At 33.7% G+C, this 72,089-nt stretch overlaps 2 protein-coding genes across 4 annotated transcripts; both read left to right on the top strand.

The window, feature by feature from the left end:
• Nucleotides 1-31,806: 31,806 nt before the first annotated feature.
• LOC115990224 lies at nucleotides 31,807-32,316 on the top strand. Its single transcript, XM_031114071.1, has one exon. It carries the CDS (start codon nucleotides 31,807-31,809, stop codon nucleotides 32,314-32,316), a length of 510 nt encoding a protein of 169 aa, XP_030969931.1.
• A 20,427-nt stretch (nucleotides 32,317-52,743) lies between these two features.
• On the top strand, nucleotides 52,744-53,151 carry LOC115993044 (putative lipid-binding protein AIR1B). 3 transcript variants are annotated; one of them, XM_031117315.1, is made up of 2 exons: nucleotides 52,744-52,822; nucleotides 52,889-53,151. In XM_031117315.1, exons 1-2 carry the CDS (start codon nucleotides 52,744-52,746, stop codon nucleotides 53,149-53,151), a joined length of 342 nt encoding a protein of 113 aa, XP_030973175.1. The 3 variants fall into 3 exon arrangements, with proteins under 3 accessions (XP_030973175.1, XP_030973176.1, XP_030973174.1); XM_031117316.1 differs by having other exon boundaries at nucleotides 52,744-52,834; nucleotides 52,910-53,151; XM_031117314.1 differs by having other exon boundaries at nucleotides 52,744-53,151.
• Nucleotides 53,152-72,089: the final 18,938 nt, after the last annotated feature.

The following is a 72,089-nucleotide window of genomic DNA, read 5'->3' as shown; positions in this document are numbered from 1 at the left end:
GTCTTGTGAAACCTTGCCCCACCCAAGAAAATTCTACTTCTTGTTAATTTGCCCCCACACCTATTACGATTTTTTTTTTCAATAAAATCTGTTTTATTAATAAAAATATGTTTGAAATTACAACTAAAATTATCCTATCAAATCAAATTAATTTTTAGCAAAAACTAAATAATATTACCCAAGTATTTAACAAGACAATATCATAACCAAAAGAAAAAAAACTCATAGTATAACACGTAACAAAATAATCCAAACTCCTAAACATGACAAAATGCAAATTGCCTAGTCCTTTAAAAATAATTTCCACTTTCTTCCATCATTATTCAATGGTATAAAAATTTGTTTCTAATAAAGACAAAAGAAAACTTCAAAAAATCAAAGATTAGTAATGCATAAGAGTCCAAAATTAGTATCTTATTTCCAACCTTGCTAGAAAGAAAAGGGAGATAGAGAGCCACATTGGGTAGAATAAAATAAGCTAATATTGATATATTTGTTTAAATAGCATTTTTGGGGTATAAAAAATTTACAATTATAACCTTATCACCATGGGACAAGGTGGATTGGGTCTAAAAAATCTTAACTCATCCCCACCTTGCCCCATGGTGTAGGGCTAAAATCTCACCAATTCCCGCCCCACATTTGCAGGGTAGGTCAAGCGAGACGGGGCAAAATTGTCAACCCTAAGTTGCTCTCTCTTTCTCATTGTTTGAATTAGGATTCTTTTCTAGTCATGGACAAAACAAGACAAGCCCATACATGGGCTTTGCATCATGGGTTGGATTATGGTGAACGTGCACCTAACAATTATTAGGGTACGGATGCTCTTAGGGCATTTGTTAATGGACTATTTTTGGAAACTTTTAACACCACATTAATGGGAAACATATGAGGCTATTAAAAAGGCAATTGTTTTTTTTTTTTTCTTATCCCATAAAGAATTTTTAAAAATATTTCACAAACCAATACCCTTTATTCCATTGTACTTATATAAAACCTCCCTTTATTTAGTTGTTACACTTTTATAAATTTTTATTTTGGCAGATTATATAATTCTCTTGAGATGGGTTCAAGTTGCACATGGTGTAACTCTAAAGAGTTACACCTTTTTTAAACCATTGGATTTAAGTAGATCCAACGGTAAAAAAAGACCCTCATTAATGCTAATATTTTGATTAGGATCTCATTAATTATCCCTCATTTATTATATTTTATATCTATCTCTAAATCCAAAAAAGTGTTATATTTGACTCTCTCTACGTTTCTCTCTTTATCTCTTTCTCCTCCACCATTGTTCCACCTCCATGGATAGATTGCCGGCATAAGAAGGAAAAAAAAAAAAAAAATGAAATACAAAATTTAAGAAATTTTCTGTGTTCTTAACCTGTCTCTCACTCTCTGACAAGAAAGACTCGTAACTCAATGGTTTGTGCCCAAACTCTTCCCTTCTTTTATCTTCTTCAACGCATATACTATCCAAATTCTGCCCTACCTTAATATATCTCAAATACTGTATTTTTTTCTCAAAAATGTTCTACATCCGGTGAAATTCAGCCTCATAGATCTTGAAAAGATCTTTCCCTTGACTTCTACTTGTTTCTCTCAAATTTGCCCACTGCTTTAATTGCTCCCCAATATTAATATTAGTACCTCCCTTCAATAACAAATCCACAATAGCATCTTTACACTCATCATCATTTAATACGATTTCAACATTAGCACTAGAAGTAACAGCGGCTCCATCATTCAGCACAAGAAGCTCTCCATGCAACATTCTCTTGTCGAAAACTACACAAGAGAAGTCCTCATTGAATAAAATCTTCTCATGATAAGCAACACAAGACTCACCTTTAATCTTATCCTTTGCAAGATTGAAGCAGAGCACGTATAACCCACAAATATGGCCGAGATCAGCCAAGAACTTGAACACATGATTAAGCTCTGAGATGTCAAGAAAGCATGCTAAGAGCAGAGTGCGGTTCATCCAATGTTCCTTAAGCAGCTGTTCCGGAATTCGTTTCTTAAGCATTTCCATTTTTTTTTCCTTCTTCTGCTGGCAATCTATCCATAGAGGTGGAACAATGGTGGAAGAGAAAGAGATAGAGAGAGAAACGTAGAGAGAGAGAGAGAGTCAAATATAACACTTTTTTTTGGGTTTAGATTTAAATATAAAATATAATAAATGAGGGATAATTAATGAGATTCTAATCTAAATATTAGTATTAATGAGGGTCTTTTTTTGACTATTGGATCTACTTAAATCCAATGGTTTAAAAAATGTATAATTCTTTAAAGTTACACCAGGTGTAACTTGAACCCATCTCAATTCCCTTTGTTGATTAGTGAGTGGTTTCAAATTATTCTCTCCATCCCATTTTGTTAGGAATGTTTAGAAAATCTAACATTTTCTCCAAAACAATATCCAACATTTTAAGCAAACTTTATTTACAGCAATTTTTTTTTTTTTTTTTTTTTTCACATAAAAGTGTACAAATTTTCAAAATGAAATAGAGACATAACAATATGGGACAAGGGAGTACATCATAAACTTTTAAAAAGTTTTAGATAAAGCATTAACATTAGTTAAATTGTCTCTTCAACAAGATATTGTTAACGAAAGTACTTATTTGGGCATTAAAATACTTGTCATATAAATATAAAGTTGTATTTTATTTATAAAAAAATCACCAAAAGATTAAAGTTAAAAATTTATTTATCCATAAGATTTTTACAATTATTTTGTGAACTTTTTTTTGATGTGCCAAAATGTTATTTGAAAGCATTTTGTTCAAGATAAGTTATAATTACAATTTGGATGGATTTCCACTACTTTTTGTTAATAATAACGCACTCATAACTTGTGGGTTTTAGTTAGCACAACTGATAAAGTCTCTGGTGATTGAATAAGAGATCTGAGATTTAATCTCTACCTACACGAAAAATTGATTGGTGTCTTGGTCTGATAATAAAAAAAAACTATCATTAGAAGCGAACGCTATAAATTGAAAACTCTCTAAAAAAATAAAAATAAATAACACACTCATGACCGGTTGAATTGAAACATTTTAAAAATTTTATGGTTGTACTCAAACCTTTTAAAATCTTGGATTTAATCAACATCAAATTAAAGGAGAAATTGTGAAAATGTTGTGACATAACATTTTTTTTTTTTTTTTTTGCTCTCAAATAGAATACTACTCTAACATAATCTAAGTGTATATGTATGTGAAACTCCTTTTTTGAGACTTAAACCTTGGTCTTTGCCCCCCACACTCATAAGTAGGAGTGGTATTAGATTAAGTCGAATCGGGTTCACTGTGACTTTCAACCCAACCCAATAGAAATCGGGTTTGCCTAGCTGAAACTCAACCCAACCTGAAAATTCAGGCCGATTTTATTGGGTTTTAGGTCGGGTCTCGGGTTGGACAGGTTTTTGTTTTTTTTGACAAGTTGGACAGATTTTTATACTCAACCTGGAAAAATTACTTACTCTATTTCTTAGACTTACCATTTAAAAGTTGTCATGGTTTTATTATTATTTTTAAACGTCCATGTTGGAAGGATCTCCACTTTTTATGATGAAAAATATTAATGTCTTTTTCTTTATCAAGTTAATGTATGTATGTGTTTAGGCAATGTTTTTTTGAAATTATTTTTCTAATTTAGTGATTGACATTAATGTGAAAAATTAAATTCAATAATTTATTTATTGTCATATAGGCTTAATGGTCGTGATTTCTTGATAAGGCAACAAACTTTTACAATTTTTTTTCCTTGTGTACATCTTGACCCGATTCTCATTGAATGAGAAAATAAATTTTACCATTTTTGTTTACATCAGCACTAGGGCTTAGTTTGGAAATATATTTTCCAATAATAAATAAGATCCTTGGTATAATTTGGATAGAAATAAAAACTTTTTAAAACAACAATTTGACTTTCACTATGGAAAATATTATTTTTAGAGTCGTTCCTTTTTTGTAAAGTCCAATTATTTTATCGTCATTCTAACCTTCATTTGTATGGAAAGTATTTTCAGTATTAGTATCATTTAGGAAATTATGCTGCAATAAACCAAATTATGCTAAAAATTATATTTGGAAGTATAGCAAGAAAAGATCATTCCTATTTAAATAAAAGCAATACATAAAAAACAATCTTTGGCATTAAAACATATAGATTTGAATACCACGATATTTTAGCAGAAATAAATACAGTTTCGTAACTTTCAAACTTCATGATGGCAATCAGACATTATATATGTCCATTTTTTTAGTTGAATACTCCGATACTTATTTGATACAAATGTTTTATTCAATTCTAAGAACTTGATGATGGCAATCAGACATTATATATGTCCATTTTTTTAGTTGAGTACTCCGATACTTATTTGATACAAATGTTTTATTCAATTCTAAGATTTTACAATACAATTCAAAGGGTACATGACATAATTCAAATAACTCACTCAAAGTACATTCATCACTAACAAATTTTACTAGAAAGGGAGCGGAGGGTTATTAAGTAATTCGAGGTAGAAAAGATACAATTTTTTTCTCTTAAAAAAAAAAAAAACACACACACACACACACAATAATGACGAACATATATAATTTGACTTTCTGTAGATCTTTGACCAAAATTCAGCGAAGTCTCCCACTTTTTCTGCATATGAAATAGAAACATATGTTTGATTAATATCACGAAAGTAAACTAAAAAACATAACGAATGTTTCAATGCATTTGAGTAGGTTTTAATAATTAAGTATAAATATAAATATTAGAATTCAAATTAAAATCTTTATATTTGTCTGAATAGTCATTTTCATCCATAAAATTTATTCTTTTATCATTTTAGTCCTTAATATTCACGTTCATTCTTGAAATTTTCTTACTAAAATTGACAAATAAGGTAAATTTTAGAAACTATAATAACAATTTATCCAAATTTAAAGAGTGTATATTAAGTTTAACTTAAATATAAAGGACAAAATGGGCTTTTGTCCTTTTCCACAAAACTAATTAGCCTTTTGCCCTTCTTCTCAAACTAAATAGGGAAATGCCCCTCTTTTGAAACTCGACTTTCTCAAAATCGAGTTAAAAAAAAAAAAAATTCTAAAGCCCTATAGTGACGTTTTTAAGGACCTATAGTGACGTTTGAAGAACCTATAGTGACGTTTTATAACTTGATATTCACAAAATCGAGTTATAGGCAATAAAATTGCCTATAATTCGATTTTATGGATATCAAGTTACGAAACGCCACTATAGGTCCTTAAAAACGTCACTATAGGTTCTTAAAAACGTCACTATAGGATTTAACTCGATTTTGAAAAAGTCGAGTTTCAGAAGAGGGGCATTTCCCTATTTAGTTTGGGAAGAAGGGCAAAAGGCTAATTAATTTTGTGGAAAAGGGCAGAAGCCCATTTTGTCCTAAATATAAATAAATTGGGTGAATTGATGTTCTTTTAAGGGGGAAAATGAACGGGAGATTAGAGCATTTTGAATGCTAAATGTGGAATATGTATGTGTAGCAATTTAAAAGTACTAACGATTACATACCAGTGCTCAAGTTTTTGAATGCCACGAAGATGCACAGTCGAGTCATGTAAATCCTTTGTCCGTGGCGGTTTCTCACATTTTTTCAAACAATTATCAACACAAACTGACCTAAGTTTTCTAACTAAAAGGCACTTTAACTCACATTTAAAATCGCAAGCGAAGTCTGCTTGCACTTCCGTCGCTGAAAGAAAAACCAGAACCATAAGCATTAGCCCAACCCTTTTAAAAGCAGTTCCTTCCATGGTTAACACACTTTCTTCCTTTCTTGAAATTTGATGTTACAAAAATTTAAAGCAAACTCAAGCCTTGACCTCACTAGCACTGGACGTTTAAAGTATATATAGCGCCTTATTTTGTTCATAAAAAGAAATGTTATTTATAGGAAATGCCTTGTAGTAGGTGTGAGGAGATATTATTTGGTTCAATTCTAGATTCCTTTACTCTATATGCAGTACAAGGCATAAAAAGGAATTATTAGCTTCCCAAATCATGTACGATATGATGTTATGTAAATGTTGCTATTTTAGAAGGAAGGTGATATTAAACATTCCTTTACTAAAATGTTTAGAGAACTATCTAAAATATTTTCACAACATTTTTACAATAAATTCTAAACTGCAAATTATTATTGTTTTAATTTGAATTCACAACACTTAAATTACAATTTTTTTTTTCCATACATAACAACTAATAATAATTTACTACTTAAAATTTGTTAAAAAGTATAAAAATTTTGTGGACGTAATACTTCTCTTAATAATTTAGTTTAAAAAATAGAATACTCATATGTTGTTAGAGTTTAGACTTTCTCAAAGTTGTCTGTTTTATCAAATTAAATAATATACCGCGTGCGATGCAATGTATACTTTGCAAATTTTTTTAAATAATTTTTTGTCTTTTTAGACCTATTTATAATACTCATTTTGTTGTATAATATTTATGTTTTTTCAAAGTATTTCTAAATTCTTTGCAAATCATTCTTCTTAATTTTCATATTTTATATTTAAAAAAATTGTCATAGAATCAGTTTCTCAATATTATGTAGAATTGTTGTACTAATCTAGATTTCTAAGGTTATAATCCGTCAAGTTTTTTGACATTTCTAGGAGACTAAAATATTATAATATTTTTATACTTTATTTTTTAAACTAATAAAGTGATTTTGAAATCTATAAATCAAAATTCAAAGCATAAAATACTTTCATATTCTAAGATTACACTTCCTCAACTACTCCATTTTCACTTCCAAATACCGAGCCTCAAATTTCAAACACCCATTTCATTATCTTAACCCAAAAAAAATCATTTGCAAGTACCGGAAAATAGATTGAATGTGATAAAACAAAGAAAAATTGTCTAAAAACACTTCCATTTATCAAGATTTAATTGCCTTCAGCTCGACTTCCACATCAAAAAAAAAAAAAAAAAAAAAAATTGAAAAACATTTTAAAATCATAATTTTATTTTGGTCTTACTGTCATGGCTTGTATTGATACCAAACTAAATAGTAGGTAAAAAAAAAAAAAAATGTCATCAATATTCAATTTGAAGGTTTCTTTCTTTCTCTTTTGTTCTAAAACAAAATACATTTATGGCTTTCTCACACCAAAATCCCAAAACCTAAAGTCAATCTCAACTTTTACAAAACTCATATATAACATCTAACCTCAACATCAAAACCAAAAATCATTGTCACTGAATAAAAAATGCAAGCGCCTTCTTCCTTGATTATAGCCAACTCATACAAGTAAAGATCAAGCGGGATGACAATGTTGGATTTAGCTAGATGCCATAAAAGGTAAATGGAATCTTTTTTGGTTTGGTATATTTGAGATGAGATGACATGAAAGGTCATAGGCAGGTATATATAAAGGAGTAAGAGTATGTTTGATACACTGAATGAAGATTACGACAGGAATTGTAATCTATATTACTAGGAATAAAATGTGTTGTAATGTAATAACTAAACTTATTCATTAGTTTGGTTGTGGGTTATAATATTAGAATGAAACTTAACATTTATTTTAGGAAATATCTTACTCATACAATTATATCTCCTTAAAAATTGTTATTTTTAAATTTAAGAGAGATATGTGTTACTTTTTATGATTTTTTATTTTTATAATTGTTAGATGTATATGGAAAGTTTGTTTATTTGGAAATATATTAAGTTTTGACTTACTAAGAAATAGCTAATACAACATTTTTAAGAGGAATCAATATTCCTCATTTTGAAGAATACCTATTTATAAGGGATGACTATTTCTTGTAATAAAAACATAATCAAACTAAAGAAAGCTAAACTATAGGAATAACTATTATATTACAGTGCCTCTTACAGTCTACCAAACATGCCCTAAAAGTGCGAAATGCGAAAAGAGTGAATAAAAATTGAAAGAGGATTATGTGTGTGTGTGTGTGAGAGAGAGAGAGAGAGAGAGGGAAAGTTTTGGAACATTGATCTAAATGAAACAAATGGTCCTTATTTTTTAATTGAAAAAGTTTTGAAATGTTGAATCAAGGAAACAAAGAGTTTTACGAAGAATCTTTATTCTTTAATTAGATAAATCTTGAAATATTAAACCAAAGAAGCAAAAAGTCCCTATTTTTTTTAATTTGTTATCATCTTTGATATGGCTTAAGAGTATTTTAATTTTCTTCTTAAAGAATGCATCACAAGGTGTAAAACCTCATATTCTTCTACATGATGTCTATACTTATTTATTTCTTTATATTTATATTTATTGACTGATTGATTAATTGATTCGGAGGCATTGATTCCATTGTCTCCAAACATCCATAAAAATAAAAAATAAAAAATAAAAAATAAAAAATTGTACGTAATATACAATGTCCACCTTCACAACAAATATAAAATTTTGCTTAAAAGTTATACATGTACAAGTCAAAGTAGAAACTAGCAAATAAATAAACAAACAATAAAAAGTTAATCAAAATGATTTTACCACCAAGTATAGTGCGGACTGACACACAAATATTTTGCTCAAGGCCAGATACATTGTCAACTCAATCTCTTTCCAAGTCTCTTTACATGTGAATAGAAAGGCTATAAGGCTATGCACTTCTCATAGCCAACGTTAAGATCAAGTGGGACAATAATGTTGGAGTTAATGTTAGGTTCTAAAACTTTAGGAAGTAATGTATTAGAACTTCAATTTGTAATATGTTGGCAAACCATGATCAAAACATATAGTCCAGTTTTAGGCTTGGTCAAAGTGTATTTAATTGTAAAATTGGAATCGAGTGATTGCAGAAATTAATGAACAAATTCTGCAAGGCTCAATCGATTGAAAATTAGACTCGATTGATCAAACCATGTGCAGATTTATTTTTCTACAGAAATTCCAATTCAACCCAAGCCCATTTGACATGTAGGGTTTTGTATTTTACCCCAAGTATAAAAGGGAAAACCTTAACTACGTTTTAGAAGTCCTTTTGAGTGTTGTGTTGAATCTTCTGTGAGATCTAGAGGTGTTTACCTTCTTACACACATATAGAGTTGTCAAGATCAAGATTTGCATCAAGAACTTGATGATCTCTTCAGTTGCTGCATAAAGTACTTTAAAGAAGATTTGAAACCTTTGAGTGGAGTCTCAAAGTCACAAGTAGGAGAACTTGTGGTTGCAATGGATCAAAGAAAGAAGTAGTCCGTGGATTCGGAGCTATCACATGGTCGTGGTAGTAAGTTTTCTACTCAAGGTAGTAATAGGATGTTAGTGGTCTAAGTTCTACCATTCAAACTTCAATTCTTTCATAGTGGATCTATTTTTCCTTAAGGATAGCTAGGTTAAATCCTCCCCAGGTTTTTTACCGGTTAGGTTTTCCTGGGTTATCATATCGTTGTGTTCTTTATATTTCTGCATTATTTACATGATACGATTTTATTGTTTTAACCTAGAACTAAATAATTTATCTAAGTAATCACTTGGCTAAATAACTAGGTTAAACAACTTGTGTTAAAGGGATCTAAAAACATACAGTTAAGGTATTCTCCAAAGAAGCACATTTTTTTTTCTTTTCTTTTTTTATAAAAAATTATATAATAATCAAAGATAGGAGATTTGAATCCTGAATGCCATGAGAATACTAGGAGGTGTTAATCAACCAATAGCAATTTTTACCTCTTTTAATGGAGGTTTTCGATACGCCACAAAAAATAAAATAAAATAAAAACTTAGTTTTTTTTTTTTTTTTTTTTTTCTTTGTAGTGATTCTACACTTGCATTTTATTTTTTCTAAGAACAAGCTTACTAATTGATTAAATGTTATACATTGATGACACTTTTTGTCGCATTTGTTTGTGTGTGTAGGTGGAAATAAATGGAAAGATAATGCTTCTAAATTAAAGTGAAGAGCAAATTCATGTAATTTGAGCAGTTTTTCCTAGAAAATTTCTGATAATAGCATTGCTCATAAGGTTCCTATCATGTTTCCACTAACAAATCTTCCATCAGCTTATAATGTGATTATTTTTTTCACTTGCAGATGTTAGGACTTATTTAAGTAAAGGAAAATATTTATTTGAATGAATTTATTAATTTCACCATCTGTACTATTGACTATTCCTCTCTGAGGACATAGTTAGATACTTGCCATTGAAGTTTATTTTATTGGAGATTACATAGTGATGATAATCATACTAGAACATACATGACACTAGAAGTGATCCTTTATGGCTGTCATTTCAGAACATATAATCATAATAGAATTAATGCTAATTGTAATTCTTTCTTCTAGTCTTCCTCTTCTTCTCGAAGATGCACAAACTTATTCCTCCTAGTTTTCTGAATTTTTTGCTCCCCTTACGTTAAAGACGTTCTGGGAGCCTTGGCTTTAAGAACTTTTTTTTTGTAAGTCAAATATTTTAGATCTCAAAGAGGTGAAAATTTCTTTGATTTCTAAAGTATTCTTCCATTGAAGGGTATGCTTATGCAAAGAGGTATTTAATTTTGTTCTTGTATTTATTTTTCTTTTCTCTTAATTGACATGTTGTGTTGTTCATTCCATGGTTTTTGTTAATATATGTTTGATTTAATTATAATCTTGTTCACAATTCATATATGCCATGTATGCTTAGTTGGAATTGTCTTTAACATGTGTGTGATTTAATTCTTCATTAATTTCAAAATCTAAAATTACTCAGAAATTTTTTCTATTTTAAAAAGAATTCATGTTTTCACTAAATACAGATCTGAAAATTTTTCTGGTCAAAAACAAATTTGTATTTTCACTAAATACAAATCTAACAATTTTTTCTGAAACTTTTTCTAAACAAAAACAAATTTGTATTTTCATTAAATACAGATCTAAAAATTTTTTAGAAACTTTTTTTGGTACAAAACAGATTTGTATTTTCATTAAATACAGATTTGAATTTTTCAAACGTACAAAACAGATATGTATTTTCATTAAATACAGATCTGAAATTTTTTTCTAAAAATAGTTTTCTTCTTAAATAAAAAATTGCAGATTTTGTATTTTCAAAGAATGAATTAATATTTAGGTTTTTTTTTTTTTTTTTTTTTTTTTTTTTTTTTTTTTGTCATTCCGTAAATATGTGATGCATGCATAATAGATTTGAATTATGAATATGAATATGAATTCTCCTTTAAAAATCCCATTTTTTATTCCTTACAAAATAGATCTAATTTTTATTAACCTTACAAAACAGATCTGATTTTTATTAACCAAATCCCATTTTTTATCCTTTACAAAACAGATTTGATTTTTATTAACCAAATCCCATTTTTTTATCCCTTACAAAATAGATCTTACTTTCATTAACCAAATCCCATTTTTTTATCCTTTACAAAATAGATCTAATTTTCATTAACCAAATTCCTTTTTTTATTTATTTATTTTTTATTTTTTTTATTCCTTACAAAACAAAGTTGATTTTTCTTTGAGAAGAGGGCATGTTCATAAGACGAATTTGTTAAATTAATTTTGTCAACTAAATGTTTGTTACATTTGTTATAACATATCATTCAATGTCATACAAAAGGGTATATAATGGTTATTAGAGTCTAGAAGACCAAACTCTGTCTGGGTGGAATGGGTGCCTAACACCTTCCCATTGTGTAACCTAGCCCCCAAACTTAGGTTTTTGGATAAGTAGACTAGTGTTTTGTCTTTTGTTTTGGTAGGTTAGGTTTTTGGATAAGTAGACTAGTGTTTTGTCTTTTGTTTTGGTAGGTTGTGACTAGGATCAAAACTTTGTAATTTTTACATAGATTGTATTAGGACCAAAGCATTGTAAAGTTATTCTAGCAAGATGTAATTGTATGATCAATTAATGAATGTGAGGTATTTTTTGACATGCAACTATATTTTAATTTTTTCTTACTTTTTTGTATAAAAAATAAATGGCGACTCCACATAATTACCCAAAAGAGAGGTGCCCTAAGAGCCCAAATCTCTTTTTGAGAGCACCCCTGTGGTCTCTCACAATGATATTAGGTGTATTAGGATGTATTGATTTTACAATGAGTTTAAGTAAAAATCTGATGTGGCATATCCTTATTGGCTAGTGTAAACCAAAGGGTTTACACCCTGTCCTTAATAAATTTAATCTCTCTCTCTCTCTCTCTCTCTCTCTCTCTCTCTCTCTCTCTCTATATATATATATATATATATATATATATCTTTAGATATTGACAAGTGTGCAGACTCAAATCTCAATCTGTGTTTGAAGAACAATACACTCTGCCATACTATTAGGAGTTACTATTGTTATGGTAGTAATACTTCAATTTTTTTTGGGTTCACTACGCTCTTAACAAGTGTGTCTTTCTCCTATCTAAATGATAATTTGGTAATTGTATCAATTTAAATAATTACTTATCATTAAAGAATAATATTATTTTGCAAAATTTACCCCCTAAATATCATCTATAGATATTAAATTTATCCCAAAGGTTTCTTATCTACTATTGCTCTTAAATTGGTATCTGTTTACCATTATATAAAAAAATATGCTTAGCAATATATAGAAAATAAAAATAAAAATATATTTAATAATTTATTAATAAACGTATCCTACTGCACTCACACCCTACTTTTCAAAAATTGCCGAGTCATCACACCACTCCCGCACCTGAACTCGAATTTGCACTAGTGCTTTCTAGCTTGTAGTATTAATAATGAGACTGTCATACAACAATTTCAAAATAAGAAAACTCGTAGAATGAAATTATAAGATTTTTTGTATTTGCATGTTTTTTTTTTTAATACATGAAATTATCTTTTTATTAGATTTTGTATAATTTAAGTTTTATAATAACTACACTAGAAAAATTTCTTGGAGCCACCACTAAGTCGATGACAACATTTTGAGAATATACGATGCTCATGAGTCCTCTCCGTGTTGATTGTATGATGCCAACAAGTGACTGTAAAAAAAAAAAAAAAAGAATGTTTGATGCATGTTAGCAAGAACACTTACCCAATTTCGTATTTAGTATCATAGGTCGATAATGTTTAGATGAGAATTTTCCATATCATTGATAATGTTTAGATGATAACATGATGGAAATCTCATAAAAATATAGATCCAATATCATTGTCCGAGCTTTTTGCCTTCTTCGGTCTCTATTTTTTCTTCTTTCTTATTATAAAATGCTAGTCTAGGCTTGGACATACACACTACTTCACATTCATATTCATCATTGCAGAGGGGAGAGAGAGAGAGAGAGAGAGATGGTGGTGCAAATGGTCCTTCAGCTAATTTTGTTATTGGTGTCAATTGCCACATTCGTAAATGCAGCGAGTTTAGCAAAGCCTTCATGTCAAGCATACTGTGGGAATATTAGCATTCCGTACCCTTTCAAAATAGGAGCTGATTCAACGTCGGCCCTTCCACTAGGCCAATTAGGCCATTGCCTAAGGCCCCCAAGTGGAAGGGGACCCCCAAATTTTTAAAACGATGTAGTAGAAAAAAAATATATAGTTTTAGATGAAATTCTAAAAAAATCTGATACATCTTTGTGACCAAAGAACAAAAAATTTGGAACATCTTTGTAAACATTGGTTCCCCAAAACATTCTTTAATCTAAACAAAATCCAAAAATATAATCCTTAACCTCTCGACAAATCAAAAATCAACTAGATAAAATGCAAATCCGATCTAAAAAATTACCCACAAAACAATCTCAAATCAAAACAAATCAAAAATCTCAAATCCCTAAAATTTACTCATACATTTTCTCTCTCTCTCTCACTCTTGCTCTCCACCTTTCTCTTTCAACTAGATGATGATAGTTTGTAAAAATACTGTCTTAAACAAGAATTTTTTCTCAAACACAATGTTATTATAATATTGATGGTTTAGATTTATTTTCAAAGTTAAAAGTTATAAAAGAAATTTTACAAATAAAAGAATATTCTCCAATTGACATACTAAATTATATAAAAATGTTAGATTCATTTCCAAATGCATGCATTGCTTATAGAATTTTACTAACAATACCTATTACGGTTGCTTCTATAGAAATGAGTTTTTTAAAATTAAAATTAATAAAATCATATCTAAAGTCAACAATGTTTCAAAAAAGATTAAGTAGATTAGCTATACTATCGATTGAAAATGTGATGTTAGAAGAACTTGAGTACAAAATTTTATTAGTCAATTTGCATCTCAAAAGGCAAGAAAAATATATTTTAATATAAAAATATTAAATCAATACTAATTTAATTAATACATAAATATAAAAAAGACCCCATTATAGTTCTTATCTAAGGCCCTAAAATGTCTAAGGCCGGCCCTGAGCTGATTGCTAGCATAACGATTGGTTTGCAGTATCTTGCAACAAAAATTTCTTCTCTCCCAAGCCTTTTTTGAGGTTCAACCTAGAGGTGTTGGAGATTTCATTACAAGGCACAGTTCACGTCAACCATCCCATATTTTCGAGCTGTGCTAATAGCATTACAAAGACCACATAAATTGTGGGCTTAGCAGGAAGCCCTTTTGTTTTCTCCCAATCCCACAACAAATTTATTGCCATAGGTTGCAATATCTTTGCCTCAATGAAGTCCCTAGATGGCTATGATATTGCTGTGTGTTATGTACTGAAATATGGAAGGAATTAATGAAGGAAATAGAGAAATGAGGAAGCATAAATATTGATTGTTATGTACGGAAATATGGAAGGAAGTAATGAAGGGAATAGAGAAATGGGAAAGCAGAGATATTGGTCACTTCGAGGGGACCACCTCCAAGAAGAGTCAGAACAAGGAAAAGAGAGTACTGAGTAATTCTGAGCCTCTCTTCATTATTCCACAATTGTGGCTTATATACAATCACAATCAATTTCAATCTTAGTAACTACCAATTGTAACTATCTATAACTATCTCTAACAGTTTCCTAACTAACTGTCACTAACAGCTCAACTATCTGCACATGCCTCTATACAACACCACTGCACGCACGCCTCATCACCACAATAGGTACACCTCATCACACTATTATGCACGTCACCCATATACACTCCTAATCCAGCTGTTAGGCACATCACACACCAACACACCAGCTGCAAAGCCAACTGTTGGCACATCAGACACACTATTCAACCAATACACTTAAGCCAGCACCCCGGTATCTTAACAACTCCTCCCTCCTTAAAACAGCTTGCCCACAAGATGAGGGAATTGCTGTTGAAGGACAAGCAAATCCTCCCAAGTAGCATCATCTGTAGTTCCTCCTTGCCACTAAATCAGATGTTGAGTTATAAGCCTATTTCTAAGCTAGTGAGACCTAGTTTGGAGAACAACAACTGATTCAGGTGTAAGAATGCCATTAGAGTTCACTGATGGGAGCAAGGCAATAGCCACATGATTGTGTCCAAGCTTAGCTTTCAAGCAAGAGACATAAAATATTGGATGTATGGCAACATTAGATGGTAAGTCCAGTCTATAAGCAACCTCTCCAATTTTCTCCAACACCTGGTAGGGACCAAAGAACCTAGGAGAGAGCTTATGAGAAGCTCTGTGAGCCACTGATTGCTACTTGTAAGGCTGTAGCCTTAAGTAAACCCAATCACCAACATTGAAAGCTCTCTCAGATCTGTGAAGGTCACATTGTTGCTTCATACGAGCTTGGGCATCTACCAAATTTTGTCTGAGTAAATTTAAGATATGCTGCTTGGATTGGAGATGAGAATCCACAACTGTCACTTGAGTTGTTCTAGGAATGTAATCCAACAAATGAGGGGGGGGGGGGAATCCATACATAGCCTCATGTGGAGTTACTTTGGTAGTTGAATGGTAATTGGTGTTAAACCAATACTAAGCTAAGTAAAGCAAATTTGGCCATTCAATAGGCCTATCTGCAAAAAAAAAGATCTCAAGTACTGCTTTAAACATTTATTCACCACTTCTGTCTGGCCATCAGATTGTGGGTGATATGCTGAGGACATAGCAAGTTTAACCCCTTGTAATTTGAATAGCTCAGCCCAAAATTTAGCAGGGAATACTGGGTCCCTATTAGAAACAATGGAGGTTGGCATACCATGAAATTTGAGGACATTTTGAGCAAAGAAGGCAGCCACCTTAGCAGCAGAAAAAGGATGAGACAATCCAATAAAGTGGACATATTTAGTAAGCCTAGCCACAATCACCATTATTGTCTCCAACCTTTGAGAAATAGGTAAGCCACTTACAAAATCTATACTAACAATAGTCCAAGGCTTATGAGGAATGGGAAGAGGCTGTAACAACCCAGCTGGCTTACAAGTTTCATGCTTCATTTGCTGACAAACCCCACACTCTCTGATATGGAGTTTCAAGTCTGATTTAATCCCCACCCAAAAAAAAAATCATGTTTTAATCTATGGAAAGATTTAAGAAAGCCAGAATGGCAACCCAAAGGACTGTCATGGACCAAGTGAAGCACCTTGGACTTCAAACTGCTCTGTGGATCCAAATAAACCCTCCCTTAATTTGTACAGAATCAACCCATTGTGCAAAGAAAAGAATTTAGGACAGGTTGAACTAGATTGTAGCTACTATAGGAGCTGCTGCATCACAATGGAGGACTGATAGGTAGCCTTCAACTCTTCAATCCAAGAAGGACTTAGGAAAGAAATTAAACACAGACATGGAGAGACCACAGCAAAGTTAGAAACAGCTGAATCCTCAAACCCAACACCTGACCTCCTAGACAAGGCATCAGCTACCTTGTTCTCACACCCTTGCTTATACTCCACAAGCAAATACCCCAACAATTTAGTTAATCATTTCTATTGGGCAGGAGTAGCAATTCTCTGCTCTAGGATGTACTTCAAACTTTTTGGTCAATTTTTATAATGAAAGGCCTGCCTAAGAGATAAGGTCTCCATTTATGTATTGCTGTGACTAATGCCAATAACTCCTTTTAGTAGGTAGACAATTGTAGTGCTTTGCCCTTAAGAACTTGACTATGAAAAGCAATTGGTGTATGATTCTGCATCAAAACAGCCCCTAATCCACTACCTGATGCATTATACTCAATAATGAAAGTTTGATTAAAATCAAGTAGAGCTAGGACAGAGGGTTTACTTACAGCTGCTTTGAGTTGGTTAAAAGTTGTTTCAGCTTCATCAGACCAAATAAAGGCATTCTTTCTAAGCAAAGTAGTCAGGGGGGCCGCAATTTGTCCATAGTTCTTGATGAATTTCCTATAATATCCAATGAAGCCCAAAAACCCCTTCAAAGCCTTGATAGAAGTAGGAATTGGCCAAGCCTCCATTGCTGCAGTCTTCCTTGGATCTGTGCTCAAACCTTGGCTAGATATGATATGCCCAAGATATTCCACTTCTAAGCACCCAAATGCACATTTACTCTTTTTAGCATACAACTGATGTTGCTACAGCAACTCCAAAACTGATCTAAGATGCTGAATGTGAAGCTCTAAGGTAGGACTGAAAACAAGAATATCATCAAAGAATACCAGCATAAACCTTCTTAAATAAGGCCTAAAAACATCATTCATAAGGGACTGAAAGGTAGATGGTGCATTAGTTAAACCAAATGGCATAACCAAGAACTCATAATGCCCATCATAGGTTCTAAAGGCAGTCTTAGAAATATCTTCCTCCCTCATACGGATTTGATGGTACCCTAATCTCAGATCCAACTTGGAGAAGATGGTAGCACCAGCAAGCTCATCCAATAATTAATCAATTACAGGTATGGGGAACTTATCCTTGATGGTAGCTTGATTCAGAGCCCTGTAGTCAATGCACATCCTCCAAGATCCATCTGCCTTCCTTACCAACAAAACTGGAGAAGAGAATGGACTGTGGCTAGGCCTAATAGAACCAGCTTCCAACAAGTTAGCAATGATATTCTCAATTTCAATTTTTTGAATGTGTGGGTACCTATAAGGCCTTTGACAGATTGGAGCAGTACCATCCTTTAAAAGGATTTGGTGTTCATGCCCTCTAGAAGGAGGCAATCCAGTAGGTGTATCAAAAACTGATGCAAACTCCACCAACGACTTCTCAATCAAAGGATCACAAGTTGGGTAAGATGGGGAAGTTCCTGAACCCAAAAAAACTATCTGCAAAAAAATTCCCTTCCTGACAGGCTTCCTAAAGAAGTGATCACCTTCTTGGAGAGGGAATTAGTAGGATGCAATCCAAACAATGTCACAGGTCTGCCCAGATGCATGAATTGCATTGACAATGCCAAAAAATCCCACTGTATCAGACCTAAAGATCTGAGCCATTGAGTTCCTAAGACCAACTCACAGTCTCCTAAGGGTAAGACATTCAAGTCCATAGAGAAGACATGACCTTGCATAACCACTTTAACATCCACACAAACACCCTTAGTCTTGATAGTTTCCCCATTAATTACCTTAACCTCAAATGAAATAGTAGGGTCTAATTGTAGTTGTAATTTGGAAAGAATGGCAGCATCAAGAAAATTATGAGTACTACCAGTGTCAAACAAAATGATAACCCAATGACCATTAATTATGCCCCTAATTCTCATCCTACCAGGTGAAGGACTACCTAAAAGGGCATATAGTGTAATCTCGGGTTCAAGCATATTATGTTCAGACTCCACAGATGCAAGATGAGGCACATCAGAATTATAAGCCAATGCACCATCACCCTTATTAAGCTCTACCAATTGTACACTAGAGCTAGGCCCTTGAAAGGGGCAAAAACCTTCCAACAAAAGAGTTTAATAAACTTACAGTGGTGTCCAGGTTGAAATTTCTCATCACAATTAAAGCAGAGTCCTTTCTTCCTTCTCTTTTCCATCTGTGCTAGTGATAACTTTTGCAAGGGCAACTTGAACTTGGAATCCAACCTAGTCTTAGGTCTTGGTTCAAGAATTGAAGGTTTAGTCACTTCCAGTGAGGATGATTTTAGAAATTTCTTGCTACTCATTACATATTCCTCTTGAATCTTAACCAAACCAAAATCCTCATTGAGAGTTTTTGGATTAAGCATTTTTACAGGCAATCTAATTTCATCTCTAAGGCCACTGAGGAAACAGCTCAATTTGTGATTTTCAGAAAAATCCCTAATTCTGTTTGGGAGAGCTTGAAATTGGCCTTTGTAATTAATCACATTACTGGACTGTCTCAACCTTGTCAAAGCCTCCATAGGATCTTTATAGGCAGATGAAACACACCTGATTAACAGAGCCTCCATGAAACTCTCCCAAACCACAAATACCCTAGTTGCTTCACAATCTTGGAACCATACTAGAGCCTTACGATCCATATAAAAAGAAGCCATCAAAAGCCTCTCACTCAGTGGGGTGTGATAGATATTGAAATACCAGTTAGCCTTGTATACCTAAGTTACTGGATCATCTCCCCTAAATCTTGGAAATTCAAGTCTCACACTTTTAGCCAAACTCTGTAATGGCAGAGACACAGCTTAAGACGATGGTGTTTTAGGAGATGATGGTTGTTGTCTCTTCTCTTCAGCCTCTGTTAACTTCTGCAACGCAATGCTAATGGCATTCAACTGTTATGTATTGGCATTCAATTGCTTCATGATTTCTTGAAGATGGTGGGCATGGTGGTCTGTGGTAGTACGTAAGGATGCAATGGATTCATTGATGTGGGTTGTAGATCTGGTTTCAGTCATGGTTGCAGGAAAGAGAGCTCTAATACCAATTGTTATGTACTGAAATATGGAAGGAAGTAATGAAGGAAATAGAGAAATGGGGAAGCAGAGATATTGATTGTTATGTATGGACATATGGAAGGAAGTAATGAAGGGAATAGAGTAATGGGAAAGCAAAGATATTGGTCACTTCGAGGGGACCGCCTCCAAGATGAGTCAGAACAAGGAAAAGAGAGTACGGAATAATTCCAAGCCTCTCTTCATTATTCCACAATTGTGGCTTATATACAATTACAATCAATTTCAATCTTAGTAACTACCAATAGTAATTATCTGTAACTATCTCTAACAGTTTCCTAACTAATTGTCACTAATAGCTCAACTATCTGCACATGCCTCTGTACAGCACCACTTCATGCACGCCTCATCACCACAATAGGCACACCTCATCACACTATTATGCACATTGAAGGGGTAAAAAATAGCATGACGTTGGGCCTGACGGATCCGAGCTCATAGGCCGACAATAAGGGAGAGCCTAAGGCCTGGCATAACTTAAAATACTTGTGGCGCATGTTTGAAATCCGAAAGAATCCTAAAGGAAATTAGAATACTAGTGCAAGGGTAATTCTAGAAGATACGCGTTCAATGAAAAACCCACTCTACAAGGAAATGTTTGCCCATCACGTTTGGGATTGCTCAAGTAGAGTCCTATAAGGAAAAGACTTCTAGGTCAAGGAAGAGAGGCCAACCTCCTACTACTATAAAAGCCCCAATACCCTCACAAATCAAGGTACACATAATTTACCCTCTCTAGCACTCTAGAGTTGAGGACAATTCTAACTTGACCGTTGAAGGGTATTTGGCCGACACCACACCGGTGCCCTCGGCGAGATCACTTTTTTCTTCTTACAGGTTGTTAGTTTAAGCGAGCATGGATCGTGTAGCTCACTGGTGATTTTACGGCATCATCAGTTGGTGCTGTCTGTGGGAACGCGAAGAGTTTAGCCAGACTATCGCCTCCCGGACATAAGAGTCGCATGGTACTCACTCGCTCGATGGCTACCACCAACAACGTTTAAGAAGATGAGCCGCCAAGATCCACTGCATTAGAGAGACAGGTCTAGACTCTCATGGCAGCAGTAGAACGACTCACAAAGCAGAACCATGATCTGGAGGAGCAACTACGCCAAAGGGATGTAGGACCTAACGTTCCGGAGGAAAACCAAGAAGGTAACAGTGCTGAACGAAGGGACCAGGAGAAGCCAGAGGGCAACAACACCCCAAGCCGACCAGAGCGGCAAAACATAAGCCTTCCATCTCTCCTGGATTTTGCACCTCTGCCTATTATCGTAGAGATGCAGGTGATGAAAGAGCAGATGGAGGTCATGATGAATGCCCTCAAGGGACGAGTATCCACTAATCTCGATAACCTAGTGAACAGAACCGACTCACCATTCACTACCTCCGTCAACTCATTCCCCCTGCCATCGAAATTCCAAAAGCCCCAGATCGAAAGCTACGATGGGGTCAAGGACCCCTTCGATCATCTAGAGACTTTCAAGACCCTAATGCACCTTTAAGGGGTACCAGACGAGATCATGTGTAGGACATTTCCGACGACGCTAAAGGGCCCTGCGAGGGTTTGGTTCAGTAGATTGACACCAAGCTCCATCAGTACTTTCAAGGAGTTGAGTGCCCAGTTCACCTCGCACTTTATAGGCGGACATTGGTACAAAAGGTCCACCGCGTGCTTAATGAGCATCAAGCAGTGAAAAGACAAGACGCTGCGGGCCTACATAACTCGTTTCAACAAGGAAGCCCTTTCAATTGACGAAGCTGACAATAAGATACTCGTAGCTGCATTTACTAGCGGGCTACGGAAGGGTAAGTTCTTGTTTTCTTTATACAAGAATGACCCGAAGACCATGACAGACATGCTCTATAGGGCTACAAAATACATGAATGCAGAAGATGCATTGCTAGCCCGCGAGGAAAAGCCTAAGAAGAGGGAGAGGCAGGAGGACACGCGGCAAGATAGGGGGTGAAAGGTTGCTAGAACCGGAGATCAACGAGATGAAAAGTGCCCTAGAACCCCTACTAGAAGGTTCACCAATTTCATCCCATTAACCACCCCGATCGATCAAGTCTTGATGCAAATCAAAGATGAAGGAGTACTAACGTTCCTTGGTAAGTTAAAAGGAGATCCCAACAAAAGGCCAAGGGACAAGTATTGTCGCTTTCACCGAGACCACGGGCACGACACAGCCAACTGCTACGACCTGAAGCAATAGATTGAGGCCCTTATCAGACAAGGGAAGCTACAGAGGTTCGTCAGTAGGGAAAGAACCGATCTGCCGGAGGAACATGCCCCACGACGGGAGAACGAGCGCCCCAGGCCACCTATAAGGGACATAAGGATGATTATGGGGGGCACAACCGCGGCTGGATCTTCCAGAAAAGCCCGCAAAACGTACCTTAGAATGGCTCATAGCGTCCAACTCACAAGATCCGTACCCAAGACGCCGCGAATAGATAACCCCGTCATAGGATTTTCAAAGGATGATGCTCGAAGACTTCACCATCCTCATGACAACACACTTGTGGTCAGCTTGCAAATAGGGGATTATAACATGCATCGGGTCCTCGTCGACAACGGCAGCTCAGCAGATATCCTGTACTATCCAGCATTCCAGCAAATGAGAATTGACAGGGAACGGTTAACCCCAACGAATGCCCCACTCATGGGATTTGGGGGAACGAAGGTGTTCCCCTTGGGTGCAATAACACTAGCTGTGACGGCGGGTGACTATCCTCAGCAGATCACTTAAGAGGTAACGTTTCTCGTAGTCGACTGCTCGTCTACCTATAATGCCATCCTCAGGCGACCCACTCTCAATTCCTGGAAGGCAGTAACTTCAACATACCACCTGATGGTCAAATTCTCGACAGAAAATAGGGTCGGAGAACTGCGAGGAAATCAAATAGCAGCGCGGGAATGCTATATTGCCATGTTAGAAATGGAGGATCAGTAGCAAACGATGTGTATCGGAAAGCAGCGAGCATTAGCAGAGCTAGTTGAAGAGCTAGAAGAAGTAAGACTTGATGACATGCGGCCTGAACAGACAACTAAAATTGGCACGCTAGCCAATTGGCCAGTGCGCCAAACGATCACGACTTTCCTCAGAAATAACCAAGACGTCTTCGCCTGGAGTCATGAAGACATGCCAGGAATCGACCCCTCAGTCATGGTCCACAAGTTAAATGTGTCGCCCTCATTCCCTCCAATTTGGCAAAAGAAATGAGTCTTCACCCAAGAGCGGGACAAGGCCATAGCCGAGGAGGTTCGAAAATTACTGGAGGCAGGTTTCATCCGGGAAGTATACTACCCCGACTGGTTGGCAAACGTCATTATGGTTAAAAAGGCCAACGGAAACTGGAGGATGCGCGTAGATTTCACGGACCTCAATAAGGCTTGCCCCAAAGATAGCTACCTGCTCCCACAGATAGATACCCTGGTGGATTCAACTGCAAGACACTAGCTCCTAAGCTTTATGGATGCTTTCTTCGGCTACAACCAGATCAGGATGGACGAATCTGATCAAGAGAAGACCTCTTTCGTCACAAGCCAGGGATTATTCTGCCACAAGGTGATGCCTTTCGGACTCAAAAATGTTGGGGCAACATACCAAAGGCTAATGAACAAGATGTTTGCACATCAGATCGGCAGGAACATACAGTTTTATGTTGACGACATGGTGGTAAAAAGCCTGCATGAAGTTGATCACCTAGACGACCTTAGGGAAACATTTGATATGCTCCGATCGTTCAACATGAAGCTGAATCCAAACAAGTGCGCATTCGGAGTGACAGCTAGAAAATTCTTGGGTTTCATGGTGTCACAAAGAGGAATTGAGGTCAATCTGGAGAAGGTGCAGGCCATAATGGAGTTGGAACCACCAAGGATGGTTAAGGAGGTCCAAAGTTTAAACGAAAAGATCGCAGCTCTAAACAGGTTCGTCTCAAAGTTGACAGACAGGTGTTTACCATTCTTCCGCACTCTAAGGAAATCATTTGAGTGGATGGATGAATGCCAGACGGCATTTAACAACTTGAAGGCGTATCTTTCGTCTCCATCGCTGCTCAGTCTGTCCATGCCAGGCGAAGAACTCTACCTATATTTAGCAGTTTCATAAGCCGCAGTAAGTGCAACTTTGGTGAGAGAGGAGAACGGATCCTAGAAACCCGTCTACTTTACCAGCCGAGCACTCCCAGGAGCAGAAGAGAGGTACCCTCAGATGGAGAAGTTGGCTTTTGCGTTGGTAATTGTCGCGCGAAGACTTAAGCCATACTTCCAAGCACATACAATTGTTGTCTTAACGGACAAGCCACTAAAAAAAGCCATGAGTAGCCCAGAAGCAGCAAGAAGAATGGTTTTGTGGGCAATAGAGCTGAGCGAGTTTGACATCCAATACCACCTGTGGACGGCCATAAAAGAGCAAGCAGTAGTTGACTTTATCACTGAGTTCACTCTCGGGGAAGGCTAGTGGAGGAAGAGAAAGAACAATGGAATATCTATACAGACGGATCCTCAAATAGATAAGCCGGAGGAGCCAGGGTAGTGATCCAAACTTCGTAAAGGGACAAGATACAATGTATGAGTCGATTGGATTTCCCCACAACCAACAACGAGGCAGAGTATGAAGCCTTGGTGGCAGGGCTAGACCTTGCAAAGGCCGCGAGAGTAGAAAACATAGTTGTCCACTGCGATTCACAAGTGGTAACGAGTCAGATCAATGGCAACTATGAGTGCAAGAATGATAGAATGAAGAGGTATTCAGAAGAAGTGAAATATCGAATCAGCAACCTCGAAGTTGAATTCATTCAGATCCCAAGGGAAGAAAACAAATGGGCCGACCATCTAGCAAAAGCTGTGTCAGTCGAATTCATGTTGGTTCCCGAACAGGTATTATCATTCGTTCAAATCTCCTCACTTATCGATGACAGAATAAATATGCAGGTGGTAAACTCTGAATGCAACTGGACCATGCCATTGATCTCCTACCTAAAAACTGGGGTGTTACCAGACGAGAAGGGTGCCACAAGAAAGCTGAAGGTCCAGGCATCACAGTTCGTGCTAATAAAGGACGTCTTATATAAAAGAGGTTTCTCTCGATCGTACCTGAGGTGTTTATGCCAAGAGGAAGCAAATTACATGATGAGAGAAGTACACGAGGGTATCTGTGGAAACCACTCAGGCGCACGATCACTTGCACACAAGTTGATCTGAGCGGGATACTACTAGCCTACAATGATGAAGGATGGGCAAGCCTATGTCCAGTCTTGTGAAAAATGCTAGAGGTTCAGCAATTTCATCAGGCAGCCGTCCGAAGAACTGACACCTATGACGGTACCCTGGCCGTTCGCACAATGGGGACTTGATATCATAGGCCCATTCCTGACGGCGATCCGACATCTGAAATTCTTGGTAGTAGGCGTAGACTACTTCACTAAGTGGGTTGAGGCGAAAGCCTTAGCCACCATCATGGAGAAAAACATCCAAAGTTTTATTTGGAGAAATATCGTATGCAGGTACGGGATACCCAGAGTACTGGTCTCTGACAACGGTAAGCAATTCAATAACAGCGCATTCAGAGACTTCTGCTCGAAACTAGGGATCAAGAATCACTACTCGTCACCCATACAACCACAGGCAAACAGGCAAGTCGAAGTCACGAACCGATCCTTGCTCAAGATAATCAAGACCCGTCTCGAGGGGGCAAAGGGTATCTAGCCGGACGAACTACCCAGCGTCCAATAGGCATATCGGACCACAGCGAGAACACCTACTGGAGAAACACCATTTTGACTTGCATATGGAACCGAAGCTGTCATTCCTGCAGAAGTGGGGCTCACGAGCTACTGGGCGGAGAGCTACGACGAAGATAAGAACAGAGAGGCCATACGCCTCCAGCTCGATCTAGTGGACGAAGTCAGAGAGGCAGCAGAGCAAAGGTTGGCGCGTTATCAGAATCTCATGGCAAAACACTACAACAACAAAGTGAGGCATAGGGACTTCCAGGTCGGTGATCTTGTACTATGGAAAGTAATGGGTGCCGCTAGGGATCCTTCACAAGGAAAACTCGGCCCCAACTGGGAAGGACCTTATAGGATCGCATCATGGCAAAGGAAGGGGACCTACCACCTCGAGACAATGGACGGACAAAAGCTGCAGCACCCTTGGAACATGGAGCATCTACGGAAATACTACCAGTAGAGAGAGTATGAAAAACCAGCGATTTCCCAGTTTATTTTATTTTAGTTACAATTTACTAGTTTTTCTTTAACTATTCTTGCTACAATCTTTTTGTGCCTTTTTAAGCCCAAGGGGGCAGGTACTTTTTTCTACAAACGTATTTTCTTTAAAGAAGAATATTCAGACACAGTTTTGATTTTCCACATGGATTTTTATTATGAATGGATAGGCTACACAAAGTAGACGGACATGTAACAAAGTCCACAAAGTGGACGGATCACCCAAAGGGTGAAAATAATTTACAAAGTCCACAAAGTGGACGGATCACCCAAAGGGTGAAATAATTTATAATTTACAGTCCACAAAGTGGACGGATCACCCAAAGGGTGAAATAATTTACAAAGTCCACAAAGTGGACGGATCACCTAAAGGGTGAAAATAATTTACAAAGTCCACAAAATGGACGGATCACACAAAGGGTGAAATAATTTACAAAGTCCACAAAGTGGACGGATCAACCAAAGGGTGAAATAATTTACAAAGTCCACAAAGTGGACGGATCACTCAAAGGGTGAAGACTATTTACAAAGTCCACAAAGTGGACGGATCACCCAAAGGGTGAAAATAATTTAAGTCCACAAAGTGGACGGATCACGCATAGGATGGAAATACTCGTGTTCCGCAATATAGACGGATAAAAAAGAATACATAGGTACAACTAATTCAAAATAGATGGATATTAGACCGTCAACACCGTTATACAAAAATTACAAAGAAGGATATTTACTCAATCTCTCCTTTCTAAGGAGGACGAATATTTATGCAAGTTTCAAACAAAAAGAATTAGCAAGCATAAAATTGTAAGATAATGCATTAGCGACGGATAAGACCCTTAGAGGGCAATCGTTTAATACAAAAAATGAAGGACGGATCATTCTAAAAATAAATACAAAAAAAGAAATTTAATAATAATCTACATTTTTGGGTCGGCATCTTGGACATGTTTCGCTGGAACTGATTCTCCGTCACCCTGAATTGCATCCTCACCAAAGAGGTCGTCTGTGTTCTCTAAAGTGACGGGCAAAGCAGACGTTTGATCTTGGTCATTGAAATTTATCATTGACACATCCAGTTCAGGGTAGGCTTTCTTAACTTGACGGAGTGCATCATCAAAGCCTTGAAGGAACGATCCCCCCAGCTCGCCCAATAAGGCGTCGGAATCACAGTATTCATGGACCGCAACCTCCTTAGCTTGACGAAGCTTTTCCTTCAAGTCTTGGACTTCCTTTTCTTTGACTTCCAGGGCCTTCCCAGCTTCCTCTGTCTTCTACTCAAGCTCTTTTCTCACCTGCTCTGAAAGGTCAAACTTCTTCTCCATTGTGGACTTCCATTTATGAAGTTGACCAAACTCATCCTCCGTCTGCTCTGCCTTTGCTCGCACACATTCTAGAGCCGCCTCACAGTTAAGACATTGGTCCATTAGGCCCTTCATCATAACCAAGGACTGGAACAAACAAGTTAAACGGTGTTAGACAAAAAGCTAAATAGAGTAAACGAGCTTAAATCGACGGATAAAAGTTACCTATGTAATAGCAAAGAGACCCGTCTCCCCCATTGCCTCCATCGAGTGATTACCCAAGTCCTCGTAGTCCTTTGATGAGATGATTGATGAAAGCTTCTCCAAGGCAAATTTGGAGTTGTCACGGAGGAGAGGAGGAGGCTTCTCTTGTCTAGTGGACAGGGTCTTCATTAAGCCCTTGCCAGACCCATGTTTTATTGGGGTGACGGTCTTTGCACCCTCAACCATCAACCCTACGACAAGTTCTAGAGAGACCTTTTGCTGCTTATGTGAACGGTCAGATTTGGATGATGGTTTCCTCTTTAACGACGGAGCCGTCCCCTTTGGAACCACAACCTCGCCGGACTCCTTTTGCTTGGCGGCCTGTGATTTTATCAGCACCCTCCTCTTAGCGTCGTCCATCTTTGTAAAACAGGATGGATGAAGTTATTTACATGTAGTTGAAACCATTTATGTGAAGTAAAGGATGATGGACTTACGTCTGTGAATTCTTTCATCGTATATGATGGCTTCACGAGTGGGTTTAGGACCGTCACAATACCAATGGATGGTGTTCAGATTTACCAACTTCGTCCAAGTCCTTTCTTCTAGCTTGGTCTTCTGAAAAATATTCTTAAGGAAACTAAACTCCTCAATACTAACTTGTGGGCGCTGTCTACCTGCAGAGAAAATAGACAATTAAAGGAAAGAACCGTAGCTGACGAATGTAAGAAATATTTTCAAATTTGGACGGATGCATACGAGATGAATGTAATACTCCCCAAGTTGTGTCAACGGGCATATACTCCGTCTCTCCTGGACGGCTCATCCATCCGTCACCCTTTAGGAAGAAGTAACGACTCTTCCAGTCTCTATTTGAGTCAGGTGTTTAAAAAATGACCTTCAACAATGGGCTCCTACTGGCAAAACTATAAATTCCCCTTGACCTGTCAATCTCGTCTGGACGGTAGCAATGAAGGAATTCACGCACCGTCAGCCTCCGAGCACCATTTGTCATTGCACCATAAAGAATCTCCATGGCTATGAAGACCCTCCAGGCGTTTGGGGATATGGTTGACAAATAGACCCAGATATTTTAAAAGCTCTCTATGTAGTGTACTTAGCGGAAACCTAAGTCCCGCCTTCAGCATCTGCTCATACACTCCGACACCTTCTACCCCGTCGTTATAGTATTTCTTTGATATGTAGGGTAGACGGATTGGAATGTAGTCCGGAATTTGAAAGTTAGCCCTAAAGGTGCTAAAATGTTTCTCTTTAATGACGGAAGTGAATTTATGCACCGTCCACTCTGGTTGCATGATGAAATCCCTAAGTCCATTAGCATCGATGACGGGTCCCAACGGTAGATCCTCCCGTCATTAGACGTTTCTTCTACTTCAACCATCTCCATATCCTCATTTGTTGAGGACGAGGAAGAGGCGGATGGACTCCTCTCTTCACCGGGACTCTCTGGGTCTTTATGACCGGACGGGTATACTTCCTCGTATTCCGCCCCGTCACGAACTACTGACTGATTACTCGACGCACTAGACATTGCCTACAATTGACGACAAAACCTAAGACTAACGGATCTAATAGTGACTGACGGGTGTGTAGGTCTAACAAAATGCAAGACTTGAAGAAATAATCATAATAAATACTCACCTCTTTGAGTAACGGAAAGTCGACGGATGTATAGTTGACGGGTACGGATGTTCGATGGATTGCTCTGACAAGGTTGACGATGGCGCTCTGACAATATGTTTTGGATGAAAATTGTAGAAATAAGGGGAGAAAGGTGTATTATATATATGAGAGATGCACGAAAGACGAAGCGACGCTTTGATCCAGTACAAAATCCAATCAAAAAGTGACACGTGGCATGCCTCATAAATGCTTGACAACCTGTCAACATATTTTCGCAGTTCATGTCCCCTTGAAGAACCGTCAACTTCAAGAGTCTTCAACCGTCAACTTCAAGAATCTTCAACCGTCAACATAAATAATCTTGGACCGTCATCCCCAATTAAAATTTAACCATCACCCTACTGGTCCGACCACCTAAGTCATGACGGACCATAGGGTGATGGGGGCAACTGAAGGGGTAAAAAATAGCATGACATTGGGCCTAACGGATCCGAGCCCATGGGCCGACAATAAGGGAGAGCCCAGGGCCTGGCATAACTTAAAATACTTGTGGCGCACGTTTGAAATCCGAAAGAATCCTAAAGGAAATTAGAATACTAGTGCAAGGGTAATTCTAGAAGATATGCATTCAATGAAAAACCCACTCTACAAGGAAATGTTTGCCCATCATGTTTGGGATTGCTCAATTAGAGTCCTATAAGGAAAAGACTTTTAGGTCAAGGAAGAGAGGCCAACCTCCTACTACTATAAAAGCCCCAATGCCCTCACAAATCAAGGTACGCATAATTTACCCTCTCTAGCACTCTAGAGTTGAGGACAATTCTAACTTGACCGTCGGTGGGTATTTGGCCAACACCACACCGGTGCCCTCGGCGAGATCACTTCTTTCTTCTTGCAGGTTGTTAGTTTAAGCGAGCGTGGATCGTGTAGCTCACTGGTGATTTTACGGCATCATCACACTTCACCCACACACACTCTAATCCAGCTGTTAGGCAAATCACACACCAGCTGCAGAGCCAGCTGTTGGCACATCACACACACTATTCAGCCAACACACCTAAGCCAGCACCCCAGTATCTTAACACTGCGTGCATATCTTTTTGTGAGGAACATGTACCTTTTATTAATTATGTACTACCTTTTATGTACTCACATGGTTGCTATGGCATCAAATGCTACCAAATTCCGATCCCTCGATATCTCGGGGTATTCAATGCAACTATAAAGCCAACAAATACCGGCATATTTAACCAAGTATTAAATGCAACTATAGAGCCTATAATTAACCAAGAATGCAAGTATGCATTTTTAGTGGAACGAAATTGGTTTGAGGCTCACGTAACAAACCCATTTGAACTTGTAGTCCAAAATATATCCTACGTCCCTGTGGTATTGGAATGGGGGATTGATATAGCATTTTATGTACATATGATAATTAGAGCTTGGTCATATAACGACTCAACCGATATTTGTGCACCGCATTTTACTTCAAAGCTTAACTTTTACGTGTTCATGCAAAGACGGCCACGAAGGAAATCCCTTTCTTTTACAAGCATGTCAAGGGAAACCTCTTGCAGTCTATTTATTTATTTATTTTGGGTGAAATAGTTCTATGAATTTTATTACTATCCCTTATTTCACAGGATAGCTTCATATAGCGTGGTCAAATTAGTTTTAGGACTGAATTTCAATTGAAATGGCCAAAATATTTCATATACAGGTTATTAATTATGTTTACCTAATTCTTTGTTTCATCTTGCTCAAAATCTTGGTCTTTGTGTTTTGGTGTGGTATGAATTTATTATACTGTTACTTTTCATTTTAATTTAAATCAGTCACATTGGAAAGTAGGAAGTGGGGAGTCCATTAGTGTGTGGCTTGATGCATGGCTGCCATCATTGGAGCACCCACAAATACAATCACACATTGTAGAAGGATTTGAAGATATCAAGGTAAAAAACGTCATAGATCCCGAGACACACAGCTGGGATGATTGTCTCATTCAAGGTTTGTTCAACAATCAAGAGGTAAACTTGATAAAGAGTATTCCCTTATGCACTACCCCTGTTACGGATACAATCACATGGCCTTTCAATGCTTCGGGTTCATACGCTGTTAAATCTGGATATAAGTTCTTAGCCAAAGATGAGCTTCACAATCAATCACCTACCCATTCAGACCAAAACAGTGACCTATGGAAGCTAATATGGAGTCTTGAGGTCCCAAACAAAATTAAAAATTTTGTGTGGAGGTCACGCAAAGATGCAATTCCAATAAAGAAAAACCTGAAAAAGAGAAAGATTTTGAATGATGACATCTGCGAACAATGTGGACAAGCTGAAGAATCGGTTCTACATACAATTTGGGAGTGCTCAAAACTATCTCCAATTTGGGATGCTGTACCTGACTTCGCATGGTGTCAAACTCGCTCATTTGTAGATATAAAGGACTTGCTTCTTTATGTCTCAAATGCAGGAAGCATGATGGATTTATTGGTGGTCATCATGTGAAACATATGGTATCGTAGAAACCAACTAAGATTGAACAAAGATCATCCCATATCATAGGTACTTCAAACCTCCCAACAATGCTTACTGGATTGCTAAAAGGAGAACATCCCATATCGTAGGTACTTCAAACCTCCCAACAATGCTTACTTGATTACTAAAAGGAGAACAAAGTGCGAAGAACTCAGATGGACACCCCAACACCGACCCGAGTTGCTTGGCATCCCCCACCTGATGGCTGCGTGAAAATAAACTTTGACGGAGCAACTTTCAAGGACATCAATAAGGCTAGTCTTGGAATCGTTATTCGGGATGGGTTTGGACAGGTGCTGGCATCCCTATCGGAGCAAATTCAACTCCCTTACTCATCGGACCTAGTTGAAGCAATGGCAGCGGCAAGAGCTATCTATTTTGCTGTAGAACTTGGCTTCTCTAGTTACGTGTTGGAAGGTGACTCAGAATTGATAATCAAGGCACTAAAGAATGAGGAAGACTCACTTGCACCCTTTGGTCACATCCTAGCTGCAGCCAAAACCTCAACAGATGTTAGTTGTATTTCATTTTCCCATATTCGTAGACTTGGCAATTCTTTTGCTCACAACCTTGCAAACCATGCACAACATGTTGCGGGTTTAAAGGTGTGGATGGAGGATGTTCCTCCACACCTCTATTCTGTATTATTAATCGACCATGGTTGATTTTCTTAATAAAATTCCAGTCTTGTTTCTCAAAAAAAAAAAAAAATCAGTCACATAATTCATTAAATAGGTCATGTGGCTAAATTTCACATTGATAGTTTTATGAATCGCTATATAATGAGTTGGAAAAATTTCCCTCCAAAATGATTCGGAGATAAACTCTCCACAAAATTTAGTTTGACAATTCCCCAAGTGTTTGGGCCGCTTTTCTTTTCTTCCACATACTTTATAATTATCAATTATATTAAAGTGTCAAATAAAATATTTGGTAGAAAGTGGACCCGTAGAATTATAAGCAATTGAATCATCTCTCGTAAACTTTATCAAGTTATTTTACCAAGACAAATTTTTTTTTTTTTTGGGAGGGGATTTTTATGTCTATATTAGAACATTAGTATTGGTGGTGTAAAAGCCATATTGCTATTTTTGTATTTTTAGCACCACCAATACTAAAAAGCATGTTGCAATGGTGGAGGGAAAGCCAAAAAAATTTGCCTTTGAGCTATGGTGTACAACCAAAGATGGCTTTGCATTGTAGCTAAAAAGGTATAAAAAATATTTTATTAAAATTTATATTATTTTATTGTGTTGGTGGTGGTGGCTGTTGCTTATTGTGGTAGATATATAATTTTATCATGTTGTTTACACGGTTGTCAAAATCGGGATCCTACATAGGATCGTGAGAGGTAGGTGGGATCGTGAATCGTAGGATCAGATCGTGGATCATAAGATCCTACATATTTTCATATTTAAAGAAAAAGAATACATTAATAATGAATTTGTATGTTGAATAATCACGTAAGTTTATCCATAAAAAACAAAGATTTGTATTATATGATGTAATTTGCATATCATACATCGATACATCTATACCAACGAAACAAATATATCTACGTTTTGACAATGAATGTTTAATTAGCAACCAAGTACTAAAATATTTATCAACAATATGGAAATATTTTCCAAGTTCTAAGTTCCAAGTTTAAAATCCAAAATAAGTTATCAAATGTAAACTAGCTAACGAAAATATGAAATCCAAAAGCAAAATTAATATTAAGGTGAAGTGAACATTTAATTATTCTCATTATAGGGTTCCTATGACCACCATCCTAATCATCATCAACCATTTCATCATTTATGTAGACATTGTATATTTGTTTACTAGAGCTGCAAAAGAGATCAAGATACAACTTCACACTCAACTATTCAAGTTATATCACCCAACAACAATTACAGAGCATGCTCAAAAAAATCAATCAATCAATATACAAATACAAGCATACTAATAAAATTATATATAAGAAAAACATTTTAGTAATATTATAACACAAATTAGTCTATTGATCAAACAAATTTAACAACATTATAGCTTAAAATGGAGCAAAGCCAATATAAATTATTCATTTAGAAATGATGAAGCATTTGTTCATTTTGATTACAAGTGAACTAAAAACTAGAAAACATCTGCTTAGGTTAACATAATTTTATAAAAAATAAAAAATAAAAAGCCATACCATCATAACATAGAAAAATAAAAACTCTTAAAGCTTCATCAAAACCAAAAATTTATCCCTTAAAAAAAAAAAAAAAAACCAAAAACTGATGTTTTAGTCAAATTAGTAGAATCGGTAGGATCCCATACGATCCTATGATCCTATACTATCCTACACGATCCTACAATTTTTACGATTCTAGTGCGATTCTAAACATTTTGGTGAGGTGGGATCATAAAATCGTACGATTCTACAATCCATATCACGGTTTTGACAACCATGGTTGTTTATATTATTTAACTGTGTTGAAAGCTAAAATAAAACTACTGATGTTGGGTGCTTTGTAAGATGAAAAAGTAAAATAGAAAAAGTAGTTTTTTGTGGTGCCAAATAGCTAAATTTATGGCTCCACCAATACAAATAGGGCCTAGACAGGTCGAAAAAGAGAAAAAAAAAATTGCTACAGGTATCATTTCTGCCCTAGTCGGGTTGGAGCATTCCCAAAAAAAAAAAAAAAAAGTAAAAAATATTTTATTAAAATTTATATTATTTTGTTGTGTTTGTGGTGGTGATTGTTGTTTATTGTAGTAGATATATAATTTTATTGTATTATTTATATTATTTTATAATTTTATTGTGTTGCTTTGTAAAGTGAGGTTTAAAGCATCCACATTGGTGGAGCCATAAATTTAGCTATTTGGCACCACAAAAAACTACTTTATCTATTTTACCTTCTTACTTTACAAAGCACCCAATATCAGTAGTTTTATTTTAGCTTTCAACACAATAAAATAATAAAAACAACACAATAAAATAATATATCTACTACAATAAACAACAATCACAACTACCACCATTGGTCAACCATCACTTCAGACAGCACACAACCACCTCCATTAGCACAACCAACCCAATCATGGCCACCCACTACCGTAATCACAACCAGCCCACCACAACTCATATAATATATATATATATACTAGTCGCTAACCCGTGCAATGCACGGAAAAACTAATGACTCTGAAAAAAATGAAGAAATATTTACCTTCTATATTTTTCCATAATTTAAAAGTGTTGTCTAACATTGAACGTTATTGAATTGCAAGTGCATAGTCACTAAAACTTACAAAGTAATTTACAATTCTTAAATTAATAAAGCAAAACTTCCAATAGTTATATATACACACACACTTAAAACTAATATAAACTACAAATATATAAACAAATGCCATGATATGAGGAAGATACACCAAGTTTCAAATTTGAGTAGCAATATAACTTTCTCGTAGTAATAACAATATAGATAATTCAAAATTATAATACCTAATTCCATTATCTTTATGTTGAATCCATACAAATAATTAATTGAAATTAATCCAAACAAATAATTAATCAACCAAAAATCATAGCTTTTAATAAGAAAACAAAAAATCATATGAACCTAAATAAAAAGCATTTAAGGTGAAGAATTAAGATCAACATATGAAAGAAAATTAATTCTAAATATAATAAAAAAATAAGATAGAAAGAAAATCTCAAGCACATATGAAAGCAAATAAAAAATTCGACATAAAAGATAAAATTCATTAATAACAATATAAACAAATATCCACATATGTTAAATTGAAATTTTATTAATAATAACAATATAAACAAATTTGACATAAAATTCATTAATCAAAGAAGAAAGTTGAATTTTTGTTTTTAAGTCTTATCAGAATCTTTGTTTTTATATAGATTATCAACGTTTGAATTTGAATTTAAGTTGGACTTATTAGAAAGATAAAGTTTTACTCATTGTTAAGTTTTGATTAAACAAAAATAATTTTGTTTTAAAAAAATGATAATGATGAGTTTGAGTTTAAGTTGGACTTGTTAAAGAGATAGAGTTTCACTCCTTATTAAGTTTTGACTAAACAAAAATAATTTTATTTAAATAAAATGATAATAATGAATATATATATGTGATCAATCCTAACGTATATCTTAAAAGATCTACAACCGACCACAAAAAATATATTAGATCATGATTTAGTTGTTGTGGTTGAGGATTATATTTAAAAAAAAAAAGAAAATTAAAAACAGTACTTAAAAATTAAAAACCAAGCCTACAAAACCACCTGAACAGCTCAATTTTTTGGAGTGGCTTGAAAACAATGATTAACGTTTGGTTGTGTGAATGCATATTAAACTTAAAATAATTAAAAGTTAATTTTGATTATCTATATATAAATTATGAGGAAAACAATTTTTGAGCACTGATTTTTATAAAACAAAAAAACATGGAAATCATAAGAGTATGAACCTTCAATGATGTCGTCTTCGTCTTTGTCATCATCTCTTTCAATTCTCTGTTTCTTCTGAACCTTCATACTTCCTACCATGGCTTTAATTTGCCGTGTGTGTTTTCTTTGTGAAAATTTTAGTGAGTATGAAGAGTTTTGACCTTGGCAAGGGTTTATATTTGTTGAAATTTTTGTTATAGAATTTTAGTTGAATTAGAATTTTCAAGCTCTTGAACCATATATCTAATAGAATTTTATTTAAACTAAACTATTGTAACACTTGATAAGATAATTACACATTGAAGAGAAATAATAAATATATAAGATATAAAATCTAAAATAAAAATAAAAATAAAATAGTGATGATGTGGAAAATTGTGGGAGTTTCAGAGGTTTCGGTTTTATATATGAAGAGAAATAATAAATATATAAGATATAAAACCTAAAATAAAAAGAATCTAAAATAAAATAGTGATGATGTGGAAAATTGTGGGAGTTTCAGAGGTTTCGGTTTTATATATATATATATATATATATATATATATATATATAAATTATCACCACCATGAACCCACCTCAACAACCCACCCACATTAACAATGGTCATCCACAACACACATCACAGCAACCCAGAGCCACAACCCATCACCAGCCACAACCAGTCGCAACCAACCACAAGCCATACACCGATCTGTCCCATGAAACCCAGCAAACCGATCTGACCCATGAAACCCAGCAAACCGATCCAAACCCACAACCCACACACCGATCTTGAAAAAAAAAAACTGAAGAAGAGTACAAGAGCGAGGTCGAAGGTGAGTAGAGGAAGAGGTGGTTGGAGCTAGGTAGTTGGCAGAGATTGATTTTGGACACCTTTCGTTTTTTGACCATTCTACTTGGGACTATATTTATTCTACAAATTAAGTCAGACAAACGTGTAAAATACTATCACTACAATTCAATATAATTTGTTGTCGATGATTTCGAGTTTGTAGCAAGATTTTGTTTTTATTAACCAAGTTCCACCAAATGTTTTGGTTTCCAACGCTTTAAGTTCTATTGATTTCTGAAGTTTCAAAAGTGAGCGTAGTTGTTCCTTCCAATAATTTTCATTACTATACTAACGGAGTAAGGATATAGTATTCCACATGGCAACTTATTATATTAAAAATTACCCCAAACTTCGAATACAAATTTTCTGTACCACTTTTTGTATTCTACTCTATGTTCCATCAATCATAACTTACCATATATTTGTTTAATTTTCCTTATAAAATAGCCAAAGTTTAAAATGGAAAAAATAAAAAATAAAAACGTAACAAGTTGCAATTGGGGGAACATAAAATTGACAACAAAAAATGATAGAGAAGATCTGTATTCCCAAACTTCAAACTTTATGACAACATAATTGAATGTCAATTTTTGATTATGTGTAATTGATATAGGCTTCCACCTCAACAGAATTACATTTATGTCAATTTAATTATGTATAATATTAGTTCATTGAATGTGTTCCTGGATTAAATGCACATATTAATTATTGATCATTTTCTTTTATATAAGAAAGCAAAAATCTAATGTGGGAAACCACGAGGTTTTATCATGTGACACTTTGTTAAATTATTTTTTATTTAGCCTTCCATCTGGCAATTTTTGCACTATTCTCCTAAAAAATTTACAAAATATATACATAAATTTTTTTAAAAATTGTATTTTCTTTCAAATCAATACATATATATATATACAACAAAAATTACTTTTATTTCAATTTAATTATGTATGATATTAGTCATTAAATGTGTTCCGAGATTAAATGTAGATATAGATTGTTGATCATTTTTTTTTTTTTTCAAATGTGGGAGACCATGAGGGTCTACAATGTGGCACTTTACTATATTATTTTTTTATTTAGCATTCCATCTGGAAAATTTTGCCCTACTCTCCAAAAAATTTCACAAATATATATATAAACTTTAAAAAATTGATCTTTTCTTTCAAATCAATATATATATATATATATATATATATATCAATCAATCAATCAATATTAATATATATACAAAAGCAGAGATTCCATGGGAGAAAGCATGAGGTTCTGTCAAGTGGAACAATCTTCATTTATGCTTCCACCTCAACAAAATTACATTTATGTCAATTTAATTATGTATAATATTAGTTCATTGAATGTGTTCCAGGATTAAATGCACATATTAATTATTGATCATTTTTTTAATATAAGAAAGCAAAAATCTAATGTGAGAAACCATGAGGTTTTATCGTGTGGCACTTTGTTACATCATTTTTATATTTAGCCTTCCATCTGGAATTTTTTGCACTATTCTCCTAAAAATTTTACAAAATATATATATAAACTTTAAAATAAAAAAAATTGATCTTTTCTTTCAAATCAATATATATACACACACACATATAAGTAGACACTTCATGGGAGAGAGCATGAGGTTCTACCTAGTGGCACATTCTTCATTTAGGCTTCCACCACAACAAAAATTACTTTTATGTCAATTTAATTATGTATGATATTAGTTCATTAAATGTGTTCCTAGATTAAATGTAGATATAAATTATTGATCACTTTTTTTTTTATACAAGAACGCAAAAATCAAATGTGGGAGACCATGAGGGTCTATAATGTGGCACTTTACTATATATATATATATATATATATATATATTTTTTTTTATTTAGCCTTCCATCTGGCATACTCTGCACTATTCTCCAAAAAGATTCACAAAATACATATATAAACTTAAAAAAATTGATCTTTTCTTTCAAATCAATATATATATATATATATATATATATATATCAATCAATCAATCAATCAATATTAATATATATACAAAAGCAGAGATCTCATGGGAGAGAGCATGAGGTTTTGCCAAGTGGAACAATCTTCATTTACGCTTCCACCTCAACAAAATTACATTTATGTCAATTTAATTATGTATAATATTAGTTCATTGAATGTGTTCCAGGATTAAATGCACATATTAATTATTGATCATTTTTTTATATAAGAAAGCAAAAATCTAATGTGGGAAACCACGAGGTTTTATCATGTGGCACTTTGTTACATTATTTTTTTATTTAGCCTTCCATCTGGCATTTTTTGCACTATTCTCCAAAAACTTTTACAAAATATATATATAAACTTTTGAAAAAATTGATCTTTTCTTTCAAATCAATATATATATATATATATATATATATATATATATAAGTAGACACTCATAGGATAGAGCAAGAGGTTCATACCCAGTGGCACATTCTTCATTTAGGCTTCCACCAGAAAATAATAATAATAATAAAATAATAATATAATAATAATAATAATAAAATTACATTTATGTCAATTCAATTATGTATAAAATTAGTTCATTAAATGTGTTACGAGATTTAATGTAGATATAAATTATTGATCATTTTTTTTATATATATGAAAGCAAAAAAGAAATGTGGGAGACCAAGAGGGTCTATAATGTGGCACTTTACTACATTATTATTTTTTTATTTTGCCTTTATCTGGCATTTTTTGCATTATTCTCCAATTACTTTCACAAAATATATATATAACTTTAAAAAAATTGATATTTTCTTTCAAATCAATATATATATATATATATATATATCTCAATCAATCAATATTAATATATTCAAAAGTAGAGATCTCATGGGAGAGAGCATAAGGTTCTGCCAGATGGAAAATTCTTCATTTACGCTTCAACCTCAACAAAATTACATTTATGTCAATTAATTATGTATAATGTTAGTTCATTGAATATGTTCCAGGATTAAATGCAACATATTAATTATTGATCATTTTTTTTATATAAGAAGCAAAAATCTAATGTGGGAAACCACGAGGTTTTATCATGTGGCACTTTGTTAAATTATTTTTTTATTTAGCCTTCCATCCGGCATTTTTGCTCTATTCTCCAAAAATTTTTACAAAAAATTTATATAAACTAAAAAAAAAAAAAAATTGATCTTTTATTTCAAATCAATATATATATATATATATATATATATATATATATAAGTAGACACCTCATGGGAGAAAGCATGAGGTTTTGCCCAGTGGCGCATTCTTCATTTAGGCTTCAACCACAACAAAAATCACATTTATGCCAATTTAATTATGTATGATATTAATTCATTAAATGTGTTTCTAGATTAAATGTAGATATAAGTTACTGATCATTTTTTTATATATAAGAAAGCAAAAATCAAATGTGGGAGACCATGAGGGTCTATAATGTGGCACTTTATTATATTATTATTTTTATTTAGCCTTCCATTTGGCATATTTTGCACTATTCTCCAAACAATTTCACAAAATATATATATATAAACTTAAAAAATTGATCTTTTCTTTCAAATCAATATATATATAGGGAAGGACGAACAGGTGAAGGTGGAAGCATAGTGTAATATAATGAAAGTAATGTAAAGTAATAAGTTAGAACAATAATAAGGCAGTAGAACCAACCAAGCAGTATATATCAAAATAATTCAAAGTAAATGAAAGCAATTTAGAACCATTCGTTATGGCGATAATCCGTCCAAGGTGGCGGTAGTAACAAGTAAAACAATGAACATAAAACTGAAAATACTTGTTATTGAAAGTAGTACAAAACACTTACAGCAGTAGTAGTAGTTAATACAAGATCTCAGAACAGGTCGACAATTACAATGCTTGAACTAGTCCTAGTTACAAGGTTTGTTGTGAACAAGGTAGTAGCAGTAGAAACAATGAATTCTCTTTCTAAGAAGGCTTCTTAAGAGAAGGAGTTCTAAGGAAAGAAAATTCTGAAGTAAAACTTATTCTAAACATAAGGGACAACCCCCCTTAAATAAGAAAAATTCGGAGTGAACAGTGTCATGAACAATAACGAATGAATAGTGATAAATGAATAGTGACTGAATAGTAAATTTTCTTTTCTGTCTCCAAATTTTAGGGAATCATCCGTAGAGCTGGAATGTCTGAAAATTTGAGAACTTAGGCCAAATAATGGCGTCTTTAGATTCTAGACCACCTTTTAGGCCATATTATTGGTGCCCAAAAGAACCAATCACAAGAGACCAAAAGAAAGAAACTTTGTCATCTTGTGCCAATTAAGAGTAATTATTAGGAATCTTCAGAAGTATCATATTGGTGGGAAACAAGCTTTTAGCAGTAGTAAACATTGAAGTTTTTTTGCCATTGTGCAGGCCAAACAAATAGGAGAATCAAAATCTTCAGCTAAATCCGGAGTATCTTGAAACAATTTCGATTTTTCAGCAACATATTCTTCAAAGCCATTGAAGTATTTTGGCTTTTGTACAAGCTAGAAAAATAAGTAGTAGCAGTCTTAAACAGTAGAAATCTCAGGAATGAACTCATTAATCAGTGGAAGGAGCATCGGATGGATAGCCATCAAAAGGATCAAAAGGGCTTTGTGGAGAATCACATTCATACTCATGGTAAGTAGCATACTGATTATAGAATCCACAATATAAAATTGGCTCAAACATTGGAGTTTTCCTTGGGATGAGAAGACTTCTTGGATTACAATGATCAGCAATTTGCAAATGAGCAATGGCATCAGAATATGGTCTGGGACCAAAGATAGAAATCCTGTCTGTACTTCCCATGAAATGATAATCTTTCCATAAATTCTAAGCAACATTAATAATTTGGTTATTAAAATAATTTCTCCAACATTCTACAAGAGCAAAAGGATCATCAAAGGGCAATTGAGAATTTCCTTCAAACCATGGCCCTTGGTGAGTGTGACCATTAATGAGAATGAGATGCTTTGAGGGCTGGACGTTCATCTAGTTATCTCTTTCCCATTTTAGCAACGTACTCCAGCATCTGATGGAAACAAAAGGACTGTTAAATCCTTTAATAGCATCCTGAATAATTTGTGGGAGTTGGTTGGCCTGATAATGGCTTGTTAATTTTATGAACTTGATAAAGCCATATTCAAACATTTGGGAAAGCCAGTTAGGGTCCTTGTCATCATCATCATCTGAATCATCAGCAACATATGAACCATCATCATAATTTATCAAGAGGCCGAGAAATGGGTGTTTCTTTTCGTACACTCTAAGAGTACTCCCAAAGTGTTCTTCCCAATCAAGCTGAATAAAGACATTATCACCTTCATCTAATTCATCAGGATCAGGAATAGTGGCAGTAACAAGTTTTTTGAAATATTTGAACCATAGGTCAACAGAACTATACATAGCCTTGCTTCTCAAAATACGTAATTGTATATCCGTCGGCAAGTTGGCAACAACACTTCTTAATAGAGATTGGGTCATAAGACTCAATCTAGCATAATCAGTGCCTATTATAGTCTCATTATCCATTGAATGGATTTCCTCTTTGCCAAAGAGTTGCCTAATGTGGGCTTTAAGACGGCTTCGAAGAGCCTCATTTTCTGCAACAGGGTTATTTTCTGAAACAAAACTGTTTTCTAGAGCAAGGTTATTACGGTGGCTAATATAAGCCTCATTTTGAGCAGTAAGGTTAACAAGATGGATTTCAAGGGCTCTAAGGGTTTTTTGGAAAACATTATGGTGATTTCTAGTAAAAGCAAATTGAAGGCTATCAAGAATGAATTTAATGGAATCTGGTAACTCTGAATAGATTCCATTGTGGAATTGTATATTTCGAGACAAAACTTCTTGTAAAACAATTACCATATCACCACTGGAGTATGTCACCTCTGTCGGGACATCTCCTTGAAGGGATGTTGATCCCCTAGGTTTTACCCCAAAAGCGCCTTCAAGCATTTTAAAAGGTTGTCTCGTTGGGAGCCTTTTGTCTTGAGAATAGCCCTATGCAGGTGCTTTTCCCTTGTTCTTCCTCTCTGCTGAGGAAGCCATAATAATCCACTTACTTGTGGTATAAGTATTAGTATTATTCCACTTATTAGTGGTATTTATCCACGAAATTCTCCGATTCCTGCGAAGAAACATTGATAATTTTAGAATAGTTGATAGTACTTAACATTTTGGTATTATGAATATTACCTTTATAATCATTAGTGAAATTTTGGCAAGAACTCATCACTAGTTCTTGAATAAGTTCATTCATGGGGGAGTCTTTCTTATAAAACAGATTATCAATGTCAATTTCAAACTTTGAAGCAAATTTGAATTTTACTTTTTGTCCAAAAGGATCAGTAGTAATGCCGTCATGTTCAATGAGGAAAGGATATAAAGCATTTATAAATGGCAGACCAAGAATTACGTTATCAGTCATGTTTTTGACAAGAACAGAAGGAATCTTGAAACAGACATTATCATGACAAATATGAGCATTATTCAATTCATATTTGATCTTCATTTGGGAACCATTAGCAGAAACCAATCTTTCAGTTGATTTTTCAAAATAATTTGAAGGAATCAATCCTTCTTGGATACAATTCATATCCGCACCAGAATCAATCATAGCAATAACAGTGAAATGATAATCAGGAGAAATAACAATTTTAACTTTTGTAAACCATTTTGGAGGAAATATTTTATTAACAAGAGCAAGTTGAGGATCAGTGAAAGCATCAGCAATACCTTTATCAGAAAGAAGAGCCTGTTGACTGGATTCAGCTCCATCGTTGTGCTCATCTTGTTTATCTTGTTCATTATCAGATTTATTAAGATCTTTATTAATTTTTAACATTATCAATTCTTGTTTGAGATTATTGTTATCACTTTTCATGCTTTTAAATTCATGTTTTAATTCATTTATCTCTTGTTTAACAATATTAATTTCATGTTGGAGATCATTAACAATTAATTCTTTAGATTTCTTTTTATTAAATCTTTCTAAAGTTTCTTCAAAGCTTATGGTTGGTTTTGGTTTTTTGCCAATTTCATCTCTTATCGAATTTTTCTTAAACTTATCCAAATATTCTTTTTGCAATTCAGGGTTTTGAATTTGATTTATTAGTTGAATTGTTAATTTTTCATCTTCTTCACTCTTGGTGAGAGCATTAATAGTTTTAACAACATTGCAACAAGAATCTCTACAACCGATTTTAATATTAGGAGAATCAGAAGAATCATCAGCAGATTGATAGCAAGAATCAGATGAAGAAGAAAAATCATCTTCCAAAGAATCAGACGAGTTGTTTGATTCAAGAATTCTAAATAATTCTTCTTGCTCTTTATCATCAATATTTAACATGTTAAAATTGTTTTTCAACTTACCAGGTTTTTCTTTACAGTCTTTACTGAAGTGCCTAGGTTTACCACAATTAAAACATTTACCTTTTCCTGATCTTTGTTTAACATATTTTTTAGAAACATTTTTCTTCTTAGCATAGAAATCATTAGCTTTAACAAAATTATTTCTGTATTTTTTATATTTTTTATGGCTTTTATCATGTTTTTTACTTTTTGCCCTGGAAGGAGCAATAGGAGGCAAACCATATTGTTCACAGAAATTTCTCATTTCATATTTAGCTTTTCTTTTATTCTTTAATTGGTGTTTTAACAATTTTTCATCATTACACATATTGATACCAAGTTTTTTAATAGTACTGAAAATATCACCATAGGTTAAATTATCATAATCAATAGAATCATTTTTACCCATTAACTCTTGTTTTACCTTATGAGCAAAGATAGGAGGCAAACCGTCAATAAACTTTTCTTTCCAATAAGGCTTATGACAATCTTTCCGGACCATCACTCTGGAAGTAAAAACATCTTGATACCATCTGTAATCAAACATAGTAGGACAAATCAAATTATTTAAATAATCAGAAACATGAGATGAAATATTGGATGGAGTACCAACAAAATGTTTGAGAATAGTATAGATTAGGCTATTAACACCATCAGGAATACCACGACCAATACTTTCATCAAAAATAGGCAAACCTTCATCATTCTTTTTAACAGCATGTTTAATAGACTCTCTGGATTCTTCAGTGATGTAAGAATCCCACCATCCACGAAGAGTACCAAAAAAACCAATAACAAGTAAATTAACAATTTCAGGTTGATCAAGATCATGGTTATTTTGATAAGCAATACCAACCATAGACATATGACTCATTTTATTAATGATTTCTTATTCAGACAAACCATTAATATTCCATTCATAAAGCTTATCAGCAAAAATAGAAAACTGTATTTGAAAAGATCTCTCTTCAAACTACATATCAAGAGGAGTGGGTTTTGAATACTAGTTTTTAGTGAAAGACATGGGTTTGGAGTTTCCAACAAATCTTTAATTTCTTATAAATTATCATCAAAGATTCTTTTTGTAGAAACAGAAGAAACAGTATCAGAATCTATATTTTCTTTAGAAACAATTTCTTTTTTAGAAATAGTTCGAGTAGATGGAGTACTTGTAGTGGTTCGAGCAACCGGAGTACTTGTAGAAGTACCCTCAGTTTTAACTTTTAAATCAGAAAGCATTTTTTCAACAATTTTAAGAGTCTTGGACTGAGAAGTTTTAAACATAAATTTTTCTCTTTGATTGGGTAAATCAATCAAAGGTTTCTCAGTTTTAACAGAAACAAATTTTTCAGAAACAGGTTTTTCAACAATTTTTTCTTCAATACGGTTAAGCTGTTGACCAATAATATGCAAAGATTGATTAGTAAAATTGTTTTGTTCAATAAGACTAACAATGGGAGTTTGATCATCAGCAATTTTGAAAGGAGAGGCCTTCACTTCTTCTTTTGTCACTTCATCCTTCTTAGTAGTTATTAAAATTGTTTCAAGAGGAGGATGAGTAGACTTGACAATAGTCTTATCTGCTTTAACAAAATTTGATTTTTTTAGCACATTTAAATGTTGTATTGAAACTTCATCATTTGAAACATAATGGTTTTCAAGAAAATTAAAAAACAAAATGTGTTTCTTCAATTGATTCATCTTTTCTAACCATTTTCTTTTAATAAGGTCTTTTTCAGACTGAGCAAAATTATTTTGGAAATATTTTCTTTTGTTTCTATTTTTTGCAAGCATAAATTCATCATACAAAGAAACCAAGTCAACTTCAAAGCTTTCATCCAAAATAGTCAAAACTCTTAATTGATTTTGGTAAATAGGGTTTTCAATAGAAGAAAAATTAGAATCAGAGGACAAAAAGATTTAGTGTCATCAGATTTAGTGTCATCTTCTTCTTCATTAGCAATTCCACTAAATGGAGAGGAAGCTTTAGGTTTAGTAGAATAGTAAACAGAGATAATTTGAGATTTATCACTTGAAATACCTTTTAGTTTTAAATCAAAGGGTTTTTCCAAATTATTTTTCAAAAAATCATTAATCTCTTGATCTCGTTTTGAAATACTTTCAGATCCAGCAAAGGAATGTCTTCCTTCGTTAATCCTCAAAGGTGGATAGTTTTGAAAACTTATTTTAACAATACCATCAAGATATTGTTGAATATGAGTGAGATCTAGTTCATCAAAAACAGGTTTGGCAGGAGGGGATTCTTGTTCCAACAACCAATCATTAGGAAGCTTAACATCTTGCCATTGAATCATTTTTGGAACTTGAATTTTAGCATCAGGGGTTAAACATTGAATTAACATGGTTTTACCATAAGGTTCTCTAGGAATCTTAGCACATGGGTTTATTTGAGTACCCAACAGTCTATAATAAATGCGATAAATTAAAGAAAAAGGCTTACTACCTTCTTCCATATGATAACCAGATGAAGCAATGTTTAAAGTTAAAACTTTAACAATATTTGGATCGTCCAAAGCAAGAGTGAGATCAGGATAACAGTTAAAATAAACAGGACCATCAGACATAGAAGCAGTAATCATACCAAGAATGCTATCTTTAAAGATCTTAAATCTAGCATCTCGTAAACACATAAGAACAGAAGCATTAATACCCTTTCAGGTGAGTAGTTTAATAGCAACTTGAACCATACCAATATGCAAATAACTGAATTTTTTGGCAGTAAGGAATTCATTAATATTTCTTTTAGTAAACAAGCAGCATTTTTCATGAACTTTTGAAATAGAGAATATTTGTTCAACAGTTTTGGCTTTGTAAGCAAAATAAAAAGTACTTTCAACAAAACTAGTTTTATAAACAGTTTTAGTATCAACTTTAGGAATATTCCAATTACGAAAATCAGGGATCAACTCATTATCATCAATAGTGTGATCTTCTTCATTTACAATATCAGGAGGAATACTAGTCCTGGAGCTGATAGAGGAGTTGGATCTCCACAACCTATCCATACTATCCTAGGTTCAACACACCGTTATCATGTTTTTCTCACAATTGTTGCATTTCGTAACACATACCCTTACCAACCTTATACCTCTCATGCCCTACACGCCCTCCCTTGGCTCAAACGGGCCTTACAGTTCGATTCTAGGAATACCTTTACGACTAGGGTGGCACCAACGATGGTAAGAAGGAAACACAACAACAGAATATCAAAGTTTTGGGTAGACATAGACAGAGAGACAAAGAACACAACCACACTATCATCGGCCAGAAAAGAGTGGCTTTGATACCATAAAGGGGGAAGTATGCACAGTTGAAGGTGGAAGCATAGTATAATATAATGAAAGTAATGTAAAGTAATAAGTTAGAACAATAATAAGGCGGTAGAACTAGCCAAGCAGTATATATCAAAATAATTCAAAATAAATTAAAGCAATTTAGAACCGTCCATTCTGGCAGTAATCTATATCTATATCTATATCTATATATATATATATATATATATATATATCAATCAATAAGTTTGTCAATCAATATTAATATATGTACAAAAGCGGAGATCTCGTGGCAGTGAGCATGAGGTCTTGCCAAGTGGAACATTCTTCATTTACGCTTCCACCTCTTCAAAATTACATTATGTCAATTTAATTATGTATCATATTAGTTCATTGAATGTGTTCCTGGATTAAATGCACATATTAATTATTGATCATTTTTTTATATAAAAAAGCAAAAATCTAATGTGGGAAACCATGAGGTTTTATCATGTGGTACTTTGTTACATTATTTTTTTATTTAGCCCACCAGCTGGCACTTTTTGCACTATTCTCCAAAAACTTTTACAAAATATATATATAAAATTTTTCAAAAAAATTGATTTTTTCTTTTAAATCAATATATATATATATATATATATATATATATATATAAAAGTAGACACCTCATGGGAGAGAGCATGAGATTTTGCCCAATGGCACATTCTTCATTTAGACAACTCCCAAAACGAAAATTACATTTATGTCAATTGAATTATGTATGGTATTAGTCCATTAAATTTGTTCCTAGATTAAATGTAGATATAAATTATTGATCATTTATATATATATATATATATATATGTAAGAAAGCAAAAATCAAATGTGGGAGACCAAGAGGGTCTATAATGTGGCACTTTACTACATTGTTTTTTTTTATTTAGCCTTTTACCTGGCATTTTTTGCACTATTCTCCAATTACTTTCACAATATATATATATATATATATATAAACTTAAAAAAATTGATATTTTCTTTCAAATCAATATATATATATATATATATATCTCAATCAATCAATCAATTAATATTAATATATATACAAAAGAAGAGATCTCATGGGAGAAAGCATAAGGTTCTGCCAGGTGGAACATTCTTCATTTACGCTTCCACCACAACAAAATTTCATTTATGTCAATTTAATTATGTATAATATTTGTTCATTGAATGTGTTTATGGATTAAATGCACATATTAATTATTGACCATTTTTTTATATAAGAAAGCAAAAATCTAATGTGGGAAACCATGAGGTTTTATCTTGTGGCACTTTGTTACATTATTCTTTTATTTAGCCTTCCATCTGGCATTTTTTGCACTATTCTCCAAAACATTTTACAAAAATTGTATATAAACTTTAAAAAAAAAATGGATCTTTCCTTTCAAATCAATATACATACATACATATATATATATATATATATAAGTAGATACCACATGGGAGACAGCATGAGCTTCTGCCCAGTGGCACATTCTTCATTTAAGCTTCCACCACAACAAAAATTACTTTTATGCCAATTAAATTATGTATGATATTAGTTCATTAAATGTGTTCCTAGATTAAATGTAGATATAAATTATTGATCATTTTTTTTTTTTTTTTTATATAAGAACATAAAAATCAATTGTGGGAGACCATGAGGGTCTATAATGTGGCACTTTACTATATTATTATTTTTATTTAGCCTTCCATCTGGCATATTTTGCACTATTCTCCAAACAATTTCACAAAATATATATAAACTTAAAAAAAATGATCTTTACTGTCAAATCAATATATATAAGTAGACACCTGATAGGAGAGAGCATGAGGTTCTACCCAGTGGCACATTTTTCATTTAGGCTTCCACCACCAGGAAAAAAAAAATTACATTTATGTCAATTTAATTATGTATGATATTTGTTCATTAAATGTATTCCGAGATTAAATGTAGATATAAATTATTGATCTTTTTATATATATAAGAAAGCAAAAATCAAATGCGGGAGACCAAAAGGGTCTATAATGTGGATCTTTACTACATTATTTTTTTATTTAGCCCTTTATCTGGCATTTTTTGCACTATTCTCCAATAACTTTCACAAAAAAAAAAAAAAGTATATATATATATATAAACTTAAAAAGTTGATATTTTCTTTCAAATCAATATATATATATATATATATATATATCAATCAATCAATCAATATTAATATATATACAAAAGCAGAGATCTCATGGGAGAGAGCATGAGGTTATACCAAGTGGAACATTCTTCATTTACACTTCCACCTCAACAAAATTAGATTTATGACAATTTACTTATGTATAATATTAGTTCATTGAGTGTGTTCCAGGATTAAACGCACATATTAATTATTGATTATTTTTTTATATAAGAAAGCAAAAATCTAATGTGGGAAACCACGAGGTTTTATCATGTGGCACTTTGTTACATTATTTTTTTATTTAGCCTTCCATCAAGCATTTTTTGCACTATTCTCCAAAAAAATTTACAGAATATATATATATATATATATATATATATATAAACTTTAAAAAAAATTGATTTTTTCTTTCAAATCAACATATATATATATATATATATATATAAGTAGACACCTCATGGGAGAGAGCATGAAGTTCTGCCCGGTGGCACATTCTTCATTTTGGCTTCCACCACAACAAAAATTACTTTTATGTCAATTTAATTATGTATATTATTAATTAATTAAATGTGTTCCTAGATTAAATGTAGATATAAATTATTGTACATTTTTTTTATATAAGAAAGTAAAAATTGAATATGGGAGACATGAGGGTCAATAATGTGGCACTTTACTATATTATTTTTTATTTAGCCTTCCATCTGGAATTTATTTGCACTATTCTCCAAACAATTTCACAATATATATATATATATATATATATAAACTTAAAAAAAAATTGATCTTTTCTTTCAAATCAGTATATATATATATATAAATATATATATATATATATATGTATATATATATGTATATCAATTAATCAACACACACACACACACACACACACACACACACACATATATATATATATATATAAACAGAGACCTATTCGGTGAGAGCATAAAGTTCTGCCATGTGGAACATTCTGCATTTAGGCTTCCACCTCAACAAAATTACATTTATGTCAATTTAATTATGTATAATATTAGTTCATTGAATGTGTTCCTAGATTAAATGCACATATTAATTATTGATCATTTTTTCTTTTTATATAAGAAAGCAAAAATCTAATGTAGGAGACCATGAGGTTCAATCATGTGACGCTATGTTACATTTTTTTTTTTTTTTTAGCTTTCCAGCTGGCAATTTTTGCACTCTTCTCCAAAAAAATTTATAAAGTATATATATTTAAACTTAAAAAAATTTGATCTTTTTTTTTCTTCAAATCAATATATATATATATATATCAATCAATCAATATATATGTAAATGCAGAGACCTCACGGGAGAGAGTATGAGGTTCTACCAAGTGGAACATTATTCGTTTAGGCTTCCACATCAACAAAATTACAATTATGTCAATTTAATTATGTATAATATTAGTTCATTTGATGTGTTCTTGGATTAAATGCACATATAAATTATTGATCATTTTTTTCTATATGAAAACAAAAATCAAATGTGGGAGTCTACGAGGTTCTTTAATGTGGCAGTTCGCAACAGTAATTTTTTTTATTGAGCCTTCCATTTCGTATTTTTTGAACTCTTCTCCAAAATATTTTAAAAAATATTATATAAACTTAAAAAAATTGATTTTTTCTTTCAAATCAATATATATATATATATATATATAAATCAATATCAATATATATAAAAGAAGAGAGTTCATGGGAGAGAGCACGAAGTTCTGCCAAGTGGAACATTCTTCATTTAGGCTTCCATCTCAAGAAAATTACATTTATGTCAATTTAATTATGCATAATATTAGTTCATAGAATGTGTTCCTGGATTAAATGCACATATTAATTATTTATCATTTTTTTATATTAGAAAGAAAAAATCTAATGTGGGAAGACCATAAAATTCTGCCATGTGACACTTTGTTATATTATATTTTTATTTAGCCTTCCATCTATTATTTTTTGCACTTTTCTCCAAAAAAATTTACAAAATATATATATATATTTATATATATATATATATATATATACTTTAAAATAAAATTGACCTTTTCTTTCAAATCAATATATATCAATCAATCATCAATATTCAATATTATATATAAAAGTAGAGACCTGATAGGAGAGAGCATGGTGTTCTGCCGAGTGGTACATTCTTCATTTAGGCCTCCACCTCAACAAAATTACATTTATGTCAATTTAATTATGTATGATATTAATTCATTGAATTTTTTCTTGGATTAAATGCACATATTAATTGTTGATCATTTTGTAATATAAGAAAGCAAAAATCTGATAAGGGAGACCATGAGGTTCTATAATGTGGCACTTTGCTACACTAATTTTTTATTTAGCTTTCCCTCTTCCATTTTTTGCACCAAGAAAATTTACAAAAATATATATAGATATATATATATATAAACTTAAAAAAACTGATCTTTTCTTTCAAATCAATATATATATTCTTCTCAAAAAAAAGAAAAAAAAAAATATATATATATATATATAGATCAATCAATGAATATATATATATATATATATATATAAAAGTGGAGACCTTATGAGTGAGAGTATAAGGTTCTACCAAGTGGAACATTCTTCATTTAGGCTTCCACCTCAACAAAATTACATTTATGTCAATTTAATTATGTATAATATTAGTTCATTGAATGTGTTCCTAGATTAAATTCACATATTAATTATTTATCATTTTTTTTTTATATATTAGAAAGCAAAAATCTAATATGGGGAGACCATGAGGTTCGATCATGTTGCACTTTGTTGCATTATTTTTTTGATCCAAGCCAATGTGCCCACGAGGGTCTCATCAATCATTTTATTCTATAAACTCTTAAGAAACCACAATCTCCATCTATATATACCCTATCCCATTTCACCATACCTCCACCAACCCAAACCCATCCTTAATTACAAACTTATAGCCTTGGCAAGTGTGTCTAAAAATGGCTCCCAAGGCTAGTGCAGCCATGGCTTTTCTTCTCTCTCTCAACCTTCTCTTTTTCACAATGGTCACTTCAACTAGTGTCGCTTGTCCACCACCATTGAAGACTCCACAACACTCACAACCCAACCTTCCTACTAATAACCCATCCACTTGCCCCAAGGACACCCTTAAGCTAGGGGTGTGTGCTAACTTGTTGAATGACTTGGTGCACCTTGTTGTGGGAACCCCACCAAAGTCCCCTTGCTGCAGCCTCATCCATGGTCTTGTTGATCCTGAGGCAGCTATTTGTCTTTGCACTGCTATCAAAGCCAATGTTCTAGGCATCAATCTTAATGTTCCCCTCTCATTAAGCTTGCTATTGAATTATTGTGGAAAGAATGTACCAAAAGGCTTCCAATGTGCCTAATAATGATAAGCTAAATCTCTCATTTTTCTACCAAGTTTCATGTTACCTAATTATTTTCACTACATCCTTTGTTGATGGGGTCTGGTTTGAGCTGATATGTGTGAGAGACCTTGAAAAAAGTGTCCCTTGAAAAAGAGATTCGGGTACCTTTTAGGGCACCTCTTTTTTCGGGTAAGTGGTGTGGAGTCACTACTTATTTTTTTTATACAAAAAAAAAAAAAGAAAAAATAAATACATGATTATATTGTTCTCTTCATTAATTGAATAAATATTAAATATTTGAAAAATTGAAAATTACATAACTTTGGGTCCTACTTACAATCTACCAAAAATACATGGCTTACTGTCCGGGTTACATTCTTCCCAAAATAAACAAAGACAAGGCTAGATCTACTTAACCAAAAAACCTAAATCCGGAGGCTAAGTTACAGAATGGGAAGGTGTTAGGCACCCATTCCACCCAGACAGAGTCTGGTCTTCTAGACTCTTATGACCAACGTACCATTTTATGCATGTCATGAATGATATGTTGAACATGTGAATTAAAAATTAAATCACATAAATTTATTTAAGAATGAAGTCTCTCCTTTGTTTTTTTTTTTTAAAAAAAAAAATTCAGATTTGTTTTGATGATTAAAAAAATTGATTTTGATTTGTCAGAAAGCCAGATCTGTTTTGTAGTATGTAGAAAAAGTGGTTTTTGGAGATAAAAATTCAGATTTGTGATGTAATGATAAAAAAATGATCTTTAATGACAAAAAATCAGAACTGTTTTTATTTGTTTTAAAAGAATGAAAAAGATTTTTTAAGAAGAGAGTTTCAATCATAATTTAAATTTTTGCAACAAAAACGAAAACAATCATGTTTTATCTTTTTCTTTATTTCAAAAATTTGCATGTACTAAAAATTTCAGATCTGTATCTAAGGAAGATACAAATCAGTTTTGATTAAAAAATTCAGATCTACATCTAAGGAAGATGAGATCCGTTTTATTTTGAAGAAAAATTCAGATATGCATCTAAGGAAAATGAGATCCATTTTATTTTGAAGAAAATTTCAGATCTGCATCTAAGGAAGATGAGATTCGTTTTATTTTGAAGAAAAATTCAGATCTACATCTAAGGAAGATGCAGATTTGTTTTTATTTTAAGAAAAAGAGTTGATTACATGCAGATCTTTAAAACTAAGAAACAGATTATATCAATGAACGTATTTTCATAAACTAAATTAACAAAGTAGAATATGAATATCTAAAATAATTAAACATACATCATCATGATAAGAGAAGCATTAAAACAAAAGGGTTAGAAAGCAACCTCTTACATGAGCACTCTTCTTCTTGAGAGGATGTTTTAGGGTTCAAAGAAATTTATGCAATTCTCTTTGAAACCTAAAAACCCTAATTTAAGCAGTAACACTCAAAGAGGGGAATAGAAAATATGAGCAATATGAGAGCCTAAAACGTATGCCTCCCAGAGCGTAAAAAAAAATGTGCTCAATTATGAGGTTTAGTCTCTATTTATAGAGGTCAAAGCACTCTAAAAAATAGGCATGGACAATTAGAGTGTGAATCCGGACGCATCCTTTTGCGAAAAGATCAAAAAGGGTATGCATTATTGTCACCCAAAGGCCATTAGGCCAAAGCCCAACAAAGGAAAATTCAGCCCTTTTAGAGTGCAATTCGACACTCCAAAAGTGCCGAATTGGCCTTTGTATGCCAAATACTCTTTCGTGTTCGGGTGCCGTTTGGACTCCTCTTCTAGGGTTTTTTGACCGATCCTTCTTACTAGACGTGTTTTCATCCTCCATCTATGATTTTTCACTTCTTTTATGGATAATTCAGGCTATTTAAGAACAATTATCTTGTAGATAAATACCCTAAAATAAATATTGATAAAGTTCATATTATCTACAATTTTATTGTTATCCAATCACCCTTTTTATTCCTATGCATGCATCCTTATTTTAAACACTAATTATCAACCAATCACAAAATTATTTAATTAATTTTAATAGTTTAACCAATTAGAATTAATTTAAACTAATCATGTGTGGTCGACCTTACCTAGACACAATGCATGTTGAAGTGCAAACTTGATCATGCGATATCTTTCGATCCAATGGTCCGATTTGGAAACCGGAAAAACTGTTGAGACCGTTAGAATCTCAAGATCATTTTTATGGTATGCAATGAATGAATTAATGCATGTAATGCAAAGAAAATTTGATGCATGTAATGCAAGAACAAATTGATGCATGTAATGCAATCACGATTTTTGAGGTACATGGATGGTCATTCAAATCATTTTCCTTGATTAAATCATGGGTGCAAAATTGAGTGCCTACAGAATTCCCCTCATTGATAGAACTTGAAAAGCGAATGTCAATATAAAACAAAGACACTGATTTTAGCAACCATGATTTAATTAAAGGTTGAATTTTCAAAGATTACCTATCCCTCGAACCTAAAATCTTGAAACATAGAACTAGCCTTATCTTTTGACAAAAAAATGAAAATACCAGACTTAGCTGGTAGTTGATGATTTTGGAAATGATTCTTGACAAGTGGGGTGACTAAGAAACTTTCAATTTTGATCTTCGAAAATGGAGTTGTTCGGGATGGCAATCAAAGGTCCACTTCTACTTTCATCTAGAGTTTGTTGGAATGATGATCAGAGGTCTTCTTTTACTTTGATCTGGAATGGAAATTTCAATCAAACATCTTCTTCTACTTCGATTTAGAGTTGTTGGAATGAAGATCAAAGGTCTTCTTCTACTTTGATCTGGAGTTGTTGGAGTGATGATTAAAGGTCTTCTTCTACTTTGATCTGGAATTGTTGGAATGACAATCAAAGATCTTCTCCTACTTTGATCTGAATTTGTTGAAATGACGATCAAAGGTCTTCTTCTACATTGGTCTGGATTTGTTGAAATGACGATCAAAGGTCTTCTCCTACTCTGATTTGGAATTACTGGAATGACGATCAAAGGTTTTCTTCTACTTTGATCTGGAATTGCTGAAAGGACGATTAAAGGTCTTCTTCTACTTCAATCTGGAGTTGTAATGTCAATCAAAGGTCTTCTACTATAATTTGAAATTGTTGAAATAGTGATCAAAGGTCTTCTACTACTCTGAAATGGAATTGTTGGAATGATGATCAAAGGCCTTTTTCTCCTTTGATTTGGAAATGTTGGAATGACGATCAAAGGTCTTCTTGTACTTTGATCTGGAATTGCTAGAATGATGATCAAAGGTCTTCTTCTACTTTAATCTGGAATTGTTGGAGTGACAATCAAAGGTCTTCTACTACTTTGATCTAGAATTGTTGGAATGATGATCAAAGGTCTTCTTCTACTTTGATCTGGAGTTATAATGTCAATCAAGGGTCTTCTTCTACTCTGATCTAGAATTGTTGGAATGATAATCAAAGGTCTTCTTCTACTTCGATTTGGATTTATTGAAATGGCAATCAAAGGTCTTCTTATACTCTGATTTGGAATTGTTGGAATGAGGATTAAAGGTCTTCTTCTACTTTGATCTGGAGTTATAATGTCGATCAAAGGTCTTCTTCTACTCTGATCTGGAATTGCTGAAATGATGATCAAAGGTCTTCAACGACATTGATCTGGAATTGTTGGAATGATGATCAAAGGTCTTCTACTTTGATCTAGAATTGTTGGAATAACGATCAAAGGTCTTCTTCTACTTTGATTTGTTGAAATGGTGATCAAATGTTTTCTTCTACTCTGATCTGGAATTGTTGGAATGATGATCAAAGGTCTTCTTATACTTTGATCTGGAATTGTTGGAATGGCAATCAAAGTTCTTCTTCTACTTTGATCTGGAGTTATAATGTTAATCAAGGGTCTTCTTCTACTATAATCTGGAATTGTTGGAATGATAATCAAAGGTCTTCTTCTACTTCGATCTGGATTTATTGAAATGGCGATCAAAGGTCTTCTTCTACTCTCATTTGGAATTGTTGGAATGACGATTAAAGGTCTTCTTCTACTTTGATCTGGAGTTATAATGTCGATCAAAGGTCTTCTTCTACTCTGATTTGGAATTGCTGAAATGATAATCAAAGGTCTTCTACTACTCTGATTTGGAATTATTGGAATGATGATCAAAGGTCTTCTACTTTGATCTAAAATTGTTGAAATAATGATCAAAGGTCTTCTTCTACTCTGATCTGGATTTGTTGAAATGGTGATCAAAGGTTTTCTTCTACTTTGATCTGGAATTGTTGGAATAATGATCAAAGGTCTTTTTATGCTTTGATCTGGAATTATTGGAATGACAATCAAAGTTCTTCTTCTACTTTGATCTGCATTTGTTGAAATGGCAATCAAATGTCTTCTTCTACTCTGATTTGGAATTGTTGGAATGATGATTAAAGGTGTTTTTCTACTTTGATCTGGATTTATTGAAATGGCGATCAAAGGTCTTCTTCTACTCTGATCTGGATTTGTTGAAATGGTGATCAAAGGTTTTCTTCTACTTTGATCTGGAATTGTTGGAATGATGATCAAAGGTCTTCTTATGCTTTGATCTGGAATTGTTGGAATGACAATCAAAGTTCTTCTTCTACTTTGATCTGCATTTGTTGAAATGGCAATCAAATGTCTTCTTCTCCTCTGATTTGGAATTGTTGGAATGATGATTAAAGGTCTTTTTCTACTTTGATATGGATTTATTGAAATGGCGATCAAAGGTCTTCTTCTACTTTGATTTGGAATTGTTGGAATGACGATCAAAGGACTCCTTCTACTTTGATTTGGATTTGTTGAAATGGCGATCGAAGGTCTTCTTCTACTCTAATCTGAAATTTTTGGAATGATGATCAAAGGTCTTCTTTTGCTTTGATCTGGAATTGTTGGAATGACGATCAAGGGTCTTCTTCTACTCTGATTTGGATTTGTTGAAATGGTGATCAAAGGTTTTCTTCTACTCTGATCTGGAATCGTTGGAATGATGTTCAAAGGTCTTCTTCTACTTTGATCTGGATTTGTTGGAATGACGATCAAATGTCTTCTTCTACTTTGATTTGGATTTGTTGAAATGGCGATCAATGGTCTTCTTTTACTCTGATTTGGAATTGTTGGAATGATGATCAAAGGTCTTCTTCTACTTCGATCTGGATTTATTTAAATGGCGATCAAAGGTCTTTTTCTACTCTGTTCTGGAATTGATGAAATGGCGATCAAAGGTCTTCTTCTGCTCTGATCTGGAATTGTTGGAATGATGATCAATGGTCTTCTTCTACTTTGATATGAATTTGTTGAAATGGCGATCAAAGGTTTGCTTCTTCTCTAATTTGGAATTGTTGGAATGACGATCAAGGATCTTCTTCTACTTTGATATAGAGTTATAATGTCGATCAAAGGTCTTCTTCTACTTTGATCTGGAGTTGTTGAAATGGCAATCAAAGCTTTTCTTCTACTTTGATATGGAATTGTTGGAATGATGATCAAAGATCTTCTTGTACTTTGATTTGGAGTTATAATGTTGATTAAAGGTCTTCTTCTACTTTGATCTGGAATTGTTGGAATGACAATCAAAGGTCTTCTTCTACTTTGATCTGGATCTGGAATTGTTGCCTACAGAAAGTCAAAATTTAGAATTGGACACTAATAGGTGCTTTGTGGTCCCACTATTTCTAATATGTGTGATTTTAATTTGCTCATTCTTGATTTGAACTTTATCAAGAAAAGTTTAATTGACAACAGATTTTTCTTTTGAGAAACATTTGATTTTTTAAACTTGGAAGTTTTGAAATTTTTATTTCAAATTTTGAGACTTTGGAACCTAGAAACTTTTCTTGAAATCAGGAACTTAAGATTTGAAATTTTGAGCCTGAAAATTTTGAAAAATAAGGTTTGGAATTTTGATCATGAAATCCGAGGTTTGAACTTTTTTTTTTTTTGGAAAGCTAAAGATTTAAGTTTAAAATTTGGGCATTGAGAATGTGAGATTGAAAATTTGGGAATGAAATTTTGGATTTTGAAATATACTTGAAAACTTTCAAAAAGAATTTTTTTTTTTTTTGGGTTGACTAAGTCAACTCAATTTGACTCAGTTGACTCAACTTTGGCTGAATTTAAGTGTATGGGGGCCGAAATTCCACCCCCCCCTCCCACTTCCTTGTCTCCCTCGTTTCTTTTTTGCTTCATCTTCATCAACTTTTCTTCCTCCATTGGCACTATTCACCTCCATCTTCCTCCTGATTTTTCTTCTTCATCTCACCATTTCTTCTCACAAAATACACTTTTCTAAGCTTCTCCACCTTCCTTCGTCCATCTCCATCAATATTTCTTTAGATCTTTGTATTTTGAGCATTTTCATCACACACCCATTTTTGGTGAAACCCATTTTCTTTGCATCAAAATGGCTTCTTCCTCCAAGGGGTCTTCTTTTCTTGCTTTTCATGGTAAGAAATATGATCCAACATTTGAGTGGCATGATGATGATGGACTTCTTCAAGACCCTAGGACCCATGGTCCATATTGTCATTTAGACACTAAGGTGAGTTTTTCTTTGGTTTCTTTGCTTGGAAAAATGTTGTTGCATGTTTTATCGAAAGTCTCATGGTGAGATATTGTCATTGTTGAAATTTTGGGGCTTTGTGTGATTGATCATGTTTGAAAATGTTGGCTTTAGAGCATTCTTGAAGTGTTGCTTTTTCTTTGATCATGGTGCAACTTGGACAATGTTGGTGGCTTTTGGAATTTTGACAATGTAGGTAAATTGTGATGTTGTTGGATGAATTTTGGTTTGGATTTTGGGAGTATTGGCATGGTGAAAAACTTATGTGGGTATGTGCGTGGATATATTTCTGGAGATGGGCAAATTTTGAGGGTATGAAATTTTGACTTGTGGAAAAATTTTGTTGGGTATGTGACATTGATTCTTGGAGAATTTGTGTGGTTCTGATTTTGGCTATACGAGAATTTATTTGTGCATGTACTTGTGGGAATTTTTATCTTGGTCATGTAGGAATTTTTCTTTTTGCATGGCTATGGAAAAGTTTGGTAATTGTGTATAGATATGTGAAAAAATTTGATTGTGGTGAAATTTTGGTGGGGCATTGATTTTTTGTGGTGGTGGGGCATTGATTATGAGAATATTTTTTTTGTATGGATTTTTTGGTCATGTGGGTTTTAGTTATGGAAATTGATAAGTTGAACTTTTATGTTGCAAAGTCTCAAGAGTTGAGGCAGTCTCCAAATGTTGAAAAGTGCATTTGCGCCATTGTCTCCTTGCGTCAAAAACATCATCAATGAAGAAGTCTTCAGTATTTTCTTCAAAGTTTTATTAAATCATGAGACACATGAGTACAAAGATCTTCAGTTACTTCTCGCCTTGGTAGAGCGATTTTGGGACACTAACTGTACCTTCCATTTTCCAGGCATTGGGAAGGTAATATTGACACCTTATGACTTCTCTGTTATCATTGGTCTGAGATTGGGAGGTAAAAGAATTCTTGTCAATGATTCCTTTACTTCAACTGAGCTCAAGAAACTTCTGGGTGTAGTGCCTTCTAGAATGAGGAGTAACAACATCCCTTTGTCTTGGCTATGTGAGAATATTCCCCAATGTGAGACTGTGGCAAAAGGTGCTTGCATGTTCATGCTTCCTTTTATTGGGACCTTTCTGCGTCCGGATTTAGGCAGTATTGTGAATCTGTGCTACTTGGGGAGCTTGAGAAAAATTGAACAAATCCAGAATTATGAATGAGGCGGCATGGCCTATGCTACTCTGATGCATTTCATGACCCAACTCTCTAGGCAAAGCCTTCCAAGCTTGGGTGGGGCTCCATTTGTTTGGTAGGTGAGGTTTGGTATTTATTTTGGCTATGTGTTGGTGGTGAAAAATTATTTTGGCTATGTGGTAATGCTGTTGTGAATTTTTCAGGTCTGGATGTATGAGTATTTTGGAGTTGGTCTTGAAATTCCGGAGGAAGTTGCTCGCATTTTCCCTAGATTTCTCCGTTGGTTGCCCAAACATCGTTTGTTTATACCCTCCAGGCGTTCTTTGGAGATTTAGCGCTTGGTGATTGATAACCTGACAATTGATGATGTGAGTTCTTTCTTCCTTCTCCTTTTTAAATCTTTGTCACTTAGTTATGGTTCAATCTCTTTTCTTTATAAGTTCCTTTTTTGTGATTTTTCAGATGAACTTAAATCCTTGGGCTGGATGTGAGGGGTGTGCTGAGTGTAAGCGGGCTCTAGAACTGAATGGCCGCTAAGTATTGTTTGAATATGGGCATGGAAAGTATTAGTATCTTGGTGATCGAGTGTTGACCCAAGTTGAACATGTGTAACCTCCTACCACAATTCCAACTCCTCGTTGCACTATTCGGTTGGCTGACTTTCTAGCTGATGAAAAGATTGCTCGGGCCTGTGATGGCTATATTGTTGCAAGAGTAGAAGGAATTTATTCTGAATTTGTCCAAGATCATCTGCAAGGTTGCTTAGTTGGTAGAATGGTATTTCACTTCCCTTTTCAAGTCAAATTTCTTGATCTTGTAAATTCCTTTTCATATTTTTGCTTGGTAATAACACTTGTATGTTGGATTTTTAGTCTCCATCTTCTGAAGGAAAGGAAGAGGAGAGGAAGAGGAAGAGATTCCCTCTCCTCACCATGCTGGTAATTCTTCTAGTTCCTTCATGGAGATTTATCCTCATTTTTCGGCATGGCAGTATGATGTGATGAATCCTGATGGAACGTATAGTTCCATGCCTTTGACTAGGATAGAGCACGTACCAAATGTTCCTTGGCCCGATCCGGTATGTTCTTGAATGTTCAGTTCTTTATCCTTATGTCTTCTTAACTAGATAAATGGCTCTTAATCTGGTAGAGTTGCACTTCAGGTTGATGTGGATCTTGTGGAATAAAGCATGCAGATGATTGGAGGCTTGCAGTCATTGGCTCGCACCCAGTCCTCCCAATATGTGCTCAATGATTTGAAAATGTGCCATGTTGCCTTCTGAGTGTCTTTGGCTTGAATTTTACTTGATAGTGGAATTAACACTTGATTTTGCTAACTTTTCAGGCACATAGAATGGAAGCTGTTGATGCTGCCAGAAGAACTTTAGAGGAAAGGGTTAGGAGCCTCGAACTTGAAAATCGTCAGTACAATCCTCACTTTTTCTCAAGTCAAGAAGGAAATACTGAAGGTGGCTCCTTTGGAGGTGGATCAAGGAGATCCTCACACAGGCGAACTCGGAGTCCTAATGACGTATGACTTGTATTCTTATTTTTCCTGCAATATAAAAGTGTTCCTTAGACAATCTTGCATTAGTTTCCATGTTTTAGCTCTTTGCCCTTTGGATCATGTAAAGCCTTTAACTAAAACAAGTTTAGAATTCACCTAATGAGATCTTGTAGTACTAATTTAAACTTATCTTGCTTGGCTCTATTGAAACCTGCACTTACTTGAATGAGGTGGAGCCAAATGCCCCTAGTTTAAATTGAATGCATGATTTTTGGAAATCTTGACATTGATGATTTTTCTAGAAAAATGATGACGGTTTTTTTTTTTTTTTTTTTTTTTTAATTCTTTAAAAAATGAACGAGGCATGGGCGAATGCCCCTAGTTTGGAATATAAATCCATGAGTCTTGAAAAAAACATGATTTGATCAATTTTGAAAACAATGATGCTAGTGATGATTTTTGAAAACAAGTGGATTAGACATGTCAAAATGTCCCAGTTTGATTAAAAACAATCTTTTTGAGTGTTAAACGATCTTAAAAATTTACACGAGAATGTAAAATTCCATGGAATTTCATGAGTGTAGGACTGAGGGGTTGCATGCCACTTGGCAAATGAGGAGTGCCGAATTGAACTTAGCCACACCGCAACGCTCATGCTATGGTGGGCCGACTCCTCATGCTTTTCTAATGCGCATTTCACATATTCACATTTTTTGAAAGATTTTTACTTCGTTTGTGATCATGAAATACTTTCCTAGTCAGCTACAAACTCTCTAAAACCTATTTCAAACTTGATTAGGAATTGATGCAGCTTATTTAAATGAATTCTCCTGTGACAAGTCTCTTCATAAAGGTTAGTAAAACATAATAATCACAAGCAAAGTCATCCATGGCTAGCAATCATAATTTTTCTCTTTCAACAATTCATGATATCAACAGATGGGTTCATAGCTTTGATTTTAGTACCAAAACCAATTTTTCAGCCTGCAAATTAGAGGGAATCAAGGCTCTGAGGAATGTGAAGATCAAGTGGGACTTCCTTCGTGTTGCTTTGAAATTCTGGGATACCGAAGATCATGTGTTCCAGTTTAACACCACTGAACTCTGTCCGACAATTGAAGAATTTTCTGCTATCTTGGGCTATGATCCAAGCAAAAAATTTGTAGTGGTTTCTTGCGATCCTAGGCATAAGGAATCTTTGTCTAATGTTCTTGGCCTTCCCACTTCCATTGCTGATAGTATGATTGAAGGTCATATGGTGAATCTTTGTGCCATTATCTCTCGACTAATTGACAAACGCACCTATGGAGTAACCAACAATTTGCAGAAAAAATTCAGTTTGGCTTTATGCATGGTGGGAGAACTTTTGCTTTGTTTTGGAAGGCATGGTTTTGTGGATGCTCAAGCTATAAGTATTGTGAATCAAATTAAGGATGGTGATAACCCTATTCCTTTGGTCTTGGCAGAAACTCTTCTAGGACTGGATGTTGTATTTCATGGTGGAGAATCTTAAAACTTCTTAGGGAGTCCTTTGACTTTGTAGATATGGTTGATGGAGTGACTGGACATGATTGCTAAGCCTACAACTAGTAATTATGGGCCTAGCATTTTTCTTAGCAAGGCTGTAATCAAAACTGAGTGCCAAATTGAGAGTGACTGGGTGAAATTCTTAGACAAGAAATCCAATACCTCAATTCAATGGGACTGTTATTAGTGGAAGTGCCCACCCCCCTCTACTGAGGTCTCCAAGATCAGATCATATATTTCTTGTTGGATTGCGAAGGACAACTTTCTACAAAGGAGATAGACTCTTGAGGCAATTCAAATATGAGCAAGGAATGCCTAGTGTCAAAAGAAGAAGACCTTTCTCTCTTGTGGATACAAATCCTACTTCTGCAAAGAACATGCTATTAGGTTTAGAGATGGCTGACCGAGTGGACCAATCTTTTGTCAAGGTTCACTTTCCCTAGTTGGTGAACAAGATTGTTGACATAGAAGCTGAGATGGTTGCTATGAGAAAGCAATTCCTTAAAGACAACTGGTAAAAACCCGATGAAAACAACTTTGAATTCAAAAGAAGGGACAGTGATGACAAAGTACCTTTCACAGAAGGAATTGGTGATCAACAGAAAAAGAAAAGATTGAAGACAAAGTGACCTTATTTTTTGGCTTTGAACATATTTATTTTAGAAGTTGATATAAAAATTCTTATGTTTAGGAATTATTTAGGACTTGTAGGTTAGGGATTCTGTTTAAGGTATAGGCTTTTGGGGTTTGGAACTTTTTTATGGTTTGGTTTAGGGTTTGAGCTTTTGGATTTTATGTAATGTCATGGTTTAATGGGATGGTTGAATTTTAGGTATTTTGGTTAATGGGCAAATGGTGGGTTTTGGGAAATTGTGACCGAACCAATGCATGGTTGCCTTCGTACCCCCTTGGTAGAAGGATCAGGTCATCACATAGTTCATGGATTTTCAACCTAGCTCTTGGGTGTTCATGGGTTCCTCTGTGTTTGGGTGTTCTCCCTCTTCTACCATATTGCTAGGAGCTTCAAACTTCTTATGGCTTGAATTGTCTTGGGGGTCAAAGATGGGGTTGTAATGTTGCAGCAATGGAGTTTCTTCTATGCTTGAAGGCTTCAGAATTGTGATGGGAGTGACAAGCTTGGAATTGGAGCTACTAGCTTGAGTGTCGGGCTTAGTTTCTCTTTGCAGCCTTCCTTTAGATCTTGACCAGATTCTCCCCTAATGACAGGCTTGGTCGGGTTAATCAAAGCTAAGACCCCATCCACATCCATCAATCATCCAAAACAAACACATGCAACATGCAATGCAATTTTAACTGGGACCAACCTAAGGGTAGGTTCTAAGTCATTATGTTGTAAGGTGGGTTTGTTGTTTCATTATTTCCCATAGCTAGGACATTACACTTCCCAACTTGTAATATAATGAACATTATGTTGGTCTGAATGGCATGGTTTGTCCATTATAGTTAGTAGGAAATGATCCCATGATTTTGGGCTATGAGATGGTGAGTTCGCCACTGGGTACCCGAATCTAATGAAGACCGGTGATCCATGGTTACTACCACTACAAAATTGTTGAAAACGGGTGCATACATATTGTTTGGATGGCACACACAATGATAGTTAGGCAAAGATTTTAACAAACAATACAAACAACAAAATCCATACACCAAAATATCATACAACATCCCATCAAACATAAATAAACAAACAACAACTATATCATGCAAGACCATGCAAAACAAAGGTACATATTTGGTCACCTAAGTCTAATACGAAGCTTAGCCCTCAACATCCCTAGTGGAGTCACCACCCTGAGAGACCTCGAAAAAAGTGTCCTTCAAAAAAGAGATTCAAGTACCTTTTAGGGCATTTCTCTTTTTGGGTAAGTCGTGTGGAGTCGCCACTTATTTTTTTTTTTATACAAAAAAATAAGAAAAAATAAATACATGATTGAATTGTTCTCTTCATTGATTGAATAAATATTACATATTTGAAAAATTGAAAACTACATAACTTTGGGTCCTACTTACAATATACCAAAAATACATGGCTTATTCTCCTGTTACGTTCTATCCAAAATAAACAAAGACAAGGCTAGATCTACTTAACTAAAAAATCTAAACCTGGAGGCTAGGTTATGGAATGGGAAGGTGTTAGACACCCATTCTGCCCAGACAAAGTCTGGTCTTCTAGACTCATGTGACCAATGTACCATTTTATGCATGTCATGAATGATATGTTGAACATGTGAATTAAAAATTAAATCACATAAATTTATTTATGAATGAAGTCTCTCCTTTATTTTTTTTTTAAATTCAGATTTGTTTTGATGATTAAAAAAATTGATTTTGATTTGTCAAAATACTAGATCTGTTTTGTAGTATGTAGAAAAAGTGGTTTTTGGAGATAAAAATTCAGATCAGTGTTGTAATGATAAAAAAAAAAAAAAAAAAAAAAAAAAAAAAAAAAAGAACTTTAATGAGAAAAAAGTTAGATCTGTTTTTATATGTTTTAAAAGAATGAAAAATATTTTTTAAGAAGAGAGTTTCACTCATAATTTAAATTTATGCAACAAACACAAAGACAATCATGTTTTGTCTTTTTCTTTATTTCAAAAATCTACATGTACTAAAAAATTCATATTTGTATCTAAGGAAGATGCAAATCAGTTTTGATTAAAAAATTCAGATCTATATCTAAGGAAGACGAGATCCATTTTATTTTGAAGAAAAATCAAATATGCATCTAAGGAAGATGAGATCCTTTTTATTTTGAAGAAAAATTTAGATCTGCATCTAAGGAAGATGCAGATGCATTTTATTTTGAAGAAAAAATCAGATCTACATCTAAGGAAGATGAGATCCATTTTTATTGAAGAAAAATTCAAATCTACATATAAGGAAGATGCATATTTGATTTTATTTTATGAAAAAGAGTTGATTACATGCAAATCTTTAAAACTAAGAAGTAGATTATATCAATGAACATTTGTTCATAAACTAAATTAACAAGGTAGAATACGAATATCTAAAACAATTAAACATACATCATCATGATAAGAGAAGCATTAAAACAAAAGGGTTAGAAAGCAACCTCTTGCATAAGCACTCTTCTTCTTGAGATGATGTTTTAGGGTTCAAAGAAATTTACGCAATTCTCTTTGAAACCTAGAAACCCTAATTTAAGCAGCAACACTCAGAGAGGGGATCAGAAAATATGAGCAATTTGGGAGCCTAAAACGTATGCCTCCTAGAGCGTAAAAAAAAAAGGTGCTGAATTATGAGGTTCAGTCTCTATTTATAGAGGTTAGAGGACTTTAAAAAAATAGGCACGGAAAATTAGAGTGTGAATTCGAACGCATCCTTTTGCGAAAAGATCGAAAAAGGTATGCATTCTCATCACCCGAAGGCCATTGGGCCAAAACCCAACAAAAGAAAATTCGGCCCTTTTAGAGTGTTGTTTAGCACTCCAAATATGCCAAATTGGCCTTTGGACACCGAACACTCTTTCGTGTTCGGGTGCCGTTTGGACTCCTCTTCTAGGGTTTTTTGACCGGTCTTTGTACCTAATTTTTCCACTCTTTTTCTGGATAATTCAAGCTATTTAAGAACAATTATTTTGTAGATAAATACCCTAAAATAAATATTGATAAAGTTCAAATTATTCACAATTTTATTGTTATCCAATCACCCTTTTTATTCTTATGCATGCATCCTTATTGTAAACACTAATTATCAACCCAATTACAGAATTATTTAATTAATTTTAATGGTTTAACCAATCAGAATTAATTTAAACTAATCATGTGTGATCGACCTTACCTAGACGCAATGCATGTTGACCATGACAACTTGACATGCAATATCTTTCGATCCAATGGTCCGATTTGGAAATCGGAAACACCGTTGTGATCGTTAGAATCTCAAGATCATTTTTATGATATGCAATGAATGAATTAATGCATGTAATGCAAGATCAAATTGATGCATGTAATGCAATCATGATTTTTGAGGTATATGGATGGTCATTCAAGTCATTCTTCTTGATTAAATCATGGGTGCAAAATTGAGCGTCTACAATATGAATTTCATTTTGGTTGTCAATTAGTTTGTTGGAAGGTCTTCTCAACTGGCTATTCTTTGGGAAATCATAAAACGTGTATTTTTTTTTTTCTAGCGCCTTCCATCTGGCATTTTTTGCACTATTATGCAAAAAATTTTAATAAATAAATATATATAAACATATAAAAAAATAAAAAATTTGATCTTTTCTTTCAAATCAATATATATTATATATATATATATATATATATATATATAAAGGTAGACATCTCATGGGAGGGAGCGTGAGATTCTGTCTAGTAACACATTCTTCATTCTGGCTTCCATCTCAACAAAAATTACATTTATGTCAATTTAATTATGTATGATATTAGTTCATTATATGTGTTCCTAGATTAAATGCACGTATAAATTATTGATCATTTTTTTTTTATATAAGAAAGGAAAATCAAATGTCGGAGACCATGGGGATCTATAATGTGGCACTTTGCCACATTAATTATGAGGTTCTACCAAGTGGAACATTCTTCATTTAGGCTTCCACCTCAAAAAAATTACATTTATGTCGATCTAATTATGTATAATATTAGTTCATTGAATGTGTTCCAAGATTAAATGCACATATTAATTATGGATCATTTTTTTTTATATAAGATAGCAAAAAACTAATGTGGGAGACCATGAGATTCTATCAGGTGGCACTTTGTTACATTATTTTTTTTTTTTATTTATCCTTCCATCTGGCATTATTTTGCACACTTCTCCAAACAGTTTTACAAAATATATATATAAACTTTTAAAAAAGTGATATTTTCTTTCAAATCAATATATAAAGGTAGACACCTCATGGGAGAGAGCATAAGGTTTTGCCCAGTGGCACATTCTTCATTTAGGCATCCACCTCAACAAAAATTACGTTTATGTCAATTTAATTATGTATGATATTAGTTCATTGAACGTGTTCCTGAATTAAATGCACATATAAATTATTGATCATTTTTTTTTTTTTTTATATAAGAAAGAGAAAATCAATTGTGGGAGACAATGAGGATCTATAATGTGGCACTTTGCTATATTAATTTTTTATTTAGCCTTTTGTCCTACATTTTTTGCACTCTTCTCCAAAACATTTTACAATATATATATATATATATATATATATATATATAAACTTTAAAAAAAAAATGATCTTTTCTTTCAAATCAATATATATGTATATAAATATAAATATATATATATATATATATATCAATCAATATATATATCATATCATATTATATATAATAAAAGTTGGGCTTAGACGCTGTAGTTGCGCCTTAGACGCACGTGGCTACACCAAATTGCATAAATTTTAATAATTTTTTAGATTTTAAGAATAGATATATACATATTTTTTGGATAAATATGACAAATCAAGTAATTGAAGAAAGTAGTATTTCATTTACAACTATGACAGTTGTGTTTATTTAAAATGTTATCAATAAAGCCTAAAATCAATAGAATAGAATTACCTAAGGATAGAATTTAAATAAAAAAGAGAGATAAAAAAAAAAACATAAAAGAAAAAAAAGATAGAACTTGCATTTTTTTCCCTACGTTTCTTTTTCTTTTCTTTTTTTGGGTAGATAAATTTGCATCTTATGTCTCCTAATAATAAAGTAAAAAAAAAAAAAAAAATGTATTTGAGTTTCACCTAAACTACTTATTTTTGTTTATATCATCTTCTTCACAACCTAAAATTCCCACTATATATATACAGAGTTTTTTGATATTTCATTATTTCTATTACGTACTTTACAATTATTTGTTATATTCTTCCTTTGATTTTTTTGACTTTGTGGTACATTAAATGAAGATGGCGGGGATGATGGTAGAGGTTGAAGAAGCCATGGAGTTGGAGGACCAACTTCACAAGCGATTGAAGCAAGACCCATCTCTACTAGCAGCAACGGAGTCCGGCACAGAACCTGTCACAGAGCCTATAATGGAGGCCGTCACAAAGCCTATTACAGAGCTTGCATTGGGGGCCGTCACAGAGCCTGTCACAGAATTTGCAATGGAGGCCGTCATGAAACCACCAGAGACCATTTGGAAGTCCATGTAAAAATTGCCAATCCTTAAAATACTTTCACTTCCTTTTTTTGTTTTTGGTCTCATCTCATTGTAAAGTTAAATCCCTTATTTTTGGTTTGTTTGTTTTTATTATTGCAAGACGTGACCGGGTATTACGGTCATCAGATTTACCACGTATTTCAGAGAAAGGTGTGAGCCATTGTTTAGATTTTATTTTCATTTTATTAGGTAATTTTTTTTTTCTTTCATCAAACTGAATAGATTTTGTGTATTTGTTGCCTTTTTATTATATGTAATATGATTTATATCAACAATTTTTATAGATAGGCTAAAATTCTTATAATATGATTTTTTTTAGAAGTCAATATAGCAAGCAATATATTTGTATCTTTTTAATTTCTTATTACATGATTATTTGTTGTTGACATCAATAATTTATAATGGATTTAATTTGTTATGGCTTTTGTTTTGTGCTTTGTTCCATGTAATCTATATTCTTTAATTAAAAGCAAAATTTGTTGTCAAACATGAAATTGGATACGAGAGAATCCATTTGTCCAAATTTCTAAGTAAGTTTATCTTTACTTAACTCTTTTTTTTTTTTTTTTTTTAAAGCTAAAAAATTTGGATATTTGTTCAATAATGAATTGAGGTTTTGGCTTAATTCTGTTTTCAATCGTTTCAATTATTAAATTCATTATTTTTTTCATGTGTAATATTAATATCTGTGGGGTTTTTTTTTTTTTTTTTTTTTTTTTTTTTTTTAATGGTAAAAAAATAACATATGTGTTCTTAAAGGCTAAAACACAATACAATTACAAACATTACTTTAAGTTAGGGAGTTATATTTATTTATTAGTAAGTTAGAATGTTACATTAAGTTAGAGTATTATATTTTTATTTATTATTAATTTAGAATGTTACATATAGATACATATGCTGGATTAAGGTTGATATAACTTATAATCATTTGAATGAAATCAACACTAAAAAAAAATGATTTATATATCAAAAAAATTAAATAAAAATTAAATTTCTTTTAAGTGTACAAGTACAATTTATTTTTTAATCTTAAATTTTGAATTAATTCTTTTTTTCATTTTTGTAAGGACTCAATTTGTAACGACCCAAAATGATATTGGGTTTGCACGTAAAAAAGCCCAAATAATATCATTTGTAGACCGTGGGTTTGAAAGGCTAGGCCTTGGTCACCGGACGGGGGTTAGTCGTGGTGTTCGTACAGAATTAAGCCGTGTTCGCTCGAGGAGTCTTTCTCCTTGAGGCGGTTTAGAAGGCTCTGATTTTTAGCCTTTTTTCCCAGCCTTCTTTTTTTGGCGCATCAACCTTTACATTATATAGCCCTTCTTGGTTGATCCTAGTCCTCCACTTGTTAATTAGGCAGGTGCCTACTTAAGTATCTGTCCCATCAGTTGCCTCCCCTTACTTTTTGTTAGTTGCGATGACCGAAGTCACCCTGTTCAGGCGTCTTTTCTCATTAATATGGTTAGGACGTTTGCGGGCGCATTTAATGTGGAGGGGACGTATTTACCTTGAACTAGTTCCGCACCGTACCCCCACGTGAGTCCCATTCTACTCGCCTCTTCTTCAGGGGGCTTTTTAGTGGCAGCCTTCAACGAGATGTTGCTCTTCCCTTTGAAGTCTTGGAATGCCGAGGACAGGGTCATCCTCGGCTGTGCCCCCGACATTTCGGCCTTTCCCTATTCGTCCTCGGCAAATACCTTCCTCAGCACAGGCCCTGGGCCCTAATAAAGTGTGGGCCGGATCATAAGTTCTCTGGCCCCACAATTTTATTTCTTATTAAATTTAATTATATTATCTGTAAGGACTCAATTTGGAATGACCCAAAATGATACTGGGTTCACACGTAAGCAGGCCCAAACAATATAATTTGTAGAGCGTGGGTATTTAGAACTAGATTAACTTTCGTAGAATGAAAAGATTTACCCTCACGTATATTGAAGGCTTAGAGCTGGCACAACAATCGGTTTTTTTTCTTGTAATAGATATAGTACTTTTGCTTTTCACGTTTTTCTTCTT

This window comes from Quercus lobata, chromosome 5 (assembly GCF_001633185.2).
Source record: "Quercus lobata isolate SW786 chromosome 5, ValleyOak3.0 Primary Assembly, whole genome shotgun sequence".
NCBI classification, from domain to species: domain Eukaryota; kingdom Viridiplantae; phylum Streptophyta; class Magnoliopsida; order Fagales; family Fagaceae; genus Quercus; species Quercus lobata.
Note: the sequence above shows the minus strand (reverse complement) of the source record. Positions and strands in the feature narration are given on the sequence as shown.

What these genes read in the sequence shown, in the direction of transcription:
- LOC115990224 (XM_031114071.1), top strand. Translation starts at nt 31,807, where the DNA reads ATGGACACCCCAACACCGACCCGAGTTGCTTGGCATCCCCCACCTGAT.
- LOC115993044 (XM_031117314.1), top strand. Translation starts at nt 52,744, where the DNA reads ATGGCTCCCAAGGCTAGTGCAGCCATGGCTTTTCTTCTCTCTCTCAAC.